Source organism: Pseudoliparis swirei, chromosome 12 (genome assembly GCF_029220125.1).
Source record: "Pseudoliparis swirei isolate HS2019 ecotype Mariana Trench chromosome 12, NWPU_hadal_v1, whole genome shotgun sequence".
NCBI lineage: Eukaryota > Metazoa > Chordata > Actinopteri > Perciformes > Liparidae > Pseudoliparis > Pseudoliparis swirei.
In genome coordinates, this window is record NC_079399.1 from 4,723,888 (window position 1) to 4,795,233 (window position 71,346).

The 71,346-nt window shown below is 43.0% G+C and overlaps 5 protein-coding genes across 6 annotated transcripts; 2 read left to right on the forward strand and 3 right to left on the reverse strand.

Annotated features, from left to right (window-relative positions):
* Positions 1-11,015: 11,015 nt before the first annotated feature.
* On the reverse strand, positions 11,016-22,577 carry LOC130202741 (E3 ubiquitin-protein ligase pellino homolog 2). Its single transcript, XM_056428467.1, has 7 exons — positions 22,222-22,577; positions 17,549-17,678; positions 16,831-16,932; positions 15,632-15,829; positions 15,375-15,560; positions 14,816-15,021; positions 11,016-12,782 (listed from the first exon to the last, which is right to left on the reverse strand). Exons 1-7 carry the CDS (start codon positions 22,299-22,301, stop codon positions 12,398-12,400), a joined length of 1,287 nt encoding a protein of 428 aa, XP_056284442.1. The 5' UTR covers positions 22,302-22,577; the 3' UTR covers positions 11,016-12,397.
* An 11,369-nt stretch (positions 22,578-33,946) lies between these two features.
* On the reverse strand, positions 33,947-36,661 carry arf6a (ADP-ribosylation factor 6a). The gene is made up of 2 exons (XM_056427931.1): positions 36,476-36,661; positions 33,947-36,350 (listed from the first exon to the last, which is right to left on the reverse strand). The coding sequence occupies exon 2, from the start codon at positions 35,602-35,604 to the stop codon at positions 35,077-35,079; it is 528 nt and encodes a 175-aa protein (XP_056283906.1). The 5' UTR covers positions 35,605-36,350; positions 36,476-36,661; the 3' UTR covers positions 33,947-35,076.
* Positions 36,662-38,842: 2,181 nt separating this feature from the next.
* prpf39 (PRP39 pre-mRNA processing factor 39 homolog (yeast)) lies at positions 38,843-46,084 on the forward strand. Of its 2 annotated transcripts, none has more exons than XM_056427928.1 (15): positions 38,843-38,951; positions 39,826-40,281; positions 40,478-40,671; positions 40,786-40,911; positions 41,089-41,207; positions 41,365-41,532; positions 41,689-41,869; positions 42,279-42,386; positions 42,471-42,635; positions 43,080-43,206; positions 43,408-43,676; positions 44,081-44,265; positions 44,352-44,435; positions 45,036-45,147; positions 45,448-46,084. In XM_056427928.1, the coding sequence occupies exons 1-15, from the start codon at positions 38,939-38,941 to the stop codon at positions 45,535-45,537; spliced, it is 2,397 nt and encodes a 798-aa protein (XP_056283903.1). In that variant the 5' UTR covers positions 38,843-38,938; the 3' UTR covers positions 45,538-46,084. The 2 variants fall into 2 exon arrangements, with proteins under 2 accessions (XP_056283903.1, XP_056283904.1); XM_056427929.1 differs by having other exon boundaries at positions 44,352-44,426.
* Positions 46,085-46,553: 469 nt separating this feature from the next.
* On the forward strand, positions 46,554-49,181 carry faua (FAU ubiquitin like and ribosomal protein S30 fusion a). The gene is made up of 5 exons (XM_056428817.1): positions 46,554-46,576; positions 47,020-47,101; positions 48,299-48,443; positions 48,737-48,792; positions 48,951-49,181. The coding sequence occupies exons 2-5, from the start codon at positions 47,027-47,029 to the stop codon at positions 49,074-49,076; spliced, it is 402 nt and encodes a 133-aa protein (XP_056284792.1). The 5' UTR covers positions 46,554-46,576; positions 47,020-47,026; the 3' UTR covers positions 49,077-49,181.
* Positions 49,182-49,657: 476 nt separating this feature from the next.
* Positions 49,658-51,588, reverse strand: fkbp3 (FKBP prolyl isomerase 3). The gene is made up of 7 exons (XM_056428002.1): positions 51,476-51,588; positions 50,947-51,048; positions 50,751-50,846; positions 50,523-50,658; positions 50,335-50,402; positions 50,150-50,247; positions 49,658-49,985 (listed from the first exon to the last, which is right to left on the reverse strand). The coding sequence occupies exons 1-7, from the start codon at positions 51,578-51,580 to the stop codon at positions 49,931-49,933; spliced, it is 660 nt and encodes a 219-aa protein (XP_056283977.1). The 5' UTR covers positions 51,581-51,588; the 3' UTR covers positions 49,658-49,930.
* Positions 51,589-71,346: the final 19,758 nt, after the last annotated feature.

Sequence of the window (71,346 nt, forward strand, 5' to 3'; positions counted from 1 at the left end):
ATAGAAAGGATGAATTAGAAACTAGATATAGTAACTGATCAGAAAGAATGGAACAAAGTGGAGCAGAAAGTGGCCCATTGGGCAGAAACCATTCCCTTAAGTTTATCATGCGAACACTGCCCCCTGCAGGCCGCTCTGAAAAACACACCTGCTTCATAACATTCAGTGGCACAACAATCACAAATCATGACAGAATTATGTTTTGGGGTCTGTAAAGGAGTCTCTCTTCAGAAGTTTGTATTGAAAAAAAATGGTCCTTTCAAAAAAGCATCTAATCTGATGTAATAACTGGTAATTGAACACAGAAATTAAATTAAAACATAATGTAAAACTGAATGCACAGCGTAATGCATATAATGTAAGCCATTGGTACATGTGTAGGTGTTATTGCATCACCATTGAGGGGGAAATTCTTGCAATGCAAAATGTAATTTAACATAAAGTGTAATAACAAAAGAAAAACTAAAATAATCCACACGTAATCTCGTGATAACTCAGCGAGAAGCTTTCCACAAACCAAGACAGAAGCGCTCACTGGATTCACACAGACACTATCAACCGATATTAGTTTATAGATGATATATTGGCAATAAGAAACAAGAAGTTGCAGTCCACAAACTAGGTTGGCGGTAACTTTTTTTTAAAGGGTCCTACTTACAGAAATGGAGTACGTCCACCAGAGACAACTTGATTTAAATAACTAAAAATGTTCCTCAAGCCCGTTAACAATAAACTCATGGATCTGTAGCAAAGTAATTGTTCAGTTTTAAAAAAATCCCTACATAACATTATTGGATTATATTTGTATAATAAAAATAAAAAATAAATATATATATACAGTACATATACATACACAAATATATATATATATATATATAAATATAAGCACATACATATATAAATATATATGTAATATAATTAAATATATGTTAATAATATATGTTAACAAATATATATAAATAAAATAAATAGAAATATGTATTATGTATAAATAAATAGAAATATATATTATATATAAATAAACATAAATATATACTATATATAATATATTTATTTATATAGAGTATATATTTATTTATATATAATATATATTTATGTTTATTTATAAATAATAAGTATTTATATTTATATATATATAATAAGTATTTATATATATATATATATATATATCCATATATATATAAATAAGAACCAGTATTCGTTACAATGCTTGGCCAAGCTGGACCCTGGTGTCAGCAACGATGGATTGGTCTCATACATTTCATATGTTTAAACCTGTTTGTGTACATTTGGTGTCAAACACAAATCCTAAATGTATCCATTTAACATTTTTGATTTGAATATCGTAAGGTTACCCGTCTTATCAGTTTCTGGATCAACTCAAGAGACATGGCACCTATTGAAATCACAGTCCGTTTTCCCAACGTCTAAGACTAGAAATGCAGGTGCACATAATAAAAATGACTGTAATGAAGGCTGAACTCCATTTTGCACGCTGGCTCACTGTCACGGCTTACCGGGCCGCTCGGCAGACGCCACCTGTCCTCCCGCTGCTGCCCGCTGCGTCTGCTGCGAGGAGGTTCGACCGCACCGAGACTTCACGGGCAAAATAATGATGATTACTAACGCCCCGTCAGACTGGGCTTCATCCTCACCGCTGATCCAGACTCAAATACGATCATTAAAAAAAAGGGCCCGAATACCAAATGTACCTAAACAAACATGCCGTTTGTGTAGCGATAAAAATAGTTGTGTTTTTTAAATTTATTATTATTTATTTGTTTTACGTGTCCCCCCCACTCCAACTGGCAACGACATTAAAACAATTTTAAAATACACGGCGACGTATCTTTCCAGCAACAATTCTCAAACTACAATGGCAAGTCAACCTGTTCTGTGAACACCTGGGAATGTGTGTGTGTGTGTGTGTGTGTGTGTGTGTGAAACTACTCTGCAGCTTCCTGACAAGAGGGAGGAGGCCGACCGTAACGCACGTCAAGACACACACAAACACACCCCTTCTTCTTCTTCTCCTCCTTCTCCTCCTCCTCCTCCTTCTTCTTCTGATGCATTCTTCTTCTTCTTTTCTTCCTTCTTCTGCATTCTTTTCCTCCTTCTTCTACTTCATACTACTCCTCATCCTCCTTCTTCTCTATCTTCTTCTTCTCCTTCCTCCTCCCTCGTCCTCCCATCCTCCCTCTCTCTTCGTTGCCCCCCCGTTCCCCCCTCCAAAAAACAGTCCTGCCAAGCTGACAGCTCCAAGCTCCGTGGAAAATGAGTCTCGCTCGCATTACAATCGCGCAGGACAGATTCCATTAGCACTATCTGAAATTGAGCGCGGGGAGCAGAGAGAGCGGGAGGCAGCGGCGCGTGGCCTTATCACAGGGAGAGGGTGAGTTCCACCGACGTCACTAATCCACCGGGCGGGATTGAGCACACACACACACACACACACACACACAGAGAAAGAGAGAGAAAGGCAATTTAGGCACAGAATGCACACACACACATAGACACACACACAGACACACACACGCTTTCATATACTAAAGACAACGGGGACAAACAGATAGATACCTACATAGCAACTGGAAATGAAAAGGCTCACTCACACACACACACACACACACACACACCTCCCTTTCTACAGTGAGTGAAAAGGAACCAAGGATTTGCATTTTGCCAAAAAGACGTGATGAAACTGGTGGAAAACAGGAAATGGCTCAACTGTCACACAGCCTGTGTGTGTGTGTGTGTGTGTGTGTGTGTGTGTGTGTGTGTGTGTGTGTGTGTGTGTGTGTGTGTATAGAGCTGACAGGTCTGTTCAGTGCTGCTGCCGGTGGGATTTGTAACGTGTCAGTCCGTCGGGTGGAGATGAAACTGAGCCCCTCTCGTGCGTGCCGTGGGATCTCTACCTCCCTGCATGTGGGCTCTCAGGCACACGAGAGTTTCAGGTCACCAGAACAGATATTTTACCTTTGGTTAATTTACATGCGTGTGGAAATGTAAAACTGAGCACTCTGGGAAACAACGACGTTTAAACATAAAGTTTGACTTTGTTGACAAAACCAGCGAAGATGGATCCAAACGGACCAAAAGGAAATTCATATTCACCGAGATGTTAATTTCCCGCCACTTATAGACCTCGAACGCCACTCTGTGGAAACCCGTTCGCCACCTTCTCAGAAACTTCCTTCGGTAGGACGCCGACATGTCTTGAGTAATTCACACAGCAAAACGCCCAATCAGCGTTTTCTTATATATACTTTATTTATGTATATATATATATCAAAATATATTAATATATATATATTCATTTTATATACATGTATTTATATACATATTATATATATATATTTAATATATATTTATACACTCAAAAAGCTCATTGTGCATAATCAAAATCCGTTGTTTTGAATAAACCGCATTGTTGACCCTTTATCGCCCCCTACTGGCGGTTTGGAGTCATTTCTGCATTTTGTATAAACGAAGGTCGATTGGACATAATTGTATTTGACAACATAGAGGAACGTATCCGTATAAATGTAGACAGTCTCTCTCCCTCTATTCTACATGTACACGCCCACGTGTACAGGAACCCGCCACATGACCCCCCCCCCCCCAGTGTCCTTATCCTCAGTTATTAACCCTTGACACATAAATCCAAGGGTATGTGGGCGTGTGATATTAGCTGTGTGTGTGGGGGGGGAGGGGGTTAATCTTTATGTAGTGGGGATCTTTCACAGAAGATCACTCAATTTAAATAGAGCGGGAACGCTTTGATGTCTCCAGCCCTCCCTCCTTTCTTTCTTTCTTCCCTTCTCTCTCTCTCTCCGTCTCTCATTCACCCCCCTCTAATTTGCTTCATGTCGCCCCCCCTCTGTGCCCCAGTGATAAAGTGTAATGAGAAATGTTTTCAAAATGGCTCTCACCTACCATGCGGTGCTAATTGGGCGTGTGCTTGAATACAGCCGTGAGAGGGGGAGCGCTCGTCCTCGACTGGTGGAGGTGCTGAGTGGAGGGGAAAAAAGAAAAGAGGAACACTTGAGTGGATAGCAGAGAGTGAAATAAACATACTTGCATCAACCACAGACGCACACAAGCCCCATCAAAAGACACAAAGTAATGAGGGGAAATACCATCTTCATTAGTTGTCATTTACAGGGGAATTACGACGACGCCTCCTCGGGGCCGTGATTGGTCACGCCGAGCGGCGAGATTCGGGGAGGAAAAGAAAAGGGAGTTTGGGAAGACCTGGGAACAGAGGAGCGTTTGGCCTACATTACAACGCGTTCAACGCCAGACGAACCCGGATGCTCGACGCCTTCAGGTTCCTCTTCTGGCGTCGGTTGGAAACGTCGGTCTTCACGGGAAAGTTGGGTGATAAAACCACTCGGTTGGGTTCAGGAAAACAGAGACGTGAGAGAACGAAAGGACTGACGTGACTAAATATCACACGTACTTTTATTTTTTACGACCCATCCATCGTCTTGTTGTTGTTGGAGCTCGAAACTAAATGTTTGTATTGGAACGGTTGAGTGAGAGCAATTTGTATATCATTCATGAGCCGGGGGGACACTTTAAAACAGGAACCAGGAAACAATGACACTGAAAGACAAAGCATTTTATATATATATATATATATAAACACACATCGGACATGAAATCTTTGCTGCAGATTTAAAGGAATCACAAAATGCAGAGAAAAGGTGAGTCACATTGGGTTGAACGCTAAATACCCACATTCCTGGCAACCCAAAACCATCAGGCTTAAAACATGATGGCAGGCCTCACAGCTCCCGATATTAGCTAGCTAGAGCTACAATTTATATATATATATATATATATATGGCCATGCTTTATTTGTGCACTTATTTATTGATATTTATTTATTTTATTTATTGATATATATAAATATATAATATATATGTCTATATAAAAAATATATATATATGTCTATATTAAAATATATATATGTCTATATTAAAATATATATATATATATATAAATAATCAACAGGGAGAAAGAGGAGCGAGTAAGTAGCGTTAATTCACTTGTAAATTTGGGGATATTAGCAGTTTTAATTCACTAGTTTCAGAAGCAAACCCAGCTATAAGTATACAGAGAAACAATACAAAGTTATACTATATTTAAATACACTAATATAGTATGCGGAAACGACACAAATATTGATTTAATGGCTAATTATATTTGTTTTATATTTAATTTTTGTATTCAATTTCATAGATTGGCAATAAGAAACGGCAAAAATACATTAAAATACATTTAAGCTAACATGCCAGGAAGGGGGGGGGGGGCAACTGCCAAGAATATTAAAACCAGACTAATTAAGAGATACTTACCAGTTTATTCACCTGGCGAAAAGAAAATAGCCGAGAAAGCAGGTCTGTCATCCGGGTCCGTGTTCGAGACTCAAAGGGGGCGGGGCTTCCCACTGCGGCGTTTAAGTGCGCAGGTTTTCACCAGCGTTAATCATTTCAACCAAAAACTAAACTATGACGTTATTGGAGGTTTTTTGCACGTTTGATGATGTTAGGCTATAACGATATTTTACATCTATTTGTTATATAATAAATTAGGCATTTTAAAACTTTACAACATAAATATCCTGAACAATACAATGATTGATAATGCAGTAGAGCAGACGGGAAGTAAACTTGGACAAAAGCTATCAAAATATATTCAATATATTGCATATACAGGACTGTCTCAGAAAATTAGAATATTGTGATAAAGTTCTTTATTTTCTGTAATGCAATTAAAAAAACAAATGTCATGCATTCTGGATTCATTACAAATCAACTGAAATATTGCAAGCCTTTTATTCTTTTAATATTGCTGATTATGGCTTACAGCTTAAGAAAACTCAAATATCCTATTTCTAAATATTAGAATATCATGAAAAAGTATACTAGTAGGGTATTAAACAAATCACTTGAATCGTCTAATTAACTCGAAACACCTGGAAACACATTTTCAAATGTTTGATTTTGTTTTGCTGTTATAAATCTTTTTTTTTACTTGGTCTGAGGAAATATTCAAATTTTATGAGATAGGATTTTAGAGTTTTCTTAAGCTGTAAGCCATAATCAGCAATATTAAAAGAATAAAAGGCTTGCAATATTTCAGTTGATTTGTAATGAATCCAGAATGCATGACATTTTTGTTTTTTTAATTGCATTACAGAAAATAAAGAACTTTATCACAATATTCTAATTTTCTGAGAGTCCTGTGTATATATATATATATATGCAATATATTGAATATATATATATATATTACAGATATTGAATATATACATATCTATATGTGATATCTATATATTATATATATTGATAAGGTATATATATATATATTTACATATAGTAATTATTTATTTATATATAATGCAGAAATAACCAGAAATTAAAATGTATTATATTATTTGGATTCTTTATATTTAATAATTGTTAGTTTAATCATACTTTACGTAATACCTTAATTCTGCCCTTATCATACTGCCAGGAATAAGATCTGAGTGGAGAAATACTGAATTAATAGTATAATTTACCAAAAATAATTTACCAAAGCGTATTCAAATGTAATATAGCCTGAAATACAGGAATCAGCTCTTTTTTAAAATACCCACCATGTGTACGTCTGACCTGCCACCTTAGTCCTATGCTGTATGTGGAATGTAAAGCTGACTTTAATTATGCATATATGAAAGTAAGAGGGAACCTCGTGGTCGGATGAGATTGGAGGAGGAGGTGGAGGTGGAAAGTGAAGGAAATATATGATGAGCTCCATTTGACGGAGGGGGGGGGGGGGGGGGCAGGTCGGGCCTTCCTTCCCAAACGGTGACGTGTGACATGCACGGCGGCCACGAGACGGTCCGGATTACCAACATCACCTCCCTAACAGGATAACGCCGCATAATAAACTCCATAAAATAATCAAACTTATTACAACTCTTAACCCCGGTTTAACGCCGGCGGCTCAGCTTACGTGGCGCCGGCATTCTCTGCGAGTCGAGGGCACAAAAGAGAAAAGTCTTTCTCAGACGAGCGAACACAGGACAGCAGCTTGTGATGCCTTTTTAATATTGGCTTTAATTGGATTTGTAAATTATGTGGCTAAATTAACACTTTCTTTGGCTCAATGACTTAGTGAAATTTGTAGCGGGGAAGAAAAAGAAGTGGAAGTCTTAAAGTTAATTAATCGTCTGTGCCCCCCCCCCGGCTTAATTAAAGTTTCCCAGTGTTTGTAGTTAATGGGTGGATTGATGAAACAAAGGCGACTGTTACCTCCAGAGAGGAAGATATCCGAGGCCTTGATTAACACACACACACACTTGATGCCTTCACATGCTCCTCGCAAGCTTCTACACTGTGTCCGCACGCACAAGAGACATATGCATTTACACACACATGTACACACACACAGTCCCCTTCAAACTTCCCAGCCACAGATGCACTTTACTCCCCATTGAGGGTTTCACATTAATTAGCTGGGATCAAAACCTACAAATCCCTCCGTTGAGAATTGAACTGTATTGCTAAACCCTGCCTCCATCATCTATGCTAGGTCCCATGACACACACACACACACACACACACACACACACACACACACACACACACACACACACACACACACACACACACACACACACACACACAGAGCATGGCTGGATCGACCTGCGATGGTGCCTCAGGGCAGGAAAGCGCTGCAGGCCCCACATTAACCGGCGATCCCTGCAGCAGGTATTTCCTAATATGATTCAAACCAAATTAATTTAGGAACATAGAGCAGTCAAACACCAATATATCGTATTATTTAACGAATAACAGTTGGATTTGGACAGGTGCCTCGTTAAGAAGAGGACTGTTCTTTGGGCTGCACCTCGGGGTCTGAAAGCTGAAGTGATTTAAACCTGCATTCTCTCTGCTGGCCAGCAGGGGGCGACGCCTCCGGTTGCAAAAAGAGGTCAGATTGTATAGAAGTCGATGAAAACACGACTACTTCTCTCTTGATTTATTCCCTAAACATTGTAAACGTGAGTTCATGGTCTAAATCTCTAGTTTGAAGTATTTTTTTCAATACAGCATCATGTTTATTTAATAACTAATGGTCATTTAGAGTCAAACAGACCATTAGGTATGCTTTATGGCGGGGCTACCTTGTGATTGAAAGGTCACAAGATCGCTTTAACCCTCTCCCAGTGTGTTTTCAGTTAATATTGAATTAATTCTAACATTTATGGTTACCTAAACATGTCTTATTGAGCGGTTGCCCCTCGCATGTCACTAAAAAGCCGTAATGAGGACGATCATATAGCTGAACGCGAGACTTTAAAACCGTAGTCCACAAACTAATGTGATAGCGTCCACTTCTTCACAGTACATATACATTTTTTTAGGCAAATTCACATGAATAACTATATCATCTACGATTGGGATATATTTTCAGGGACTATTTAGATGTCCTACCCCCTTATGAAATGTGCCCGAGATAAATTGTTCAAGTTTTAACGACCAAGAGAAAAGTTAATTTACCTTTTTGAGTTTATTGAAAATTGGAAAAGGGTTGGAGCATCATCATATCAAATCATCATATCATAATCAATCATATGAAAGCAGTTAAGCAAACAGTAAAACACATTATGTCAAATAATAATAACTATAATTTGTCCCCTGTCAAGCGTCTTTGGGTACTCAGAAAAGCGCTATAGAAATCTGAATTATTATTATTACCTTCACATTGAAAATGCGTAAGGTTATGTTTTGATCGCCATGTATTTATTTATTTATTTGTTTGCGTGTTACTCGCATAACTCAAAAAGTATTAAACCAAATCGCATGAAATTTGGTGGGATGTTTGGTTATTATCCGGAGACCATTTGATTAGATTTTGGGATCGACCGGGTCAAAGGTGAAGGTCAAGGTCATGAAAAGGTCAACATCTTCTTGAATCGCATGCAATTTGATGGGATGATTGGTTATTATCCGGCGACCATTTGATTAGATTTTGGGATCGATCGGGTCAAAGGTCATGAAAAGGTCAACATATTTTTACCATAGCACGGTCAATTTGTATCCAATTGGCATGCAACTAATGCCAACATGTTCATAATGCAATGCCCAATCTTGTGATATGCGAAGGTATGCGCTCTACCGAGTGCCCGTTCTAGTTATTTAATGTGAGTAAACTCATTACACGTTATTTATATGAGCATAAACCAGAGTTTTCGATGGGAGTTTCAGCTTTTGGTTTTTCTCTCATTGCTTTGGAATAAATTATCCGCCAGATACCCATGAAATACGTTTCATAATCTTTAAAAAGACATAAAAAAGCCTCTTCCGCATGGTTCAAGGGAAACAATGTGAAATCAAACTTCGGAGTACCGCCGCTCTGGGTCTCCTCGGGAGTCTTTCAGCGGAAATCCTGAACCTACTTTTCAAAAGGAACAAACTTTAATCGTTTCAATTGTTCGTTTCACGTCGTGCGTCGTGTGATTCTGAAGCGTCTTATCACATTTAGCGTGGTGATGAACATGACTGCCAAAAAGTGCTCATTGAGACGGTTGATTATTTTAAAGAGGTGATGCAACTCAGAGTAACCTCATCACCGTGTGTGTGTGTGTGTGTGTGTGTGTGTGTCCCGCTGTCAGCTTTAGGGCTTGTGGACAGCGCCCTCTGCTGGCAGCAAGCACGTATGACATGCATTTATTTACCTTTCTGCTTCATAAATACAATACAGAATACATTCTTGACTTCATGCAGATATATTTTCCGGGAGTAAGTATTCAGAAGTGACAACAGAGCCAGAGGAATATATAGAAATACAATTTTTTAAACAGGTTTATTGACATGTGTATAGCGATTGTCTGTGCACCGGACGATTACAGAAGAATATGATATAAAATAATACAAAATGGCTGTACATAACACGGATGTATTAAAATAGGAATGCATTATCACCTGTGAGGTTACGCTGTATTTGTGTGTCAGCTACTCGCTCACCTGCGGAGAGATGAGTTCATTAGTTGAGGAGGTTGAGGTGTTGCCATCTGAAGTGAAGCTCAATCGAAACATATAATCAGAAATAAAAAAAAGTTAAGAGAAAACTGCTAATGACGTCACTAGTGGTGTAAAACAACCTAAAATACTGTATCTGAAAAAATTCACCAACACTAAAAAAAATCTAAAAACGAGGACGATTAAAAATTGCATATGGACACCTTTTAAAACCCGAAGAGGGTTTTTAATTGAAGAATAAAAGAAAAGGGGAAATTAGCTTGAAAAATAAATATATCAGCTTATGAACTATTAGCCAATAAGGGTGCTGCAGCGGTTCTTCCATCCACACGCCAACGGTGTTACATTAATTGTTGTATATGTCGAAAAAAAAGCAGGATTCACTGGCTTTGGCGTGCAGCTGATCAGATGCTTTCAAAGTGTGTGAGACCCGTGTGCGACTGATCCCAGACCTGTGGGCGTCGACCCTCCGGCACGTCCTCGGCGGTTTGGCATTTACATCACATGATGACTCTCGCCGAGTTTGGCTGTTTTAGACTGGAGAAGAATCACTAATCCTGAGCGACAGTAATTATGAACATGATCAAAATCTTGTATTTTAGACCTTTTTTGGGGGCTTTAAACATCAAAACGAAAACCAAGACGTGAAAATGTCAGCATAGTAGTCCAAAGTGGGGATTCGACGGGTCTCGTTCACAAACGTCACGCGGCCATCAAGTAAGAGGATTTTTTTTGTTGGTCTTTTAGTCTTCCGAAACAAAAACCGGAGAACGAAAAAAAAAAAGCCGAGGGCTCGGAAGACGTCTTGGTCTGCGAGGCGAACGCTCTCAGCAGGCTGTCGATCAACCACGCAAAGTGTACGTGTAGCGCACGTACTGTGTGTGTGTGTGTGTAACGTTCAGCACATGCAAGCTAGACACAACATGTGAGAGTGTGTTGTTGTTGTTGTTGTGTTTTTAAAAAATCAATTATACGTCTTGCACACTTGAGGCTGTTATTGAACATTATCTGAGCTCGTTCATCATATTCGGTTACAAAAATAGTATCACAATATATAGACCATTCAATAGGAGCACCAGGGAAGGCTAAATATAGCCCGAGTATTTGGCTACATTCATTGTCTGGGCAATGTGTTGTTTTATTTTTAACGGTAGCGGCGTGTTAAGTGCGTGTGTGTGTGTGTGTGTGTGTGTGTCGGACACAGTGTTGGCAACGTTTTCTCACTCACAAGCTCTCCCAGAATCTACCACACGAGAATCCTCCGGACACACACAGCAACTCGCTGACACTGAGTAACAAGAGTCCACTAAAAAACAATTATCAGTTAGAAAAATACATTTTTTCTTGAAACACCGAACATCAAAAGAAGAATTCCTCCCCTCCCCGGCAATAAATCCCTCCCTCTACCCTAACAAAATAGTTATTTCATTAATCTTTTGAGGTTATGCAACGGCGGCGGCGGAAAACGCGCTCGCTTATATCGAGTATTGAAAATAAACGTCGGGTGGTTCATCGCCGATTCAGTTGCTCGTCTTTGAATTCTAACGCTTTGGTTACGTCACACACACACACAACACCATGCAACGGGACCGCTGTGTTTATTATTGCTGTGGAGAGGGTTGTGAGGTGGAGTTGGACCCGGGTTTCGGCGCTCATCCTCTGTCGGCGTGGTTACCGAAAGAGGCGGGAACCGTTCGTCGTGTCGTGTTGCCCGAAGAGTCTGCGGGTTTTCATACCAACCGCAACCACGCAGGGAGTCTCGTTCACGGGGTCTGATGCACGAAGACGAAGAGGGCGACGCCGGTGACCTCCCAGGCGCTCGCCGCGAGGAGCTCGCACGACACGGCTGCAAGTAGAAACCAGCCGGTCGGGGTGCGACTCCACAAGAGAGACGAGGCGGGGGTCGTCTGGTGCGTTTTGATGAGAAATTAAAAGGTGGCGTCGGACGTCGGGGCCCGAGGAGTGCGAGAGGCGGCGGTTCACCGAGTTAAGGACGCCGCGGGCGAACCGAGCGATGCTCAAAAAAAAGGCCGTTCCTTTTTCTTTTGTGCAAAAAGCGACTCGTCGGTTCAGACGCGGCTTCTGAGACGTACGAACGAACGCGTTAAGATGGCTGACGGCGCGAAAGTAAGAGTATTTATTATTTGTTTTTAAAAAGGGGGTCGAGAGCGGCGTCGGTTGAGCTCCTGCGTAGGAATCACGTAGGAATACCCCCGCCCCCCCCCCCAGGTCTCCTGACCAATCAACAAGCACCGAGGGATAAATGAGGGCGGGGCTTCAGCTCCATCCCTCCACAACGCGGGACGGTGTCTGTCGTACACACACACTGAACTCGGGGGGTTACCGCGGAGGCGGGGCTAGTCGATGGGGCCCTGGAAGATGAGCCGCGTCCAGCCGGGGGTGCCGAGGGCGGCGGAGCAGAAGGGGCACACGGGTCTGAAGGCGTGCGTCCCGTGGGGGAGCGGGGTCTCCGCCCAGTACCTGACTGTCCTCTCCGAGCAGACGTGGCCGCACGGCACAAAGGCGTGGGTGGGCGCGCCGGCGTCCAGGTACACGGCCGGCTCGCAGCCCAGCCACAGGGGCACGTAGGGGCCCACGCTCCGGCACAGGGGGCATTCGCGGCGGGTCGTCGGGCCCTCGCCGTCTCGCGGCTCCGCCACGCCCTCGGATCGCTGGCCCCAGTCGTGGCGCCCGTGGACGTGGCCGCACGCGAGGTAGACCCAAGGCTGGCGCTCTTCAAGGCTGCAGTGACACATCGACGACATCAGAATTTAATTTTACTATTCTTTTCTCTTTTTTTTTTATAGGAAGGCTACTGGACAGGGTTCATACACATGTTGACCTGTGGACTTCCATGACCTTTCATGACCTTTCATGACGTTAAACCAAAAATGTGGTGAAACCTCGGTGTATATATGAGTATACCTTAAATATATATGTATAATATATATATACAATATATATGTGTATATATGTATATTATATATATAATATATATTATATATATATATACACATATATATAATATATATATACAATATATATGTGTATTTATTAGTGCTGTGAAAAATAACGCGTTAACTCAGTTAATTCAATTACAGGTTTAACTTCGTTTTTTTTTTTTCCGCATTTAACGCATGCGCAGAATGAGCTTCCAATCCGTCTGTTGTTGGTCGTCTCTCCAGCAGCATGTCATTCTGTCTCTAGTGTCGCATTAACACGACTCCGATCTCCGTCTCGCGCACCCCAAAGCTCGGATGCCGGCGTGTGCGCGCACATCGGGACGAAAAAAAAGTCACTTGCAAAATGAGCTTCCAATACACCACTTCAATCTGAACTCTGTCCGCTCTCATGCAGACGGTCTGTTCATCGGTAATGATCCTTCCGCAGGTTCACCTCCGGAAACCTTGTTACGACTTTTACTTCCTGTAGATCAGGGTCTCAACACGTCGATCGCGACCTGCCAGTCAATCGCGGCGTAGTGTTGGTAGATCGCATGACATTAAAGAGATTGGCCCGCCCCTGACATGTTCTCTAGAGCACGTCTTTGTTCTTTTATTAAACTAAACGCGTTGCGTTAACACTTATCGATCTCCGTCTCGCGCCACAGAGCTCCGTGCGCCGCATCGACCGAGCAAAAAAGTCACTTGTCAATCTGTCCACCTGTCCGGGCCGGTGAGGTTTCAGCGTTGCAGCGGTGTCCCGCCGTCCCTTTCATCACGGCCCAGTTCATGAAGAAAACCCACACAGTCAGTTTGCCTCAGCAGCTGCTAGAGGAAGACTAGAGGCCTTTAGATTGTATCATGGTGGAGTTAATGGTTGACAAACAAGAGAAAATGTTCTGTTTAACCCTCCTGTTACCTTTACATTTACTAACATAATTTACCCTCGGGGTCAATTTGACCCCAGCAATTAAAACCTCCAGAAAATTATTAGAATTAATATTGCTTCCCAAGTTTAAGTGTGAGGTACTTTATGTTTGTTTGTTGACTACCTAAATAGCCCTTTAAATAAATAAAAAAGTTGATATTTCTTATATGTTTGACACAGTGAAAAACAGCCTGGGGTCAAATTGACCCCAAAGAACACCGACATTAAACATTGAATGGGGTCAAATTGACCTGAAAGGTAACAGGAGTGTTAAACATTCTGTTTAGGATGAAGATGTATTAATGTTCCATATGGAAGAAAACTGCTAAATAACTGCTGAGTTGCAGCACCATTGTATAGAATAATGTATAAATGTATATATCCGTCTTTTGTCATAAATCTCTATGTTCTCACAAAATATACCGAGAATATCGGTAATATGTGATTAATCATGATTAATCCACAGAAACCTGTGATTAATCCGATTAAAAATTTTAATCGTTTCACAGCCCTAGTATTTATGTATATTATATATATATATATATATATTATATATATAGACACATATATATATATAACATATATAATATATTATATGTATAATATATATATACACATATATAACATATATATTATATAATATATGTATAATATATATGTGTATATATGTATATTATATATATAATATATATTATATATATACACATATATAATATATATATATATACACATATATATAAAATATAATATATATAATATATATATATATATAATATCTATCTATCAACATTTCCAGGATTTTCCAAAACTTTAGGGATTTAATTTTTTCCAAGGACTTTTCCAGGCCTGGAGATAACCTGCTGGAGGCAAAATGAGTGGAACATTATATTTCATGAAACTCCCACCTGTGGCTGCGTGGCAGGCTGGGGAAGGCCAGCGTGCTGAGGCCCACGGGACACTGGGGCCGCGACGCATTGAGCTCCTGGCGAAGCGCTTCCAGGTGGCGCAGGGTGGGGGCGCGCATGAGCCCCTCCCCCGTGCGCCACAGCAGGGTGGCGCCGCACAGGTCCACCAGGGAACCGTCTCGCAGCGCACTGCTCTCACCCTCCGCCTGAAGAAGATCGACACGGAAAAAGAAAAGAAAAAACATTACATACAATAAAAACACTCATGGCCTTGAAGGCAGGGCTCATACACATGTTGACATTATGACTTTAAATCAAATTTCCATGACAAAAAATGTTGTGAAATCACCGGTGTATACATGAAAAAGTGAGAAAATGTCGTATTTAAACTAGCAATGACAATTCCAAAGCACACGGTATATATACCGCGTAAATTAATGTTGAATATAACAACATTTCCATGACTTTTCCAAAACTTTTGAGGATTGACTTTCCCGGGTTTCCCATGAGCGAGCGAACCCTGTGATGGGGCGCCATCGTGGACGCGCCGGGGACTCACCAGTTTCCCCCGGGTGGGTCCGGAGCGCGTCTCTCGCAGGGCGTAGACGTCCCCGCACACGGAGATCTCCCTCCACAGACCCGGCTTGGGGTCCTCTGGGAACCCCTCCGGGTGCATCACCAGCACCCCGTTGGTGGTGAGCCCGTCCATGTACCCGTCGGGGTTTTTCCATTTGGTTGCTTTCTCCTGCGAAGACACCGCAGATTCGTGAGCATTTTAAAAACCGCATCGATGAGGACATTAAAACTGCTACTCACCCCTAAGAAGATGTTCTTGGAGGAGTCGAAGCCGGCGGCGTAGATGCGCGCCGTGTACGGCGGGCTGCGTTCGCACACCACCCTGCAGGCGAAACGTGAGATGGTGCTCGGCGCGATGGAGGGGTCCTCCCCCTCCTTCCCCCCGCCGGAGGTGTCGGTCACCACGAAGTCAATGGGGCTCTCTGTGGAGCGTCCGATCTGCCGGGGACAAGAGAGGCGTTCACTGAGGCTCATCGACATTCCTGGACATCATCATCAAAAGAAACGTTGTATAAAATGATGTTATTGTCGGTTTATAGTGGCATTTAACCCTCCTGTTACCTTCACATTTACTAACATATTTTACCCTCGGGGTTAATTTGACCACAGCAATTAAAACCTCCAGAAAATTATTAGAATTAATATTGTTTCCCAAGTTTAAGTGTGAGGTACTTTATGTTTGTTTGTTGACGACCTAAACAGCCCTTTAAATATATAAAAAAGTTGATATTTCTTATATGTTTTTGACAGTGAAAAACAGCCTGGGGTCAAATTGACCCCAAAGAACACCGACATTAAACATTGAATGGGGTCAAATTGACCCTAAAGGTAACAGGAGGGTTAAACACCATCTCAAAACATACCCGTTTACACTGGCGATTTGTTTAATTACATATTCTATGGCCATATTTAATTTTTTCTTATTTGTTTTATTGTGTTTTTTGATATAACTGCAACATCTTTTACAGTGTATTGTTGTTCTCTTTTAACTGTTGATATGTTTTAGCTCCTGTTATTGCCAAGTTGTTTTAATTGGCTACTCTACTGCACTTTGTGACCCTTTGTCTTTGCAATATAAATAAACTTCTTTACTTACTTATATAAGTAGACTGTTGTTAATAGTTTGGGATGAAAACTAGCTTAAAGAATTTGGTTTGGGGCTTTTGTCAACGTGGGTGAAAGACGTTGTCATCACTTACATTTTTTTTTTTTAAAGCGATGCGACCAGAACTTTGCGTGTATAAAAATAGACCTCCATGGAGTCTTCACTCTTTACGACTCAAACGGTCACAAGGGAACCAAAATAAATAGACCGACTGAAGAAATTCCTCTCCCGGCGTTGCATAACGACGTATCTTTGTGCGCGGGATCCCAAAAATCTTGGATTATTCGTCTCGTGAAACGTCGACCCGGCTGTTCTTGACTTCCTCAGCGGTTACCTGGAACATGTCTGTGCTGTTGTCATGGCAGTACTCCACCACCACCGTCTGGTTGCGAGACAGCGTGAAAGAGATGCTGTGCTGCCCCCTGCTGTGCACCGCCTGCAACGACAAGGGCGAACGAGCAAAGATGACGCACACTTCCAGACTGAATGCTACCCAAAACCCTTCACATGTAACTCCATTAATCATAATTAATCCTCATCACAGGGTTCTTACACATGTTGACCAGTGGATTTCCAGGACTTTAAACCAGATTTCCATGACCAAACTGAAATCTCGGTATAAACATGAAAAATGTAGAAAATGTTGCGTTATTGAGAGCGTACGCCGGCTTATATTTCGAGCGTCTTTCTTTAAAAAACATATTAATTATTTTAAACTCGGCGTGAATGAACATGTGGTTATAACAAATTTCCATGACTTTTCCAAAACTTTTATGATTTACGTTTTTTCCATGACTTTTCCAGGCCTGGAAATGACCATTTTAAAATCCCATGACTTTTCCAGGTTTTCCATGACCGTACGAACCCTGTTATCACACACACACACACACACACACACACACACTTCTATAGGATCGACAGCCCACATTCTGCAGTCGGTCGTCCTGCTTAGTCATTCTTCCTCTAGCTCAATTATAAAAGACAACAGAGAGTCACGGGAAGGAAACAACAGTTACACACAGAGACATTACAGGACACACACACACACACACCTTGCTGTCCTGCGGTGTGTTGAGGATGTGCACCACGCTGGGCTTGACCCCGTTGGCCTTGGCCCTCCGGTACAGAGCGAAGCGGCTCTTTCTGCGCCCGCGGTCTCCGCTCGGAAGAGAGCCATTGTACCTGGAAGAGAAGGAAACGCGAGGAATGAGATCAGAACGCCGACGACGAGCTTCTCGTTTTCACACCGTCGTTATGATCGGTCATCGCTTCTGGGGAAACGAGAGCTATAAATAAAACGCTGCCGACGGTGTCAAGATGTCTGAGGAAATAACTGCAATCAAGAGCTCCAGTGATTCTTTTTGTGCATCTTTAGGGCAACACGTCATCGTGGATTATTTTAGGAAAGCACTCGGACCGCGAGTGAACGACCTCAGCTCGTACTTTATGCTCACACTTAGTGAAGCGGAGCTCACTCATCTAATCTCTTTTATTATTATTTTTACAATAAATAGCAAATTCATTTTCACCAAAAAATGGTTTGAATTCATTATTAGAAACGGACATGAAAGTTCAGATTAGTAATAACTATTCTAAAGAGTTGTGATTAAATATCAAACCCTCGATGTCACATTTCATTTTTGAATAGAAATGAAAGAGGTATGATGTTAATTAAAACCGCTCTGGTGTCCCCGTGTGGACTGAAATACTGACTTTGTCCTAATTTTGGGGGGTTTTACACAGAAGCTAGTTTGCTGGTTTTAGGCATTTCACTAATGAGCAGAGCATGAACCTTATAAAAAGTTATTAAGAGGGAAAGGATAAGGAAGACAACATCGGTCTTCAGACAGCTTCTCAAATGCATAAAATGTCCTTTGATTCTTTTATTTGATATCATTACAAATTTAAATTATAATATATATTTAGAATATACATTTGTAGTTTTTTGCATGTGCTGCTGGTCAGGTTAACTCAACAGTTATAGAACAACACTTTGAGTATCTGCTTATCTGACCAAATTAACTCTAAGCTGAATTATTCATCTGAAGCAATCAAAGTCAATTGATGAAACAGCAGAACAGATTGTCAACAATTCATAATTAATTTGTGATGCAAAACAACAACAAAAATAATAATTGCCTTTTATGATAGTAAACTTAATATCTTTAGATTTTGGACTTCAAATCAGACCCCAAAAAACTTTATATTTATGATTAATTGCAGAAATAACCTGCAAATAAATTAACAGTCAACGTAAGTTGTAAGTATATTCTTAAAGTGAATACATTTAACTTTTGACAACTATTTAACACTGTGACTGATCAACAATAACTTATGCTTGAGTTTATTCAGATTTCCAAAGTGTCCCCATACACCTTACAAAGACATAGCGACACAAACTGGCATAATTATGCGTCTCAGGCGTTAACAAACCTCTCCGTGAGAGGCAATGAAACACCTTTAGAGAAGAGCGATGCTCGGCCATTACCGACGGCACGAGCAGCGGTAAACACAGCTTTACTTTCCGTCCTGCATGCCGTGCTTCACACGAGACGAGAGAGCCCGTCGCCTCTTCAGGGCTCTCAACAGGGCAACAGCTGATCCGGCGGCTAACGGTGCTCCGTCGCCTGTACCGACAGCCGGGGCATGTCGACAAAGCGAGCAGACGCTCCGATTACAACTCACGCGGAGGGAGAGCGACTTCATTCTCTGCTCAATACGCCGACGTATCTTTAGAGACGTTTGCTGCTTGATTTACGAGCTCAAAAGAGACACAACTTGGGGGGGAAAACTTATGTTTGCAAAACAAACACCAGATATGGACGGATGACAGCTTAAAAATGGTATTTTTAAGATATCTAAAATGTTTTGTTGGTGGTTCGATATTCGTGTGTCTGGGAAGTTTGTTGACATTGTGCATTTTTAATGAGCTACACTTCCATGAATCACACGGGCAAAAAGAGTTTTCCTGTGGGGAGTAACCCCGAGGCCGAATGAGGCCAGGCGGTCAGCGGGAGGGAGGGAGGGTCAGCTCGGAAACCCTTCAAACAGACAGAGCTACTCGCTCCCTGACGGAGGGAAACTGGACCCCGGCTGACAAGAGACGGTCCGGGTCAGGAGAAGAAGAAACATGAGGGGCCTGGTTTAAAAAGAGGCAGAAATACAGGACTGTCTCAGAAAATTAGAATATTGTGATAAAGTTCTTTATTTTCTGTAATGCAATTAAAAAAACAAAAATGTCATGCATTCTGGATTCATTACAAATCAACTGAAATATTGCAAGCCTTTTATTCTTTTAATATTGCTGATTATGGCTTACAGCTTAAGAAAACTCAAATATCCTATTTCTAAATATTAGAATATCATGAAAAAGTATACTAGTAGGGTATTAAACAAATCACTTGAATCGTCTAATTAACTCGAAACACCTGGAAACACATTTTCAAATGTTTGATTTTGTTTTGCTGTTATAAATCTTTTTTTTTACTTGGTCTGAGGAAATATTCAAATTTTATGAGATAGGATTTTAGAGTTTTCTTAAGCTGTAAGCCATAATCAGCAATATTAAAAGAATAAAAGGCTTGCAATATTTCAGTTGATTTGTAATGAATCCAGAATGCATGACATTTTTGTTTTTTTAATTGCATTACAGAAAATAAAGAACTTTATCACAATATTCTAATTTTCTGAGACAGTCCTGTATATGAAATGGGACCACAGATGAGAGGGCAAAGGAGAGAAAATCAGCTTATAGGAAGAGGAAAAAGGCCTCGGGCGCTTTGACAGAAACAGACAATACGTCTCGTCAGCGGAGAGAGAGAGAGAGGAAAAAGAAAGCTAAATGAAGGGCAGGGCGCCGAGGAGAGACGAGCGGGTCGAGGGTGAAGGCCGGGGGACGAGCAGCTCCAACGAGATCGGCCCGGGCCGTTTCTCTGGCCTGCGTCACGCATCACGAAGCACAACATGAAATATTCACTCCTTCTGCCCCCCGACAGAGTTTATTTTTGTTGAGGTGAAGCAACCGAGGGGGCCCGCCTCTGTGAAGTCAGCACTCAGCAAAACGCTGGGAGGCTGGGCGGTAGACGGGGTGGGGGTGGGGGGGGGGGATGCGACAAGAGGGGTTATGGGTGAGATAAATAAAAAAAAGTGTGCAGGGGTGGGGGGTAAATGCAGAGAATGTGAGGGTGGGAGCGAGTGGAGCATCGCCGGCGGTTTCCACGGTGGCGAGCAGCCACGGCAAAGATCACACGGCGGCCTGCAGTGAGGCCGGCATCGACCACGCGGAGGCGCGTGATCATCGGGCCTGACGGATGCAAAGTCAAACCACACACACAAGCAACAAAAAAAAAACAGGCCGGGAGGGTAGGAAAAAAACCCCGATGTGCGACAGGAAGCGGTTGAAAGAACAGCCTGTTCCGAGAGCGGGTGTCTGCTTTCAGAAGTTACTGCGTGTTTTGGGACGAGCGAACTGGTCAAAAAGTAGTTTCCCCATCACACTCGGGGGGCGCCTTGTTTGAAACCTATCGTACCCTGCAAGCTCGTGGCCATCGCTCGTGGCAGAAGAAGATCAAGACAAACCTCAACAGCCGCTAGAGCTTTTAAAAATGATCTAATAATGGGGTTTTTTACCCCTCAATGAGGCACATTAGGCGTCGTGGTCCCCCAAAGCCACGGAGACCCGAAAAAAAACCTCACAATGGGCGTTAAGCGCTCAATTCCGCACTCCTCGGTCTGGAGGATGTAAAAGGGCCGCTCTGTTCAAAGCGGTCGGATGACGGCGAGGACGGAGCGATCAGTATTCTGATGCAGGCGGGCCTACGGCCTCCTCACTCCCGTGTTCAGCCGGGAGGGGAAGAGATAGGCCGTTAGGTCAGTTAACTTTGGCATACACAGGAAGCTCTGCGGGGCAAGAGGGAGGCCTGTGTAAGCCTGGATATGACTGTGTGTGTGTGTGTGTGTGTGTGTGTCGTGGCATTTCTGCTCCCTGCAGACCCCTGCACAGTGTGGAGCTGCAGGGGTGGACCTGCTGTGGAGGCTCGTGGCTGTCATCAGCACATCCTGCCCACCGCTGCGTGCTGGTGGCTCGTCTCCGCCTCCTCCTCTTTTTTTTTTCATGGTCATCTGGCAGCGACGTTTAATTATTCATTCGTCTTTTTTTCTTTTCTTAAAGAGAGAGACACTTTATGACGAAACAAATATGAGCAAGATTCATGCATTTTTTTTTCCAGACTAGTTTATTTCATCGCCAGACCCACTTTTAGCAAACCCCAGGATCCAGCATAGTATGACATCATTGGGATTTTCAGCCTGAAGAATCCAGCACCACTACAACCATTGATGAAAAAGCGGTTGCATCCGTAGTAGCCTGTGTGTGGCCACTCAAGATATAGATATTATTTTACCGGTTTCACCTTTAACACTCAAACGCACCACGCTTGACATGGAGACGATACAATAAATGCAGCCATTTGTGACACAAAGTTTAGTTTGTAACCGCCACGGACGGGTGGTGTGCGGCGGTGTTGTGCAATAAATAAAGCTTAAAAATGTGTTACTATGATGTATTTACTTTCTGAAATACGATGAAGAGGGAATATTTCATAAGAGCAGTGGATTAAACGTGAATTCACACGTATTCTGTTGGTTTATTGTGCCGTTACATGTTAAACGTTCATTTTTGCCGACCGACACAAATTGTATTATCGGGTATTTAGGAGAGACTTACCCCAAAATGACCAATTCGCCGTATTTTACCGGGTCTTTAACGGGCACATCATCGTCTCCGTCTTGTTTCGGTGAATTCATCAGACTGGAGAAGCTCCAGAAGAAAAAACGCGTCCGGCGGCAATAGTGGCGAGATTAAAACAAGGCTAACACACGCAACAACAAAAAACTGACGAGAAGTGAATTGGTTTGTAGTCTACAAAAGTTTGGGCACAGTTGGGCAAAGTTTTTCCAGACTTCTTGCTGTTTGTTTTATTGTTTTAATCCCGTAAAGGCGCATCTTTTCGTGGCTTTATTGCCAGAGAGTGTAGCTAGTTGGTATCGCCACATATCTGTTCACTAGCATTGAATACAACAACGGCTAACGGCAGGGAGTGGGTCGTACCATGTTTTGTAGGGGGGGGTCGGCAAAAAAAAAAAAGTATCTTAAAAAAATTGTTGGCGAAATTATTTATACAAAAGGAGGATTATTTCAAAGCCAGACAATACCGTACTAGCGACTGGCAGAATAAAAGTGATTAATAATTCAATTCACACAAATTCACTTCAGCGCGGAACCCTCCTACGAACAAGAAATTGTCGCGGCCCTGACGGTGAATCAGGATCCCGCTGATAGAATAAAATGAGGCATTTCAAAATCTGGAGGAAGTGCCCACCTACGTCCCCTGGAATGCAGAGGGATGTACTGGCACATTTAAAAGTTAAATTCCAGGCCATTCAGTGTCTTGTGTGTGAATCATATAGTTCTGATCGCGTGGGGGGTCGTTATGGAGCCTGACGTAATTAGATGCTTTGCCTGGGTGGGTGGGCGGGTGTAGCTATGGATGTGGGTCACCACTGAGCCCCAGACAAGATACATTCTTTTCTCCCTGTCTGCATTTCATGTGGGAGTGGGGATACAAATATAGACCGGATGAATCCCACACTTCCTTCCCTCTCTGTCTCTTCCTCTCTTTCTCTCACTCTTCCTCTCTCACACACACACGAGAGTGTAATGGCTGTGTACTCATTATACTGTGGCCACATGAGGGCAGTGCACTTCAGTTGCAAAGTACAACTTTATCTGGAACTATTTTACGTCATTTCTATGTCCAAACATCAATTCTAGCTGTTCACTGAACCATTACCGCCCACTGTTGACTACTACTGGTCTTAGAATGGTACTTTGAATGAATGGGATGAAGAGCTATACAAGATGAGTCAGATACAGCAGGCCTTATCACATACCATGACAAACATTTTTCTCCCAACAACCTGGTTTTCGGGTCATTGTTATTTGATGAGAGATAGAGAAAGCAACGCCTTCGCCGTGGGTGCTTTCGGTATTAGTAACAAGACTCTGTTAAGTCTGCAAAGTGGCGTGGCCACCTTCAACTGGAGCAGCAGCCTTTACCTGGTGATCTTGGCAGAGTGGAGTAACATGTCGTGGCTTGCATGCAGGGTAAAGCAAACAGGCGGCGAGCAGTGTTCTACATGACTCTCTCCGCGTGGGGGGGGCGACGTTGGGCCTTTTGTGTCGATGTCATAGAAACATTTGTCTGTGCAAAAATACACAGACGTTCCCCCCGAGTGATGTGATATCAGTTTAAAAATGGAAATGGCCAGAGCCTTTACTCACACACACATTGCTGCAACTCCAGACAGACTGTTAATGTCACTGAAATGGGGTGATGACTCACGAATGCTCTTCAGCATATACACCAAACAACCACACCCTTGATCTATGAATGACAGCCCACTGAGTAACGTATCAACCCACTGGAGTGCTGACTCACCTCATGGGGGTATAGTATAAGCCAGTATACTGTGTGGAGCGGAGGTTTAACCTCTCACATACTTGTCATCCAAAATACAAAGTGGAAACTGGATGGACCAGATGTGTGTGCATGTTTCAGTGAGTTTCTTTCCCACTCTGGGATTAGGTCACACCCTTCTCTCTCTCTCTCTCTCTCTCTCTCGCTCCCTTCCCATGTTCTTTGTCTCTCTTCTCGGTTCTCTCTTTCCTTCCTGCCTGTCCGTGTTTGGCGGACAGGCAGAAGTACAACATATTTGGCCTCCATCATGCGTGAGGAATCTTTGCCCTCCCCTTAATCTGCATGGTATATTCACTGAGTTGAAAACCAGGAATTTACAGTGTAAAAAAAGAAGCTCTGAATGAAAACATTGGAATGGATTCCTCAACCTGCTGAAGGTGACCGAGCGAGTAAAAGTGCTCGTAATTGTTTGTTCATAAACGGCCTTTTCTGACTTTCAACCTCACCGCCGTAAATATATAGGCACGGAAACTGTTTATATAGAGGCCATGACGTCATCAGCTCTGTTCATCTAAATTCCCCTCGAAGTTGAAGTGATTAAAAAGAGAAGCAGACGTAATTAACGATAGAGAAATTGCACGTGTCGGTTTCGATCGACGGCCACAGCCAAATTCTCGAAAGGCCTCGGCCGCCATTCACGTCTCGCTACTGTAGCTTAGCATTTATATTCTACAAAATACACAATACTACCCACTGAAACAAATGAAATGCTGGACAGTAGTTCACCTCAGTGAGTCAGCAGTACATTGCAATATCACATTTCCATTGATGTCAGCTTGCTTTGCCGTGTATGTCACCGGCGTGCACATAAGGGATGTAAAAACAGACACCTTGGATGTGTGGTCCACTATGCATCACACGAGTCCTCCAGGAACCATATTTGGTGAGCAAATCACAGATGACATCGTATGCCTAATTGTGAACATGTGGAATTCATTACTTCTGCTGTCAGCTTACGGCCGGGCTGCATTTCAGGTCAAGCTAAACATGGTGGAAGGGGTCGCTGCTGATCCTTCAGAAGACTGTCAACAAATCTTTCTGGAGAAATTCGACTCTCAAAATGTTCCTCGTGAAAGCGGATCCTCCGATATACCCGAACTGAGCCGTTTGTTCACCAATGACAACAGAATACTGAACGCAAACCGTAATGTGAAGCAAAAACAGACCTTCAGTGTGCTCTCCCGTAACTGCATGATGACGCCTCATGGATTTGGAGCAGGTTTTATAATACATCACCAAAGTGGCCAAATCCTCCTCAAATTGAAACCTTGTCACTTTATACTTTATATACACTGCAAACACTTACTTTTCTTTCTTTTTTTTCCATTTTTCCATTATCTTGTCTTTTTATTTGAATTCTTTAATGTAATATGCCCCCTGCTATTGAATTTTATTTTATTGTAAAATTTTAAGTAATTTCCCCCTGGAGAGGAATAAAGTAAAATCTAATCTAATCTAATGTTTCACAAATCAGTGGAACACCCAGCATGACGCGATGAAGAGCTGCACTTTTAAAAATAATTGTAAAAAAATAATCAGTTGAAAGCTGGTCAGCGCTGTATTCATTGAGCACAATTATTATTATGACTTGTACTTTTAATGTTTTTTATTACTTACTTTTAATGTTTTTTATTACTTACTTTTAATGGTTTTTATTACTTACTTTTAATGTGCTGTCCTATAGCTCTACATTGTGTGTATTGTGTGTTCTTCTTACCACATATACAGTTCTATTGTGTCTTATCCTGTACTTTTTGTTATTGTTTTATGTTTGTTATTGTTTCATGTTTATTATGGTCTGTCATGGGACTACAGATGCAAATTAGCTGCATAGCTACACTCTGGTGCAGGGCATCAAATGGGGACTTTTATGTTTTAACTGTACATCGCCCATTTTAAATAAAGATAATAATAAAAATGCACCATCAGATGGAGTTCATGATGAAAGAGACGTCTGGATTGTCTCCATAGTTCCTCTATAGTTCACGCCTGAGCATCGGTGACGTAAAAAGACGTCCCCCCCCCTGGACCGACTTCCTCGATCTGGATTTGGTTCGATGCCGCATTGGAAAAGGTGGAAGCAGGTATTTGTATTTGAGGTGCGATAAAGAAAAGATGGCAGTCAAGACAGTCGAATCTGCTGCTACAGCCATCTGCTGCAGAGTCTTTGTCAATGTGTTGCCATAGAGACGAGAGCAAACAAAGGTACATGGCATTTCTGTCATTTCGCGACCCCCCAGTCTCCCCTGAAGTATCATCTCAGATGGGCTCCTTGATACCGGCGATGCATGAGTGAACATATGGTCTGTCTGTCTGTCTGTCTGTCTGTCGACGCTGACACAGAGCATGATGCTGCAGATGGCTCAGCATATTCCCATTCCTGCACACAACAGGCTCCCATTGGCTCCCCACAGAGAAGACTAATTGCATGTACACAAGCAGGTTTGTTGCAAAACACAGAAAATTAAACCGCGTCATAATACAACCCGATTGTTTACAGTGTAAACAATGGCTTCAGTATATATGCATGTTTTTTTCCACACCACATGTTGATTGCACATCATGACGTTGTTGGAGAGATCATGTGAGATCATGTGAGAGGCAGGAGACGACGACGTCCTCCTTTGACCTCGGTCCACTGACATTTGAGCCAAATCCCACTCGGACGTGTGAAAGATGAACTGTTGTGTTGGATTGGTGAGGCAGAAGACTTTATGTGTTTTCAATTTGAAGTAATCGTTGGTTATGTTCCATCGCAGTAAACAATAATAACGGAATTAATGCAGCACTACGCGAGTCGAACCACCATTACGGCTCGATCCAACGCTCTTCTTCAGAGAAATGCCCAACTGTAGGATATGAAAATGGCCTTTTCAGCCTGCAGCTAGCCTCTAGCTAGCTGCTAGCCTCTAGCTAGCCGCTAGCATCTAGCTTGCCGCTAGCCTCTAGCTTGCCCCTAGCCTCTAGCTTGGCGCTATCCTCTAGCCAGCTGATATCCTTTAGCTTGCCGTGAGCCTCTAACTAGCCGCTAGCCTCTAGCTTGCCGCTAGCCTCTAGCTTGGCGCTATCATCTAGCCAGTTGATATCCTCTAGCTTGCCGTGAGCCTCTAACTAGCCGCTAGGCTCTAGCTAGCCTCTAGCTAGCATCTAACTAGCCACTAGCATCTAACTAGCCTCTAGCTAGCCGCTTTTGGGGCGGCTGTAGCTCAGTGGGGTAAGGGGGTCGTCCTGCAACCCCAAGGTTGTGGGTTCGATCCCCGCTCTTCCCATTAGTTGCAAGTCAAAGTGTCCTTGAGCAAGGCACTGAACCCCCAGTTGCTTCCCGGGCGCATCGCTGCAGCCCACTGCTCCTTAATAACTAAGGATGGGTTAAATGCAGAGAACTAATTTCCCCTTGGGGATTAATAAAAGTATATAAAATTAAAAATTAAAAAATAGCTGGCCGCTAGCTGGGACGTTATCCGCAGAGTCCCTTCACAAATCATTGAGCGCCTCGGAGCACCTGCCAACAACCCGCCGTACATCCACGTGACCCGAGCACATGACCCGCGCAGACAGCTGCCGTCGTGAGCGGCTCACACCAAACCAGATGTCTCCTCAGACGGCTCATGAAGGAGCGCATGGAGGCCGGGTGAGGGTATTTTGGGGGAGGGGGGGGGGGGAGGATTTCGTGTTGTGTGTTATTTAGGGATGAAAGTTGTGTTGGTGACTCTATTTCTGTGTTTGTGTAAGCGGGAGGTGGCCGTGAGAGTGAGAGAGAGCGACATTTAGAGTAATTGGCTTCCCCGTTCAGTCCGACAATATTCCAACGGCGGACCTATTAATAATTACACGACGCCTGACGGGCGACCTTTGACCCGAGCGTAACAGATTTCATCACTGCAGATTCTAAAGAATGTGTAAAGGCGTAGAGTGACACGAGCCGATTCTCACATTTAGATGACGGAACTTAAGGGAATTCACTGAGATGAGAAAAAACTTTCATTTCACTCTTCTTGGCCAAACTCTGTTCTGTCCATCCAGGGTATTACAGCGCTGCATAACAGACATCAATACTTTAACTCTGCATTTCTTTAATTCAGATCTAAGCAGACACGTCTTTGTTCTTCTCTCTGCTATCCTGTGTATCTCTTTTTGTGTGTTGCTGTGGTGTGTGTCGTGTGTTACACAGGAAGGTTACAGCACATGTCACTTCCTGTCATAAATGAAAGCACAACTCAACACTCACCCATCAGTTTGGGTCTTTATCTCTAGAGAAAAGTACTTTTGTAATTGCACGTAACTTCCTGTTATTAACACTCAGACAAGAGGACGGTTTCATACGTTTGAATTGTCTTTCATGCTTTTATTTTGTAGAAAGGCCTCTTTACAAATATGTACTTTTATCATTTTGTATGAAGGGTTTGGAAGGGTTTGTACACGGAGAACAAAACAATATGTGGAGAATGATTCATAATGAACATCATTGTCCCCTCGGGAGATTTACATGGACTACAGTTTGAATGATTTCATTCTTCCAAATCTATTTCGAAATGTCAAAAATATATTTGGTGTTCTGAGTTCTACTCGTCTTGTCTCTGTTCAAATCATTATTGACGGAATGGAGGAAAAACATCAACGTAACAGATGACTTAAATTTGTTTGAACTTTTTGTGTATTTTAGTGCTAATTTCCTATTCGTGGTCTTTTTGTACTGTTTTCAAACATTTTGGCCCTCAACAGTTATCTTTGGTGCATAAAAAACTAGAGTGATCGCACGCAACCCATGACCTTTAACGTGTGTATTAAATACATCGTGAGAAAAACAATCTGTGCACCAGGTTTCACTGTTTTATGCAAATATAATGTCCCTCTATACCTGCTCCACTTTCACTCACACACACATACATACACATATACTGTATATACACACACATACATACTTACACATATACATACACATACTGTATATACATACACACATACACACACATACTTATAGATAAACATACACATATATATATACACATGCACACACACATATACACACATACATATGCATACACATATATCACACACACACACACACACACATATACATAGACATATATACACACACACATACACACATACATACACAAATACACAAAAACATACGTGTAGTTCGACTATGTTGAGGAAATGTTACTTTCTGTATTCTTGTTGTTCTTAGTTTGTACTCTAGGTCGAAATGCACTTATTGTAATTCGCTTTGGATAAAAGCATCTGCTAAATGACATGTAATGTAATAACATACACATGTATACACACACATACATATACATACGCACAAACATACACACACACATACATACACACATATGCATACACATATACATACACACACATACATAAACACATATGCATACACATATACATACACACACACATACATACACACACACATATGCATACACATATACATACACACACACATACATACATATGCATACACATATACATACACACACATACATACACACATATGCATACACATATACATACACACACACACACATACATACAAACATATGCATACACATATACACACACATACACACACATATACATAATTACACAGACACAGCACTGCTTTGGATGCAGAGCCTCCATTAATTACATCTGTGGGACTGAATCATCACTGCTGCACACGTCCCTCCCACTGCACAACTCCTCCGCCAAATGCAAACACAGGCCTCGGGGCTCCCTGTAATCATTAGCACATTGTCCGAGGTCGAAGGGAACCGCTCTGTGCGCGACGGATCCCGAGAAGCTCACGAAACTGCCTGGGAGCTGAATGTCACTCTGCATGCGGTTTCCTTTTTTCTTTTACGACACTGTTTAAAAAACGGACTCCATGACAACCGGGGCCACTTTGTGGAGCCCGTGGCTCCGGCACATCCAGCCATTCCTGTAGTGCCTATGTGTGTGTGTCAATCGTGGATGTTGTTCGACAGGAAATGCCTGTGAGGATGATCATTCGATCAAAAGATAGAGTTTATCTTTCATTTTTATGAAAAGTATAGAAAACAACAGCGACTCCAGAGATGGATTGAGTTTCTAAGTCATGGTATATTTACATAACAGGTCATATTCATGCCAACACTGATAAACCCAAAGCTGCCAGAGACGTCTCTTTTCTACTTTTTAAATGCACTTTTCAGCAAAAAGTTAGATAAGAAGCTTGATACCGCTCTCCCTTCTATCTGTTGAATATTAACCCGTTAGCTTAACATAAACGAGCGAGCCTAGCTCGGTCCAAAGGTCACAATATCTGACGACTTGAACCAGCACCTTTGAATTTCCCTCATTAACATCTTTCTCCATAGAAAAATAACGGTTCTTAAATGGTTCTTTAAAAGGTTTTGTGGTTCTATGAAGAACCATCACCTGCTGAAGAACCATTTTGGAAATGGTGCCTAAAAGAACCATGTTTTTAAGGTTCTTTGAGACACCTTTATGGGTTCTTTGAAGAACTCTTTAAAGAAATGGTTCTTTAAAGAACCCTGATTTTAAAGGTTCTGAGTGGAACCAAAATTGGTGCCTTAAAGAACCATTTTTTAAGGTTCTTTGAGACACCTTTATAGGTTCTTTTAAGAACTATTTAAGGAAATGGTTCTTTAAAGAACCCTGGTTTTAAAGGTTCTTAGTGGAACCAAAATTGGTGCCTTAAAGAATAATTTTTAAAGATTCTTTGAGACACCTTTATAGGTTCTTTGATAAACTCTTTAAGGAAATGTTTTTTTAAAGAACCCTGGTTTGAAGGGTTCTTTGTGGAACCAAAATTGATGCCTTAAAGAACCATTTTTTAAGGTTCTTTGAGACACCTTTATGGGTTCTTTGAAGAACTCTTTAAAGAAATGGTTCTTTAAAGAACCCTGATTTTAAAAGTTCTGAGTGGAACCAAAATTGGTGCCTTAAAGAACCATTTTTTAAGGTTCTTTGAGACACCTTTATAGGTTCTTTTAAGAACTATTTAAGGAAATGGTTCTTTAAAGAACCCTGGTTTTAAAGGTTCTTAGTGGAACCAAAATTGGTGCCTTAAAGAATAATTTTTTAAGATTCTTTGAGACACCTTTATAGGTTCTTTGATAAACTCTTTAAGGAAATGTTTTTTTAAAGAACCCTGGTTTGAAGGGTTCTTTGTGGAACCAAAATTGATGCCTTAAAGAACCATTTTTTAAGGTTCTTTGAGACACCTTTATTGGTTCTTTTAAGAACCATTTAAGGAAATGGTTCTTTAAAGATCCCTGATTTGAAAGGTTATTCGTGGAACCAAAAATGGTTCTTCTATGACATCAACTCTAAAGAACCATTACAGTACATCCCATAATATTCACTGAGGGTAGATTATCATTTTGGTAAATATGCTGATCTGCTTCCTGGTGGAGAGTTCGTTGAAAAGATCTGCAAACTTTGATACATACAAATGAACAAGTTGTTTATGTTTTTTATGTTGTATATTTTATCAAAGTTTGCAGATCTTTTCAACGAACTCTCCACCAGGAAGCAGATCAGCATATTTACCAAAATGATAATCTACCCTCAGTGAATATTATGGGATGTACTGTATTCAACACCACATCCACAATGGCCCAAAAAAAAAACCATAACTGTAGTTAACATACAGCTGAGCTTCATTTGTCGTTTGCAGTGGCTCCTGTCCATCTCACCCGCCAATCAAACAGTTAAACCCTTTACATGCACAGTTGTGCAAAGATGAGTAGAACAAGGTTCGAGGGCCTCTGGCTCTGAGCCTTTAAGATGTAAAGTGGCCCCGTCTCTCCACTCCCCGCTCACTGGAAACCACTGTGGGTAGCGAGCGATGAACATCTCATGTGACAGTCAAGTGTGGGCGTGGCTGTAAAACAGACGCGCCGTCGGTCCACCTGAGATGACAGGTGAGTATTTCCTGGTGGAAGTTAGATGATGTGCGCGTCACATTCCTTGAACCGGGCCTTCGTGCGCCGCCCGTCTACTTCCTGTCGAGGCGCACGTGGTCCGAACGCGGCGGCGGCGGCGGCAGCTTCCTGGTTCCGCTCCATTGAAAACCTGAAGCGAGGTTGACATCAAAGAGGAACCGCCTGAGTAAACACACGACACAGGAACTGCCTATGAGCTCCATTTAAAAGTATTGTTTTGAAAACCACCCCCCTCATAGAAAGGCGTACAATAGTCCCCCCCCCCCCCTCTCTCTCTCTCTCGACAAACAATGGCGGCGCACAAACGCTGCAGGTCTGCTTGGGCCTTCATTCAAATCCAACGCTTCCGTAGTAAGCTTCCATTGGGGACTCACTGAGGATGAAGAGGAGCTGAAAGGAGAAAATCTCATTTTCTGCATCTTCTCCGCCGGCAGCCGACTCAGGTTTTTTTCTCTGGAGGCCACAGGTGAGCCTCGAGTGGAGCGACGGCTGAACTGCAGGCCGAGGCCACGATGCACCGGCTCCACGCTGACGAGCATCTCACTTTCCACGTCCCCCCCCCACAATCCCACCCCCTGGTCTCAAGAGGAGAAGAAAAAGAGGCGTCTGTGTTTGTAGATTACACTTTTTGTTTTGTTTTATTCCACATCCACGATGGAAAATCACACGCAAACAAGATGGTACTCGACGCGGCCGAGGCCCCGCCTCCAGCCGTTCAAATGAAAGTGGCTTTCGTCACAATAGCGCCCGTTTGAAAGTGACGTTTTTTTCTTTGCTTTTTTTATTCCAATGGAAAGTGAGCGGTTTCAGGAGAGATAACGGAGGCTGTGGCACTGGGGGCGTTTTATCTTCAGCTCAGCTGCCCTCGTCCTTCACGCCGCACACGGCGACGGGTCAAACTTCAGATCGACAGAACAAACACCACATGAGCAAACACACACACAGAGACGGAGAGAACACGCATTCCTGGACGCTGACTCTCACGAAACACGAATAAGAGAAAGAGCGAGACTTCAAAATATCACTTTTGGGATACTTGAGGATATTATTGTGCTTCTATGCTGCAGAAATAGACACAAATCCTGACACTTACTGTCCTGCCGCTCCATTAACACCACCAGGATTTCCTTGACAACTGTTTTTCCTCTTTCGAGTGTTTTCCTGACCCCACACGGTGATGTCACCAGCCACAATGTTTCACATCCTCCTCCTGTGGCCTCGTGCAGAGGGGGAAGCCGACCTTCGACAACGCAGCGATGTTCCTTCTCCTCCTGGCTCGGGGACGCGAGAGAAACTCAAGAGCGGCGACACGCAAGCAAGCCAAATTAAACATGAAAGGCTTTTTAAAAAGTAAAAAAAAATCAAGTCCGCCCCCCCATGAAGACTCAGATCTACCCCCCCCCCCCTTCCCCCCCAGGGCAGAATACCAGGCGGTCAGAGACCTTTTGTGAGGCTGTCACACCTAACCTCAGCTGTAAGTCACTCATCAGGTTCTCAGTGACCTAGATTTGCTCTCCTATATAAACTAATTATCACCACAATGTAATATTAATATCGCTATGACGATTTGAATCTTGATAGAATTGTCATTTCAATGAATTAAAAAAGTTTAACGCTACCCTTACTGACAATTTTTTTGTTTAGTGTCCTTTAGCTTTTCTTTTTTTTAAACTTTCACCCCGTCCGTGGTTCTCAGATCTGGACCAACTCCACGTTCTTCCTCTTCAAAATGTTCAAGTCACCTGAGGAGCCGGTGATACTTTGACAATCAGGACTCTTGAAACCAGAGATCCCATCATTTATTCACAGCCGCATGACTCACGCATGCAGAGAGCAAACAGGCCGAGAGGCTCACGGGCGTCTTTTTCAAACAGGCTCTGAACTCTCGCTTCCTCTTTTTTTTTTTTTTAAGCGAATAAGCATCATTATCGAGACTCGTCGAGCTGCTCATTGAAAAGTCGTTTCACTTCCGTTCTGATCTGGATATATATTTTTTTATTATTTCATCAGCATAGCAACAAAAAAAGGGGAGCAAAAAAAACCAAAATTAAACAGATGAACTACCAACATAGGACCTTAAACAGGAATATAATGATGATGAAGATAATGATGACCCTAAAGAAACGAAGAACAGGGTTGCAGTCACTGGAGCATCTACATTGGAGATGGTGGGGTGGGGGAAGTTCGTAAACATTTGCCGAGGTCCAAAAGTCAGTCACAGATAATCTAAATGTGCACAGTCAACTCGTTGGTAACTCTCTCCCAAAGTGCAAACTCAGCAGTTGAGAATACCTCCTGTCTTTTTTGGGGGGCACCTGTAACCCGGGTGCCTCCTAAGGCAGCTGAAACTACAAATACTCAAGAGTAAAGGAAGCTCTGGGAGAAACAGAGGAGGCGGTTATAAATGGTGGGAAATAATTCAGACCCTGAAACATCAAAAACATATATCCATATCACAGTGTGTGTGTGTGTGACGTGATCACGGCACAGGAAAGAAGTACGAACACATTTCCTTCACCAACCATCCCAATACAATCAATGTAGACTTTTTTTCTTTAGGTCCCAACACGTCCATAATACACATTCATTCAAATTACAGAAGGTGATATGCTGATGTATAGGCAATGGTGTCTGGAGTTGCCCCATCCTTTGGATATGCAGCTGGGTCATGAGAATACTGGATAAGAGCTAAGCGGGGGGGCCCAAAACGTAGAAATGTGCGTCCCCCAAAAAGACCCCGAAAACAAATTATATAAAAATTTAAGAAAAGGAAGAGCTCAAAAGTAAGCGCATTGTATATTTAAAACTGATTATACAGAATGTGAACCAAAGCAAAGAAAGAAAGTCAAAAAAAAGAAGTGTGTTTTGCTTAAATGAAATCTGGGGTTATATTGAAGTCGTCATTATGAAAAAAAGAAACCAAAAATATAATTGCTACTCTCTTTGTTATACACTCAGCAGAGAGGTTCGTGGTATTAATTGCTTCAGATTGCTTTTTTTTATTACTCATTTCAACTTTTCATTCTCAGCTACTTTTTCTGATTTTTTTGTTTTTGTTTTTTGTGTGCATCCAAGTGTCCAGGCTGGTGAAGGGGAGCAACATTAGGATTTGTAATTTGAGGTGAGCCAGGTCAGGCCCTCGTATAGTCCATCCCCCGTGGTCGCACACGAGGGCTGAACGTACCAATTCCTATCTCTGATCCGGGTCAGGCCCAGCTTCTCCTGGATCTCGTGGGGTTTCATGGCGTCGGGGAGGTCTTGTTTGTTGGCGAAGATCAGGATGATGGCGTCCCTCATCTCCCGGTCGTTGATGATCCGGTGGAGCTCCTGCTTCGCCTCGTCGATCCTGTCCCGGTCGGCGCAGTCCACCACGAAAATGAGGCCCTGGGTGCCCGTGTAGTAATGTCTCCAAAGGGGCCGGATCTTGTCCTGTCCCCCGACGTCCCACACGTTGAACTTCACGTTCTTGTAGGTGACGGTCTCCACGTTGAAGCCGACCGTGGGGATGGTGGTGACCGACTGTCCCAGTTTCAGCTTGTACAGGACGGTGGTTTTACCGGCGGCATCAAGTCCAAGCATCAATATTCTCATCTCCTTGTTGCCAAAGATCTTTGAGATCATTTTGCCCATCTTGTTTGCTGTGCATAAATACTTTGGAAGAAAGAGGGAGAAAAAAAGAAGAAAAAAAAGACTCGTCTTATGGGGGAAAGAAAGTTGTGCCCTCCACGTGACGTCACGAGTGTCAACACTCAAACTCAAAAGGCGGTGACTTTCACAGTCGGATAACGGACACTGCAATTAGCTGGTGTCCGATAATATGAGCATTCAACAGGAGCAGTGTGTGTGTGTGTGTGTGTGTGCCTTCGTAATATTGTCGAGATATATGTGTATGATCCACTGCCATCCAATCAAGTAAGACAATATTACATCCCCAAAACTAGCAACGTCGAGCACAGACTTCCTTCAAAAAAATCCACATTTCAAAGTTTTTTTCTTCGCAGTCCCAAAAAAAATTCCGTTGACTTGACACAGAGAGGATTTTTCTTTTTTTCTTTTCTTCTTCCTTTCGGCGAAAAAAAACAAAACCCCGCTCTACAAATCAGGCCCAGTCCGAGCCCGGGGTTCCCACTTCCTCCTTCGGCTGCCGGCTGTCCACACTTGCCCTCAGCCAATCCCAGTCGATTGATTTTTTTTAAAGCACGGTGGTGGGTTATTTGTTTTCTTCTTCTTTATATATATTTTTCTGCTCAAAAAAACACACCCAGACGTAAAATCCCGGGTCCGTTTCTGCAGCGGGACATCCAGAAAAAGAAAGCGCTTTTTTCTTTTTTTCTCAAAAGGTCATTGATTCATCCGACTTTCTTCTTCTCTACCCCCTGTGACACAAGAGCGGTTCAGGGACGGGAGGGGTGTTAGTAACGCACAGAGGACAACTTTGGATCCGACTAAAAGATTATCTCTGCGCACGGAAAGGCTGAACGGAAACGCAAAGCACACGTACCTCACGACTGCGGCAATCATCCCCCAGTTGCCCCGGTCGTTTCTCCACTCTCTTGCCGCTCTCTTCCTCCCTCTCTCTCTCTCTCTTTCTTTCTCGATCTCTCTCTCTCTTCCCGAGCCGTTCAGTCACGGCGGTGGCGGTGCTGTGTTACCGGAAAAGGTGCGGACCGAGATCAGCCGCCACTTCCTCTACACTGCTCACACACACTGGCGCTGCGTTCAGGGGCTCATCAAAAACTCGGTAATCTGAAGACGACAAAAATAAATAAATAAAATCCGACTATAAACTGCTATGATATGGTTATTTGTTATCTGTTTTGGTGAATCGTTTTATATTCTTGTAATAATCATTGTGATTACAGTAGGCTGTATAATAATATTATAATATATGCTCACTATCACATGTATGAATTAGCTTTTTACGATAAACATTTAGTTTTTAAATTATTGTATAGGTTACTTGAGTTTTGATTACACACAGTTGTAATGCCTGAATGTTGGTTTTAAATAACAACAACAAATTTAAACTTATGAAAACTTATTTTTTCAATCAAAATTAGTTTGTGTATTGATATCCGAAATGAACACATTATACAAGTGAATTAAAAAAAAACTCTTCATGAATAGAAACTTTAGATTTCATTATTTCTTTACTCTTCGAAGATCTTTTCACTAATTTAAAAACATTATGTATCTACTAAATCAAACCACTTGATCAAACCGCATCCAAACAGACCCGGTGAAGTACATTCGCCGATTTTTGGGGTTAAATATCTATTTTTGTATCGCTCTTAACTTTTAATATTACATGTTGTAAATATGATTCTAAACCAAGTTGAAAGTTGAAAGTTTCCAGCAACTTCGACCAGACCCAGCAGGGATGTCACTTAAACCTTCAGTACACTTCTACATCACCAAGGAGATACGTTTTATTTATTTGATCTTTATCTTTTCCAGTCTTCCAGACTTGTGCAGTGATGACCCATGGCCAAAAAGGCGGCAACAGGAGGGGGGTTAAGCCTCAGCATGAACACAATGTCTGCTGCAGTTGCTTTGTGAGGGTCTTAAAGAGATGAGCATCCGGGTAACGACTTCCATCTTTACTCTGAATACCCAGGACAAATTCAAACAGCCTCGCACGTCAGTTCTTTTCTTATTAAAATACACATTACACTTTTTTATTTTATAATACATACTTGTTTTATGTAGTGTTATCTGTTTGTTGATTGCATATATTTTATTTATTTACTTGTATTCTATGTCTATGTTTATTGCCATGCACCTTTCATCGAGTCATATGCCTTGCATGTGCAATTTAACGTACCTCTGAACAGCGTGCCACATACGAATCAGAAATTCTTTTTAATTTGCTTTTTTTTTTTACCTTGATAATTCATCATTTAAATGTCATTCAATAAATACATGAGTTATAACTTGATCAATTTACAATAATTAAACACAGGAAACATCTAAAGTCAACGGTAGGCAGAGAAATTCCAAGATTTACGACTGTACATAAAAGCACCATACGCCATTTCGCATGCGCGCTTCAAACTGAGCTGCAGACCGGTCCAGTAGCTGTTAGCGATGACGCCATTTGAGCTTTCATTATGAATGAAATCGCGTCTAATAATGCGTCTGCCACTTTGTTGAGACAAAGAGCTGAGCTTATGAAACAGATGCCCGGGTTTAGTGGGCCTCGTGATCTCCAAAGGGGGGTTTACAGTCGTGTCTTTCCGACATGTGTGATCATTCATTCAAAACCGCTTCCAGTGTGATTACGTGGAGGTTGTGAGTCTGACTGTGAGCAGAAGTGCAGGGGAACCACCTTCTTATGATCTGTCTATGGGAACCACTGTGTTGCACACTGCAGCGAACAGCCTCTTATTTAAAACCTGTTTATTAAAACTGACAAAAAAAATTAAATTAACAGGACATAGCCAGATCCTTATGTCCATGTGAGCAATAACATATTCCATAAAATACTGATTTCAGAATAATAAACTGCCTTAAACTGCCTTTCACCACAATGACATTACTCAAATACTTTTGTTTCAGTGTAATTATGACCATGTGGAATATGTTATTTTATGCGTGCTTTCCTGTGCAGTCACTATAAATTAGTCTATAAATCCCTCTCAGACGTTGACGTTACACGTCATCCTCACAAAGATTATCACAATATTAATGTCATAATGTACACACAGGTCCTTAGTTAACCCGTAGCCACGTTTACGACCCGTATTGTTCCGCATTCATAATCCAGGAAGGCGTCTTTGAAACTTTATTTCGACCGTTGTCGCCGCAGTCACACGTGGGCGGGGCCATACGCGGCGCATGCGCACACGGTGTCTAGGTTCTTCCTCTAAGATAAGTATGGTGGGCGAAGCGCGCCCGGCCATTGCAGGTTAAATTAAGTGACTTCGAAAGCCGCGCATAAGTTTGTAAGGTTGACCGAAATTCCATGGAAGACACAGGTAAGACCCTAAAACGTACATGTATCAATTAATTGCTGCGCGGCGACTATCGGGGCAATTTAGGAGCGAGATAACGTGGAGAAGCCGCTGGGTGCCGACTATCAACTGGAGGCGGAGGCAAATGCGCAGCACGTTGTGGTTGATCTAGTTGGCGTAAGGTGAACGAAATTGTGAGGCAATCAATCGCTGTTGGGTCGACTTTGTTAATACCCCGACATACGGCCGCGTGTACGATGAAATTAGTAACGTCAGGTGAGATTAACTAAGTAACTAATCGTAATCTAGTTCACGTCCAACGTTAAAACCCGTGGTCGCTTGTGATGCGTTTCAGAAATTAGACGGCAGCCAGGGCCCAACTTCTGGTTGAACTTTGACTGGGCAAACATTCTCCCGGGCGCAACATGGCCTCACGCGGCGAGCAACGGCTAAAAGGCTAACGGTTAGATTTCGACGGCAACGACGTCACCACCGGGAACGTTAAGCTAGTCAACGCGTTATGTTTTAATTTGAGCATTTAAGGCCGCGCGGTTAACGTAACGTCACGTTATTTTAGTTGTGTGAGCTAACGTCGAAGCTAAAGCTAATATCCTGTTAATGTAACGAGGAAATGCTCTCCTGCACCAGCGGCGGCTTCTCTCATTTTAAGCGTAAAACCTAAATCTGACTATAGATATTAATTGGACGTATATTTTTTATAAAATATAAAACATATTAAAACATTGATATGTACAAATCCCCCATCCCCACTGTGTTTTTCACCTTTTTTTTTTCTTTAGAAAATGACAAGCGAGTAATTTATTATTAAAATATTTACTGTTATTTCTTTTTATTGGTTGTTGGTGGTCCAGTATTAACCCATCCTGCTTTTCAACAGATCTGCATTTTTCTGACGACCCCATTACTGGAATGCTGGACACTGAGTCCCCTGTCATGGAGAGCAATGGAGATGCCTTTCTTCCCGACCTTCCTGTTCTAGGTCAAACTGCTGACTGGTCCCCTGGCCAGGTTACTCCAGACCCACTCGCCAACATCTTGCCTGAGGACTCTGATGCGTCCCAGGATGCTCCCTTGCAACAGCAGTCTCCAAACGAGGAGATGGATTCCTCAGAGCTGGGATCTGTGGAGAGGGCTGTGGAACACTTTCAGATTGCCACTGCTCAGCTCTTCCAAGTTGAGCAACCGCCACCTCCACCACTGCCTGCGGAAGAGGAAGAACGGCCAGAACAGCCGCAACCGCCTGCCGAACACAAAACGGAGTCTGGAGAATATGAGCAATACGGCCTGGAGATGACCGTAATGCCAGAAGCTCTGGTTCATTATGGCAGTCAAGGTAATTAAAATAGATGTTCAGTTGTTGCTTTGTATCCAATATATATTAGGGCAACATTGGTCTCCTTAAATGGCAACAATAGATGTACAAGTGAAATATTTTAAGTTTTAGGATGGTTCGTGAACAAATAGTTTACAACTTAAATGCCATGCTTGCTTATTAATAACCCTTTGATTTTTTTATTTCACTTCTCCAGATGAGACTGAGGTGCCACAGGTGACTGAGGATGGCATGGAGCTGGAAGAAGCACCCAAAGAGACCACACTAGAATTAACTGTTCCTTTAGAGCCAGAGCAGCCAAGTGAGTTCGAAAAACTCTTCAAAGCATGCGAGTACAGCCCAGATGACTTCAATGGCTGGGTCTACTTGCTGCAGTTTGTGGAACAAGAGGTAAGAGAAGACATGCAGATAATTCAGATATGATGGTATATTACTGAGATTGAACGGTCTTATTCTGCGAAATGAGAAAAAGTAAATTAGCTTTTTGTTGCCTGTTTCTTGCAGAATGACCTGACAGATGTGAGAAACTCGTTTGATGCATTCTTCCTGCGTTATCCTTACTGCTATGGCTACTGGAAGAAGTATGCTGATATTGAGAAAAAACACGAGAATATACAGGTTGCAGAAGAGGTAAATATAAATATCTTATGGACACAAATTAATTATTTTCTGTTTAGTCTTGGGTGAGGCTTACTTTACTCAAGACCCTGTAGTTGTGCAAACAGCAACTGTTATTACTCAGCCATGAAACATGAATACAGTAAAATTAGTCCAGCCATTGATGGGTGTGTTTTGGTCTCTGTCCAGGTGTACAGAAGAGGCTTGCAGGCCATCCCTCTCAGCGTGGATCTGTGGCTGCATTACCTGACCTACATTAAAGAGAACTCAGACATGAGTGACCCAGAGACCGAGGGACGCATTAGAGCGTAAGTAAAATACTCTTATTTACTTGTGTAATGTGACTCTTGCTTATGACAAATTATATTATGTGTTAATCTCCCCGTTTCTGTAAGTACTTCGATTTCACCAAATATTTGAAACGACAAAAAGTTCACCCTCTTTCCTGTTGTTTCCCACCATCAGGGCCTTTGAACACGCCGTGCTCGCAGCAGGCACAGACTTTCGCTCGGACCGCCTGTGGGAGTCCTTCATCAACTGGGAGACGGAGCTGGAGAAATTGGCTAACGTCACCACCATCTATGACCGCATCTTGGGCATCCCGACCCAGCTGTATTCCCAGCACTTCCAGAGGTAGAGGATAAACTCTAACTCTTTCCTTTGTCGTCAGAATGATCTATTTCAATCCTATAGCTTTACTCCAAATACATTTCCTTGGGTTAGAAATGTTTTGAAATTTGAAACCTTTTTGATTGAGATCTTATATACCTGTTTTTTAAATCCCTGCAGGTTCAAAGATCACGTGCAGAACAACAACCCCAAGCACTTCTTGCCGGAAGAGGAGTTTGTTCAGCTGCGGCTCGAGCTCTCTAAAGACAGCCTATTGGCCATGATCGGCGAGGTGGAGGATGCGCCTGCTGCGCACGAAGAGTTGCCGCCTGGTACAGACGATCTGGTGGACCCTGCAAAGGTATGCATCCACTTGCAGGGAAGAAACATTCACCAAAGCACTGCTTTCAGGGGTTTGCCAGGAGCGTGCCTGTTCTCCATGAGATGGAAAGCGTTGTTCAGGTGTGAAGAGGTGTCTTTTGTCAGCAGCCAAGCCACTGAATGCCAAGGGGGGATTCAAGTTGGCATCCACTCAGGGAATCGCCCTAAAACTAAAAGGATCAACTGAGGCCCCGGCACCTGCACCCAGTGGCTGATATGCAGGGTGCATACATTCCTCCCCCCTCCCCAGGCTTCTTGTCTGTGGCAAGCTCATGGTGATGTAAATCCTTGGCTGCAGGACTAGCAGTTTCTACATCAAGTGGAGAATGTGACCTGTGAATAATACACGTGGGTGTTGACCATGTCTCTTTTTTTGTGTGTTTATGTAGAGGGTGACCGAGATCGAGAACATGCGCCACAAGGTGATCGAGATTCGGCAGGAACTGTTCAACCACAACGAGCATGAAGTCAGCAAGCGCTGGGCCTTCGAAGAAGGGGTACGCGTCTTGTTTTCTCCACCACTGTGAATTGTTGAAAATGTCTCTTCGATGATGTTAAAAATGTATATATATTTTTTTTAGGTAAAGAGACCATACTTCCATGTCAAAGCCTTAGAGAAGACCCAGCTGAACAACTGGAAGGAGTACCTGGACTTTGAAATTGAAAATGGGATCCCTGAGCGCGTGGTTGTTCTTTTTGAACGATGCCTCATCGCTTGTGCTCTCTACGAAGAGTTCTGGACCAAGGTAACGTGGCCGTTAACCTCTCTCTCTCACTCCCGCTACTTCCCCCACCATCGATGATATCACGTCGACACAGTAAATCGTCCTGCACTCTCTCTGCGTGTAACGTTGATATTTGACTGTATCTGTTGTATTAGGGGATGGCCAGCTTGCCACACAAGATTTGACTGCAGCATTTGCCAACTACTACGTTGCATCTTCTTCGTCTCCCACTACCTTACAGAAACTTATCTAATTGGTTCCATGAAGGTGCTGATGGGTTTACACAGAACTTTTCTAAAAACGATCTTGTCAATGAAGAATTTCACTTTCTGTAAACTAAAAAATGTAGGTTTTTAAAATGTGTCGTCTCTTTTGCCTTTCTCCTCTGTTCTTCTCCTCTGTTCTCCTCTCGCCTCTGGTCTTTTCCTTCATTTCTTCCAACTGGCTCTGTTTTTCACTCTAAAGTATGCAAAATATCTAGAGGGCCACAGCACCGATGGTGTGAGACATGTCTACAAGAAGGCGTGCAGCATCCATATGCCCAAGAAACCCACCATCCATCTGCTGTGGGCTGCTTTTGAGGAGCAGCAGGGTGAGTGTAACTCTTCCAAACCAACATGCTAATTAAACGCAGTCCAATTACCACAGTGATTTTGATGGGATGTCTCTATGGTTCTGAATAAATGACCTCTGAGGGTTAGACTATATGGGAACATAATGAGAACAGACTAATAGAATTTCATATAATTTGACTTGTTGCCACGCTGACGGTATTCTGCTTTTCGTTGCCCAGGGAATGTCGAGGAGGCGCGTGGCATCCTGAAGTCCCTGGAGGAGGCCGTCCCCGGACTGGCCATGGTGCGTCTCCGGAGGGTCAGTCTTGAACGTCGCCACGGGAACTTGGAGGAGGCGGAGGCCCTGTTACAGGAGGCCATGGAGTCTGCGAAGAATGCTACTGAGACATCGTTCTATGCTGTGAAGCTGGCCAGGCAGATGATGAAGGTGCAGAGAAGTCTGAGCAAGGCCAGGAAAGTGCTGCTGGACGCCATCGAAAAAGACCAGGTGAGAACCGATGCCTGTGGTGATTGGTCGACAGAATTCAGTCAGCAAGTCCTGATTAATTTGGGTTGCGTTGCCATGTGGCTCAGTGGTTTGACAGGAGAAAAAGGCCGTGGAGTAAAAGTTATTCATTTACACACACATGGGTGACGTGGCACTTCTTTCGAAGCCAGTACAATGTCAACAGACTCATAAAATCCTTCAGTCACCTCTTCTCTGAATAACTCCTCCAAGAAATAGGCGTCTTCACATCAGTGAACATTTATTGCTTCCCTAAATGGTACATCTGAGTGGTTTAATTTCTATGTTTTCATTTTCCAGATAACGGGTGTGATTCCTACCACTTTCCCCTCTGGCCGCGTTGCACTCGTTGTGGCGCGCACGCTAATATTTGTGTGGCTTTCCAGGCGAGTCCCAAACTCTTCCTGAACCTGCTGGAGCTGGAATACAGCGGGGACGTGCTGCAGAACGAGGCGGCGATCTTGGCTTGTTTCGACCGCGCCCTGCAGAGCCAGATGCCCCTCGAGTCCCGCCTTCTTTTCTGTCAGCGCAAGGTGGAGTTCCTCGAGGACTTTGGCAGCGACATCAATGTGTGAGTTCTCTCGTGGCTTTAAGAGACGTAGTCGTGGCTGACGTCGCGCTTGACATGGAGTAATTGTTTAAAACATTTTTTTATAGGCTCGTGGCCACATATGAGGAACACCAGAACCTACAGAAAGAAAGCGAAACTTCCAAGAGGAAGGCGGAGAACGGGTATGACAGGTGGATAAAGGAACCGGTCGTGCGTCACATCAACACCTCATCTTCATTAGTTAAAGACGGTTTCAAAAACATGGCTGCTCAGAACGAGCCAAATGGAGAACCACTCGTACATTTCACACTCTTCACATCTCCCATCTTTGTCAGCTGTTTCTCCCCTCATTAGTCTGAATGCCAGTAAGTTAATAGTCTTCAGAAAAAACAACCCTTTAAACACCACATATTTTCTGATTATATTCTAAGTTCGTATCAAGAAATATTCTGAGGAAACTGGGGAATTCACACCCCAGTAATCTGTAATATACACGCTGTGGTTCGATCCTCCTCCCCAGTTGTCTTTTCCACTCGGGTTGACCAGGGGAGTGAAGAAGGTTCTGGTTGCAACGTTTCTTCAAGCGTCGTGTGACATTAACAGGCTTTGTCCAGCATGTGGCAGCAAGAGGACGTGCTGGCCTTAAGCCCCGCCCCTCTTCTGCACAGAGCACAGGATGAAATTATTTACAGTTGGTGATTAAATGAGTTGCTGGCAATAAATTCGGATTGTCTTTTCTTGGTAAACTACTTAACGAGGGTTTTTATTAACTTTAAACTATTCGTCTCCAGCTCTCAAGAGCCCGATGCCAAGAGGCAGCGCGTGGAAGACGGCACCTCGGATGAAGTCAACGCGGCGGCCGACGCTCAGGCCAACAACTCTGCATACAACAACTGGTACCAGGTGGGTTTCTTATCAGCAGATCACGGCACTGAAAAAGATGTATTTACCTTTAGTTTGTCAAACCAAGCACGTTTGGACATTTACAGTTATATACAGTATATTATATATTGTACGTCAGGGACTACGGATGGAAATTAGCTCAAAGCTATAATCTGGCATATTTACACTGAAAACATAACCTGTCTAAAGTGTTCATTAATGTGCATTGTCCCTCTTCAAATAAAACGATTAACTAACTAACATATTGGTATACATTCATGGTAATTTTCTCAATTATGTTTTTTCTTTCCCTCTTTTTAGCAACAATACGGTGGTTGGGGACAAAACTCCTGGGGACAGTACAACCAATATGCCCAGTATAACCAGTACTACCCCCCTCCCCCAACATAATGGACCGAAACCCGACGTTAAGATGGAGACTCAGAGGAAAGCATCCTTTCTGACCTGCCGACATGTTCAAACACGGCTCCTTCAACCCGACCACAGAAGCTGATTTGTTCCTTCCTTCTACTTTAAAGTGTGCGAGTAAAACTGTGCAGCCAATTGGTTGGAATACAACACCCAGGCCTCCATGACAGTCACCTGACCAGTCATGTTTAAATAAACAATAACTCATTAATCGCTACATTCATCTCCAACACTGGCTGTTTTTTTGGGGGGGTTCCTTAATGCATGTTATTTTCGGAGGCAGATTTATTTTTTCTTGTGAGATTAAAGCTTTTTAATTCTTAGATTGGATGACTTAGTTTGGTCTCTTTCTTTCCTTTGTGTTTTAAGACTTAAAACTGGTGACGGAGGCGTTCGTTGCTGTACCTCTGAGTCGTGTCCACCCACTGAAAGATTTTCAATATGTCATGGTTATGTCTCCATAACAATACAAAGTCCATCCCTTTTTTATTTTGTCTTGATTTCATAATAAAGAGATTGATATCCTGAAGTTTCCCTTGTTTGGTGAAGTGATTTGCACACAGCAATTGCATATATTTTTATAATTTAATACCAAGTGCTCATAATCCTGTTACTTTACTCTAATGTAACGTATTCCACCTGCATTGAAAAGTTACTTGGGTAAATCTAAAGAGTTGAATGCTTATTTTTCCACTGATTGAGCCACGTGAAAAAATGCATTCATAGTTTAAAACAAAAAAACCCAACTGCTCAAACCAAAGCTCCCTCATAATGATCTATTTGGGCCTAATAATCGATTGTCTCTTGGCCGTATGGCCTATGGAGCTATGCGGTGTTTTAATGCATCACATGTTACTGATTAAAAATAAACGTAACAGATAATTGATAATCGAAGCAGCCTCCAACGCGTGGTAGGCGTGGCTACTACCTCCGCCTTGGTCTACGTAAATCCACACATGCGCAGTGCGACTCTCTAACAGCCCTTTCTATGCCTAGCGTTGAACGACTAGCACCAAACGAGGTACGGCCTGTGCGATTTAACTGAAAAACGCTCGTTATGTGAAACACAGGCGGGTTTTTGGTACTTGAATTTAGCGCCTGTATAACCATTCAACTTATGTTGTACTTTATTTAAACGCTAAACTCAATTATCGTGTGTTTTTGAGCGACTTTATGAAGCGCGTGCCCCATGCGGCTAGTCAAGCTAACGTAGCATTAGCACGATAACGAGAGCGGCGAGTCGGCATGTTGCTCGGCACGGTTTCTTTACCTGCTCGTTTTGTCGCTGTATAATAATATATTAATATAGCCCCACATTATAGTCAGACCGCCATCCCTTAGCTTGGTGGTCCATGTTTGCGTCCACGCGCAACTCCAACGCTATAAGTTGATTTCCGCAGCAGCAACAGAGATAGAGACTGAAGTTTGTCCTCTTTTCTTGTGTTTTTCTCTCCCTCCTTCCAGCATCAAGATGCAGCTCTTCTTGCGTGGTCAGAACATACACACCCTTGAGGTGACCGGTCAGGAGACTGTCGGACAGATCAAGGTAATAAAGGAGAAGTCACCAGATAATGTGTCACAAGCTTCACATGTGCAGAGAAATAACACAATATATTTGTGTTGGTGGAAAAGGAATAAGTTACAACTTTATTGACTAGCGTTGGAAAAGCTGTTAAATGTAATTTACCTTTCAAGTACTGTGCTCTAAACTGAGCTTCAATTTTGATGTAGTTACTTTGCCAATTCATACTAATAATTGTCATCTACCCTGTTTTTATGTCATGGTGGTGGATATATTTAAAATACGCTTTGCCTTTTAACCTGCTGTAAGGTTTAAAGTCCATTAATGCATCAAGGATCATATAATATATATTCTTAACTGAGAAATTCTACTTTTTAGTTGCTTACATTGACTATATTTTGCTAGTATTTTCACTTGATTGCAAGTACGTTTTAAGTTCATACTCTATTTCATATAATAAACCATAGTTGACATTTCTCTTTTGGATAAATACATAAATATTGCGCTTTATTTTCTCACATCAAAATATTACTAATAATAATTGTCATCAATCCTGATTTAATGTCAATGGTTTAAACTACATGGCGACGTATATATTTAAAATATGCTTTGCCTTTTTAACCTGCTGTAAGGTTTAAAGTCCATTAATGCATCAAGGATCATATAATGTACATTCCTAACTGACAAATTCTACTTTTTAGAAGCTTACATTAAATATATGTTGCTAGTATTTTCACTTTATTGCAAGTTTTAAGTTCATTATCTATTTCATATAATAAACCATAGCTGACATTTCACTTTTGGATAAATACATAAATATTGCACTTTATTTTCTAACATGAAAATATTACTAATAATAATTCTCATCAATCCTGATTTAATGTCAATGGTTTAAACTACATGGCGACGTATATATATAATAAGCTTTGCCTTTTTAACCTGCTGTAAGGTTTAAAGTCCATTAATGCATCAAGGATCATATAATATATATTCTTAACTGAGAAATTCTACTTTTTTAGTAGCTTACATTGGATATATTTGATCTATTTCATATTATAAACCATAGTTGACATTTCTCTTTTGGAAAAATACATAAATATTCCGCTTTATTTTCAAGCATGAAAATATTGCTTCTTTTGAAACGGCTTGCTCCTCTCCGCTTTCCCCGCTGTGAGTCCCACTCTGGGGTGTGATGACTAAAACGCGTCTTGTGTGTCTCAGGCTCATGTCCAGGTTCTGGAAGGTCTCCTGGTTGAGGATCAGGTGCTGCTGCTTGCCGGATGCCCGCTGGAGGATGAGGCTTCCCTTGCATCGTGCGGTATCTCTGAGCACTGCACCCTGGATGTAGCCGGCAGGCTGCTGGGAGGTCAGTACACCGATGCCTCATGCAACTCTAATCTGAGCTCAAATCTTGATTATTTAATCACTCATTACTAAAGACACCGTGGGGACGGATGTCAGAAGTCGGTGTTTCCTGTTTCTCGCATTCATTTAAGTTGTGACTAGAGCGTGTGGCACATTGAGATGTCCGGGTGTACTGCTGGTTGTATTAGACGAGTCATGATGCTCAAACCATTATGAATTAATACATAAATGGCTTTATATTTGCGGTGGAACAATTGCAAATATCACAATTAAGACTTTCCTTTTCCCCTCCAGGTAAGGTTCACGGATCTCTGGCCCGTGCCGGAAAAGTGAGGGGACAGACCCCCAAGGTAACAATCTCCCTTTTTACACTTCCTCCGTTACAATTTCCAGAACACACGTATGTTGTGTATGAAATGACCTTTTACATTTTTCTGATTAGGGGTTTTAAAAGCATACATTATGACCATAGAGAAATAACACGTCCTCTTTCTGTCATGTCGTCCAGGTTGAAAAGCAGGAGAAGAAGAAGAAGAGGACTGGCCGCGCCAAGCGCCGCATCCAGTACAACAGGCGCTTCGTGAACGTGGTGCCCACCTTCGGAAAGAAGAAGGGACCCAACGCCAACTCCTAAGTGCTCCAGTGACCTGAAGGAGAAACATGATCACCACCCGTCTGTTTGTACCGCGTCGAATCTTATCCTGCTGTACAGAATAAAACTCGGCCTGGACAAAAAAAACTGAGTTTGTGCCGTCTCCTTACCACATGCAGGTTCAGTTGATCATGTTCGTCATATGTTATGGGTTCCCTGGAAATGGCTTAATATTTAATAATCAATGAATGAGTTTATAACTGAGGACATGTCTAGTCTTTAATCTAAATGTGTGTCTTGTAAGCTATGCTGAAAACAGTCCTCTAGCTTCATGTATTGTAATTAGCTGTACTTGAACTAAAGAATAGGCTGTTGGCTCCCTGGCATATCAATGTGTCCTTGGGCAAGACCCGTAATATTTATAGCAGCCTAAAGCCGTCCTGACGAACATGCGGAGGTCTGGATCACGCTACATTTGTCCGTACAGGGGAGGGACCCTCTTGCTCTCGACGTTTTTTGGGCTGTGTATCCTTTGTGATTTTGGGTGTTACCAAATAAACTGAAGCGACCAGTGTTTGAGTGCTTTGAGCGGTCGGAAGACGAGAAATGAAATTGCATACCAGTTAATCTCTGAAACAGGTTTATTAATCATTTACACTGTAGATGCAAAAGAAAATACAGAGACTAAGGTTTCAGGGTGGTATGTACATTATTGACAAGCCATCACATCCTGGGCAAAACTTAAAACGCTCTAACTGCCTGTTTCTTGTAACGCGGTGACGAACGAGACGAATGGTGCAATTCAAATTTTAAAAAAAAACCATTTTAAGTGTCAATCTTTACAGCAAGGCAATATTTTCTTTCCCCTTTAAACTGCGGTGCGTAGCGGCAGGCAATTAGTCCACGGCCACCAGCTCCACCTCGAAGATCAGCTTTGCGTTGGGTGGAATTCTGGTAGAGGTTAAGGAACAGATGGACCAACAGACGACCAGTGCGGGGCGGCGCTCCAATACCAGATAAACCGGCTCACGGCGTAGGCGGTATATCCCGTCACCTAAAAGGAGCTGTATTGTTTTCATTTACATAGATGCATAAAACCAGGTAAAAAAGGATACTTTGAGTCGGGGAGTCCCTTCCGTCCGTAGCCCCACTCGGGTTCAATCTCCACCCGAGCGGTTTCCCCCTTGCTCATGGTCAGAATGGCCTCATCCCACTGCGAAAATAAAAGAGAAATAGATAGATAAAGGATTAGCAATGATGAGGAGCGAGAAAAGCACGAGAAAAAAAAAGAGTCCCTCACCCCTCTGATGACTCTGCCCAGGCCGACTTTGAAGGTGAGTGGTTTGGTTTGCTTCTTCTTTCTCGCCGCTGCAGGGAGAAGTTAATTTAGAAAAAAAGTGCTATTATGATGTCATACATTATCACAGTTAAAACTGAGGGCGATGAATGCAAAATCTAACAGACAGCTTCACGGTAGGCCGGTCATACTCGTGGGGATGTTGGTGTCGAAGACGGTCCCGTCCTCCAGGGACCCGGTGTACCAGCAGCTCACGTTGTCGCCCTTCTTTGGAAAGTTGCTCTTGTCGCCTTTCTTCAGGACCGACTTGAAGTACTTGGGCGGGCCCTGAGTGAAGCAATGCGGGAGGAGTTAAGAGAATATGTGCAAAGTGCAAAATCGAACACCCCCCCCTCCATAAAATCCAACACCCTTCGTACCTCGTCCACAACCTCGACGTCTTTTGCCTTTTCTTCAATTTTCACAGTCCTAATCTGCTCGGTCACTTCTTCAATTGGTTCTGTGCCTTTAAACTTCTGCAAAACACACACGGTCGGTTAGAGACCCAAGACTGCACTGCATCCACTGGATTGACGTAGCCTGTGCGCAACAACGAGCTTCATGAATAGCACTTACTTTGCTCTCGAAGAGCTGGTTGTAGGCGAGAATCAGTTGCTCTTTCTTCGCTGTTTTGGCGACATTTTTTATGTTTCCTAGCAGTTTGTGCTCGTTGAGGAACTGAAAGGAAAAATGCAACAAAAATGGAAAGAGAAAGTTAGCAAGATGCAATTTCTACATCCTCACGTGTGCTGCTGCTGCGACTCAAATTAAATGACGCGGTTTAAAAAATAAAATAAAATAAAATGCAGCTAATTTTACGCTAAAAATCCGGTTGATGGGGAAACACGAGGACGTTCCTCTACGGGGGGCTTTTGTTGTGAAACGACGAGATAACGAGCCGCGCGCGAGCGATTATAGAGAGAAAGAACCGCAACATTCTTGCGCTTCTTTCCCCCCGCACGATGCTTGGAGACGCAGCGGCGCTCCTGATGTGGCTACGCGCAGCTAACCACGCAGCGTGCCGCAGCAGCGCAAGTGAGCCGCGAGATTTTATCCGGTAGATATTCAACTTTCACTCGCGAACGGAGCGCAGTGATAAACATACCGAGTGTGCTGCATTGTTCTGGATGAACTTTATGATGTCTTTTTTGGCCAAATCATCACTTTTGAGGTGCTCATCGTTCCACTCCCGTGTTGGTTCATCCGCCATTTTGAGAGGCGAACTACTTAAGTTTGTCCCTCCTGGCGTATCTTAAAACCTCTTGCTCTGAATACGGAATCAAACACATTTTTTTGAACGTATTAAAGTCAAGTATTACATTTATAAAATATATACAGTATAAAACGTAACTCTAAATGAGCTTGTAGACCTTAAAATAAAATTAAAATAAATCAGTATTTGAGCAAGATACGTCTCTTCAACTCGTGTGTCTGCCACCTAGTGGACAGTTGAATAAATACACGAATACACGTTTCAATCAACTCAAAACGAATAATTACCAACATTACCAGTAATGAGTGACAAATAATCAAATTATTTCCTATCATTTTACATTTTATTTATATCCAATCCAAGAAAAAAATCTGAAATTATTTAAATTCAATAATTCCCTCCTTTTTCACTGCAGTATGCACGCACATCTTAAATGATAAAGAAAACGCTTTTGTTGAATTGCATTGATAGTTTATTTGACAAAGAAAGAGAGTATGATGTATTTGCAATATCATAGGAGAATAATAGTAAACAATGAGCAAATGAAACCTTCTCATAAGCTCTCATATGCAGCACTGCAGACATATTTCGCTGTATAAGGCACATCCGTAACAAATACATCCATCCAACTTTTTCCGAGTGGCAAATATTTTGAAAAAAGGCTCCACCTGCTGTACATATTGAACTTTTTACATAAAAAAAACTTTCACCTATAGCTTTCCCAGTCTTCTCCTCTGTGTGAAGCATAGTAACATATTCTTTGGGGACCCTAGAACTCCCTGAAGGAACTCCCTGGTCGAGCACCACTGTGCTATAGATAATATTTCAATGACATAATTCCCCCTCTTTTTTCTTTCTTTCCAGATTTATTTTTATGACCTACTATAAGTTTCCTTTTTTATGGCAAAAAATGATATGATTAAAAAATATATAAATCTTTATTGTGATATATTCATGACTTTTTTCATGGCATTTACTTTTTAAATCTCCCTATCATTAACATCATCCATATACACTGTACTCTTTCGAGACCTCCACACGTTGAACAATGCAAATATTAACATGTCTCTTTGTTGGAAGGATTATTGGCCTTACAATCTTTTTATTTAAATTTGTTGGTGTATTTCTGTATATTTTATGTAAAGTATACCACACATAGAAGTTGGTGGTGGAAGCATTTGAACTTTTGATGTCTCTTTTCTTTCATCCATCAACCATCAAACCATCAAAATCAAGCCAAATTTAGCAAAAATAGTTGCAAGTCAACTTTTCTGTTTCTGAGGACACACATCTCTTCGCCTATCTGCATATTTAAATCAAATTATGAAATTATAACTTAGATGTGAGAGAAAACTAAATAGAAGAATCTTCCAGGCAGTTCCAAATTCATATAATATTGTATATTATATTGTTCAAGCTTGAAACCTCAACTAAAGTCACATTTCCAAGTACAAGCACTCTTTTGCTGTAATTTGTCTAATTACATAATCCCTTAAAACATATTTTACGTGTTTACTATCAGCTTCCCAACCAGATGCATGGCAGCCAATGCTTCTGCTCGAGATGATAAGAAATAAAGAAATGAAAGACGAGTTACTTGAAGGCACTTTACCATCACGAGTCAGCTTCATCATTTATTACGTTGAGTCATTGTGTCCCTCTCATCTTCTGTCACACCGGCCGGCCTTTCAGTTCCACTGGAACTCTTCCATCTACTCATCATGTGACCTTCGGAAGAAAAACAACAACACATAAAGAAGCGAGATGATGACTGTACGGCACACGGGGTCATGCAGAGAGCGGATGTGTGAGGAGCTCATACGCAGGAGGAGGATTTATTGTTTAGAGGAAGCCTCCCGGGTCTCGTCTCCTCCTCTCTTGTGACGCCTCGTGAAAGACAGACAGTCAACAACAACAACACAAACTGTGGAAACAGAAGAATTTAAATTATTTTCAGGGGCCAAAACATAAAAAAAAATTATTAAAAAAAAAAGATGGATAATTTAAGAAAAAAAGGAATAAATGGGCCTCCGCTGCCTTTTTAATATTGAGATGTGATGTTTTCTTCTCGCACACTTCATATTTATCAGCGTATTATGAGCATTTTGTTTGTGTCATCACTCATCCGTCCGTTTTTTAAATCTCTCCCTCTCATCTCTCCATCTCCATCTCCTTTTTTGGATCCTCAGCATTAATGTTTCGGAGTGACGAGCGTCTCCCGTCTTGGTTTACGAGTGTCTGGATGAAACTCATGATGAAGATATACAGTAACTTGTGTTTATGGGGGGAAAGCAAAGCTGAGGAGCTCAAAACGAGCCGGGGAGGAATCAGATGTGATTGCAGCTCCATGAGAGATCTTCATATCTACAGGTGTACATTCTCAAACCATGTAATCCTCATGTAATCTTTGCTGAGAAAGGTCCTGAATTCACTCAATTCACACCGAATAGCAGCCGGATGACTGAGAGCGGGCGTTCATTCAGCAGCGCCCAAATATACATTATCAGAAAGAAAAGAAAAGCTTGATTTTGATCATCAGAAGCAGATATTTTGACATGTAATAGAAAAAAATTGTTTATTATCGACACCAAAAGCAAACAAGATACTGTATGTTTGTAAGTAAGGAAGTCAAGTTTATTTATATTTTGCACATATCACAGACAAAGTGTCACAGAGTGCAGTATGGTAGTCAATTAAAACAATTCTGCAATAACAGGGGCCAAAACATAAACATTTAAAAGAGCAAAGTACAAAACATGGTGCAATAAAATAAACGGTGCAATAAAATAATTAAACAGAGAAGATAAAAAGCAGGCCATAAATGTTGTAACGTTGACTCTACTGTCACAATTTAACATAAATATTGACAGATTTTCAGTATGATTCTCTTATTCCTGAGGTTAATAATACTTCCCATGATTATTTACCTCATACTGCTCAAGCAAGGTCATATTACTTGACATATTATCATCCTCATACTGGATCAATTCAGCTGTGCGTATGCCAAATAAAGATGAATGTATACAGTGAGCAGACTTAATATTTTCTCCCAGAGAAAAAACATATGACGTCACAGTAATATTAAAATGGAGGAAACCTCAAAACTTGCTTTGATAGCACACGCGTCACTATCTGTACACATTTCCCATAACCATATGTACATTATGTTGACATATTTCTAGATAGGAATGTATGAATTTATTTGCTCGGTTTAAATTCCCCATATTATCAGGAGCATTGTATACATATAATATAATATTTCCACTGCAGACAGAAAACTGCAGTCCCTACAAAAGGCCACTGACTGCTGTTACCACGGTTGACCACCAGGGGGCAGTAGGCACACGTTGTTGATACGGGCGAAGCCACATTGCACAAAAAGATTGATATTTTCAATATATGATGTTTACAATAAAGCTTGGCGGGAGGGAAAGTGGCCGTGATTCAGCCCGTTGAAGAGCACAACAATAATACACACAATAAACAGTGGAAATAAACAAATAAATAAATAAGTGCATGGTGAGGGGGACTAAAAGGCGCCGTACAGAACGGTGGCATCTTCAGTGCTTATGGTGAAACACATATTGTGCATCTGTTTTTATGTGTGTGTGCAAAGAGAAAGAAAACATTCGACGTTTTGTCGACATTTATTTGTCGGGTTTTCTTTCAGAAATCCTGCAACAGTTGTGCACCTTGTAACTGCACCTGCAGCCTCTTTGTGTGTCATCTACATCTACATGTGCTGAGGCCGGATCCTGCATGCATCAATGACCTTTGGTCATGTTGTTTGTCATGTTGTTTACCAGAAATTCAATAACGTTTTTTCAAAATCCATTCATTCTGCAGGCCTCGGTGTTTGATTAGTTTCAGTTTAAAGGAACCAGATCATCAGTGGATGGGTCCTTTGGATTATCGGTGGAAGAACTAACAACACATGTGTTCAGGGGGGGGGGGGGAGTAGACTGGGCCTTGAAGATATCATCCACCCATACATACCTCCCCCCCCCCCATCCCTTTTGTGCCTGGATAATGTGTTTTCTCCTCAGTTTAATAAGACCCCCCCCCCCACACACACACATGTTGTGAAGGTTCTTTGAGACACATTTACAGGTTATTTAAAGAACTCTTTAACGAAATAGTTTTGTAAAGAACTCTGGTTTGAAAGGTTTTTGTGGAACCATAAATGGTGCCTTAAAGAACCGTGTTTTGAAGGTTCTTTGAGACACCTTTATAGGTTCTTTGAATAAATATTTCAGGAAATAGTTCTGTAAAGAACTCTGGTTTTAAAGGTTCTTCGTGGAACCAGAAATGGTTCTTCGATGGCACTCTGAAGAACCATTTTCGGTTCCAGATGGCATCTTCATTTTTCGGTGTGTGGAGAGCGAGCGAGAAGGTTTGAAACCTCTTCAATGAAACATCCCTCACGACCTCGTGTCTCTCTCTCTCTCTCGTTGCGGTGCGATGGAGCAGGCGGGCTGACCGGTGGGGGCAGCGCCGGTCGGTTTCCCGGTATCGCCGTGCAGCGAGGAGCTCTCCGCCCAACGAGCTGCACCAAGGCTTTTTCTTGGGAACACTTCCAATCCAGAGTTTAGCCTGCAGATCTGTAGTCTCAGAACCAGCCCACGCCTCCCCTGTCAGATCTAATCTCTTGGCTGCATGCCGTGAAATGGGGCTTATTAAGAGTTTAACTGAGATCAGGCCAACCTCGATCAGAGGCATGCAAAAGGAAATAAGAAAAAAAATTAAGTGTGTGTGTGTGTGGGAATCACTCACCTGAAAAAAAAAATCTGAATCAGAAGAGCAGGGTGGCATGGGGGGGGGGGGGTATCAGTCACCGGAGGCTTTGCTTGTTCACCGCTCCGCGCTCCCTCTCCCGTCTGTCTCCGAGATGCTTCGTCTGTTCGCCGCTAATTAGAAAAACCAAAGAGAGAAAAAAATATGGATTTTTTTGTGTGGAAGTTTCAATTGGAACTGGTCCCAGTGTGATATCTCGCAGGGCTTAGACAAAAAAAAAAAAAGGGCGGGACAGACAGACATCTGAGCCGCGATGCTCCCAAAACTCGCGTCTCCTCGCGTTGCCCCATCACGCCGTCTGTTTACATCCAACACAATGTCCACGGCTCACGCTGTCGCTTCTTAAACCTTCATAAATACAGTTTGCTATCACTGCGGCGGAGAGAGAGTCTGCTTCTCGTATTCAGTCCGACTCCAGACTTTATCTACAGCCTGCATTCAAATAGTCGTATCAAAAGAATATGCACTAAAGAGCAGTGGCGGCTGGTGAAATTTTTTTGGGGGGGGGGGCGCAGTTGGGCGACGCGGTTTAAATATCACTCAACAATGAGAAGAAAAGAGGTTTTGAGTAGAATATTGTAAAAAACAAAGCTTTATTTCAAGAACACAGCGTGCTCAACACGGTCCAATAACAACTAAACACACTGTAACTTTGGGCATGAGAGGTTCAGAGCAGCTTTAAGGAACATGGGGCTGGGTTTCAGAGGTTTACACAATAAAAGAGTTTCACCCTCACATGAAAGAGGTTCAGAGCAGAATAGAGTCAGAAAGAGATCACATGTTACATTGGGTGTTTGACAGAGTAGACCCACTACTGTCAAGACAAGTAGCCTCCTCTCTTTAATCAGAATCAGAATCAGAAACAGGTTTATTGCCAAAGAATGTTTTCACAAACAAACGAGGAACTTTTTTTTTGGAGGGTGCATTCACAAGACTAAGACACGGCGCCGTCCGCGCCATCATCTTGGGAAAAGGGTGGATGAAAGATTACAGCATAACATGAGGCGAGAGAAGAGAAAAAAAGCCACCCCGACTATGCCCCTAGAGCGGTACAGTGTGGGAGCACGAGTAACAAAAAACACCACTGCACATAAGCACATACATCTTAGACATGACTTGCAACGGTAGGAAGGGGAGGGAGGTAAGCCAAAGACTGGGCGATAGCCCCGCCATTGGGGCAGAAGGTAACCAGCACCGACAAGCAGCCAGCCGGTCCTTCGCCGTCAGCAGCGCCGACGAACCCGTCCTGTCACCCTGGGGGCAAAGCAGGCGAAGGGGATGGGGGTAGTGAGTGCATTTCAGTGTGTTGGTTGTGTGTAAGTGGCCTGATGTATCGCCCCCCAGTCCACAACAGACAAAGTTCCCAGACCGCAGATGGGTCGTTGCCATGGAGATGGCCTTGAAGGGTCCTGGGGAGAAAACAACCACAGGTGTCTGTGGATAGGGGGAAGGGAATGAGAGAGAGTCTCGCTTCAGTGATCTTCGGGGGAGTTGTTGTTCCAGTCACGGCCTTGGCCAAAGCCCGTCCTGGTAAGGGAGCCGAAAGCAGATAAGATTGGGATTGTTTGGTCTTCCAGTAGCTGCATGTCAATTTTGCGCACCCACTATTCCTCCATTTTCCTCCCGTTTGCCAATAGGATTTCAAATCGATCCAATTTCATTTGCAGAGCCGTCAGCTTCTCCACGATGTTGTCATTCTGACGGTTTAATGCCAAAGTCTGAGTGCCAACAACTCTACCCAACGCATCATATGTCGGGCAGCCTTAGGGCTTTTCTTTTAGGCTGTCACCGTTTTAATTTTCCGATAAGCCAGGGCAGCGCCAAATCCAAACAGCAGAAATCCTGTAATCAAAGTTCGAATAGGTAGATGTCTTCACGCCCTCCACGGAAAGGGCTGCTAGGCACAAGACACGCCACTTCCCCACGCTGGCCCATCGTACAGCCAACACTCGTCCCAGCAGGACAGGCAGGTTCCCCGAACCCGAGCTTCTCGTCGAGAAGATGGTGTCAGTGCGTTTAGGGACCAGTTGATTACGCCCATGGTTTTAGTTCGAGAGCGAGCGAGAGAGTCAAGAGCGAGTCTCAAGTATAGAGACAGACAAGACATGACGAGAGAAGCCAAGCAGGAGGGAAGGTCATGGGGAGAGGAGAGAGAAAAATCGCGCCGCCGCCTTAGAGCCAAATCCAAAAAAAAAGTGGTCAAACTTCTCCATAACTCTCTGGTCAATCATGTCTGTAACCAGCCTGTTTCCATTATTCTGGAGGGAATGTGTCTGTTTTTCAGAACTTCTTCGTTGTGTTTTCGATGCCAGTTCGGTCTCCTTCTGCTGCTCTGCTCTGCAAACAGGGTTAGCTTCATGCTGTTAGCGAGTTAGCTTCATGCTGTTAGCTAGATAACTGTGGCAAGATTCGTGCTTTACACTTGTCTGCAGCTCTTTAGATCCCTCCCCCCGTTGTAGTCCAGAGAGTTTCAGTCCCAGGACTTTGGAACAACAGACAGGGGAAACTAAACAGCGCATTACTCACTGAGCTCCAGCTAACAGCTCCGTTAGCTACCTGCTCCCGCCATGGACGGATTAAGAAACCACGGGCCCCTGGGCCTGGACGTGTCAAGACCCCCCACCCCCGCAAAAAAAATAAATAAAAAATCGCTAACAAAACAGTCCGTATGGAACAACGATACCGGAGCTGAGCAGACAACATAACACAAATTATATGATAGCAGGGACTTCGGTTATATGTACAGAGCTACCAACTCTCACGGTTTCGCCGTGTGACACACGCTTTTGCATGTTTTCACGCTCTCACGCCACACAACCAATTATCTCACGGCAAAATAAATTCTGATTTTGGGCCAAGGCGCGTTGGTTTCTTTTCAAACTCCGCGACGATAGATGGCGCTAAGGAGCTTATCTATAAACCTATTCGCTGCATAGACATCCTATTTACCCCAAAGAGTCCCGGAGTCAGCAACAGAAGAAGATTTTCAAACAGACACAACGAGCAGAGACTACGGTGTGTTAATGCAGGGCTCTCAAGTGTCACGCATTGAGCGTGAGACTCACGCATTTCGGTCTGAAGTCACGCACTCCCGCCACACATCGTATTTCTCACGCTGAAAAAACTCGGCTATTTAATGTTTTAATGTGCAGCAGCGCGCCAACATGAGCTGGCCGCGCTGCCCTCACCGTGGAGGAATCAAGCGCTCCCCTGGAGTTCTGCTGCGAGGTGCCACTTATCAGCCAATCAAAAAGAAGAAATGGGCTACACAATAGCCAATCAGAAAAAAACGTATCTGTTGTATCTGGGTAAGATTTAATCCAGCAACCAATGAAAATAAAGCATCCTGGATAGATATGTCACACTTGCCTGTCTTCAAAACTTAAGAGCCCTGTTAATGACATGTGGTTCAATTAAGTACTCACTCTCTTAAACTTTACATCTTGAAATAATGTGTTGTGTTTGTGCGTGTGATTTTGTGTGGTGATGTAAACTCAGCTGTCATAACAAGCAGCAGGAGAGCACCTTGTTAACCTCTTGGTATCCTGCATGCTCAACACATCAGAGCATTGTATATTAAAGCTGCCCACATAGCATTTATCACTTTATTTGCAGGCCTAGGAAAAGGACCCTCTCAACAATTTTCCAAACAGCACTTTGAACAAGTAAAATGTATTATAAAGAATTTAACATAAAGACAGGACATTTGTGCAATAGAATTAGGCATGTTTTTGTAAATGAGAGTAGAGTTATTAAAAAACATTTTAATTCTTTAAGGTAGCAAAGATGCCTCGTAAAAGACCTTTGCCAGGCCAGAATGCAGGGTACAACATGGGGACAACATGGGTACAATGCCACATTAATTCAAATTTCCTGATATTTGAGGTGTGTGGCTGCGTGCGCGGCAACATTTTGGTCACCCCCGACAAAATCTCACTCCAAGGTTTTTTGAAAAGTTGGCAGCTCTGTATGTATTAAATGAATAACTTTTGTAATCGTTACAACCACACGGCTCAAAGTGGAAATAACATAGTAGGGAGACCACACCGAGTTAAGGTTTGAATTCAAAAGATAATTTATTAAATTCTTAAATTAACTATTTACAAAAATCCGTAACTGAGAAGCAAGAAAAGGTAAAGCGAAACATGTAGTGCAAATCAGCATAGTGTATGTGTCGTGCAAAAGCTCCCTGAGCTCACGGGCCCCTGGTGCCGGTCGGCTCGTTCGGTAATCCATCCCTGAGTAGGACTATTGGGGCCTTGTTACTGACATGAATGACTTAAGCCTCGCATATACCGGCTACGGCGCATCGTGTCATATCATCATATTCATATCAATACAATGTTAATAACAGCGACGTCACGCGCGGAAGCTCTGGCTTAGGGGCCCCCTGAGCTCATGGGCCCCTGGGCCTGGGCCCGGTAGGCCCGTTCGTTAATCCATCCCTGGCTCCCGTAGATACGTGGAGCTCTCTGGCTGAGGGAACGATACCGGTCTCTGATCTGCCGAATAGTCCAATCACGTGAAATAAGAAACGATGTCATTGGCCAGGGCGCAGATTTTTGCGTCCCAAGATTCACGTTTCATCCGCCAATGAGAAGCCGTCCTTGCCGAAACGACTGTGAAATGTTTGCTCGCTGCCGCACACACACGTTTGGCCGGTGTCCCGTAAAGGGGGCGGGGCTTCTCTCCGTGATAATGAGTGGCGATATATTATTTATGTCACATTTAACTTAAGTGGTTGTTGACAGGCTGACGGTCTCCCACACACATTTAGCGCGGCAACACGGTATATTTACTATTTAAATGATTTGGCATATAATGTTTTTTGGCATATAATGTTTTTTTCTTCTTCTTTTTTTTTTTCATCTAAAAATTTTAAGAGGGGTGGCGGCCTAGCGCCCTCTATGGACGCACCGCCACTGCTAAAGAGCAATTACACTGCAGGCAGACAGAAAGAGTCTGATCATGTCGGTCTAGCTGTGCTGAGAAGGGACGAAATGCAGCAGTTGTTGAATAAGCGGCCGTGACATGCGACACAGATATTCACGGCTCCTCCACATCCTCATCATGACATGACGGTGATCGGCTTTTACCACCCCGACGTTAACAATCCTGGTGTCAAGGGACACGCCTGAACAGCGATGGGATGGGTTCCTCCTCGTCCCCTCGGGATGAATTGATCAACTGTAACAACCCAACATTTAATTATCCTTTTTTTTAACGACCAAATAGACGAAAAGCTGCATTCCCAGCAGCCCCGGCTGCACCAGTATACTTTGTAATAATAATAATGGTAAATACATATTGTGGCTGTAAATAACCCCATGAAAGGTTTATTGTGTTGATTGCCTGTTTCTGTATCTGCCTTATCGGTTTTGATGTTTGCCTTTCATATTGTATTGTTTGAATAATTTTATAGACGTTTCAATCTACTTCCTCTTAGAGTTAAATCAGACTTTTATTTTGAAATGTTAAACGGAAGCGCACTTTTATTTCATGTTAAAATGCTAAATAAAGAAGTTTCAACAGCAGTAAGTTTCACGCCAATTCATATACGAGGATCTGTTGCAGTCGCATTGCTATTGGAAGGATGTTAGCATGGTGATGTTAGCATGGTGATGTTAGCACGGTGATGTTAGCATGGTGATGTTAGCCCGTTGATGTTAGCATGGTGATGTTAGCATGGTGATGTTAGCACGGTGATGTTAGCATGATGTCAGCGAATAACCCGGGAAACCTCGCACACCAAGAGCCTTGGAGCAGATTCAGGGCTGAATGGATGCATTATTAATGTCTTATTAATGATATTGATTCCACCGGAGCTTCTTCGTATTCCTTCGTATTTCGTTGACACTTCAAAATGTCTGCCGCGAAGAAGGTGAACGTCTTCCTCCTTGTGCTCCCAGAGAGTCTCTACGACCTGTGTGTGGCTAAAGAACAGAGAGGACTGGTTTGTGCAGGTTTCCACAACGAAGCGTTTCAACATGCACAGCTGGCGCCACATCGACACAAAACACACGGTGCGTCTCCCATTCATATGCACATAAGTATGAAACACACACACACACACACACACACACACACACACACACACACACACACACACACACACACACACACACACACACACACTGTAAACTCAATGAAATACCCAACGGGGCTTTCTTTCTTTCTCATCTTAATTTGATTCGAATGTCACACACACACACAATGCTGTATGGAAAGAAAGTATTTTTTTGATTTCGTGAGACGGAGAATGACATTTATTACTTTGGATCGCGACGTTGTTTAAAAAATAAAAAAACATATCTTTTCTTTGTACGGCGTTTGAAAATGTAATAATTTCGGTCGGCTGAACATATTTCACGCCGATGCGCCGACTGACCTCCACCCGGCCGCCAATGGCGCCGCGCCAGGAGAACCACCGTGGCACGAAAAACGTTAAAGTCAAACGCTAAAGCAAAAATATGTATTTCTCTATTGTGAAAAAGACAACCTTGGCTTCTCAGGATGGCGAGTGGAACGCAGAGCGAGTATTTTTACACTTGGGATGGAGAAACTTTCTGTTTTGGGATTTATTTTTTATTTGTTAATTATCTTTATTTAAAAGGGACAAGTTAAAACATAAATATCACCTTTTGATGCTCTGATTGTAGCGATACAGCAAATTAGCATCTGTAGTTCCTTATGCATTTTAGAGAGATCCTTTTTGTGAGGTTTTGTTTGGTGTCATTAAATCGGGTGCAGCAGGTCACCCTGTAGAAGTCGTATTGATAACACGTTTGCTCGGTTTGGTATTTATGAAACACGTCCTGAGGCGGCACACCTCCTCTTCGAGGTGAAGCGTGGCGGGAGAGGCGGGTGGACGTGTGACAGGAGGTGTCGTGGAAGCCATGAACCCAATCGTGTGTTTATCGCTGTACCGCGTGGGCAGATTATTATTATTTTGTGCACATCCATGAGCTGGAGGCACCTCGGACGACTGAGAGGGGTGGAGGGCGGTGTTGATCAACCCTTGTGCACGATCTGGGTTTAACACACACACACACACACACGCTCAGGGTTTAACAACACCTGGGGCCGAGCCGCCTCCCAGACGTTAAAGAAGGAACAGCCCCCAAAAGAAAAGGGGACCAGGATTTGTCGTGGTCCTCTCAGGCTGAGCCAATCAGGCTCAAGCGTTTGATCAGAATGTGAAAGAATGACACAGATGAGGCACCACGCGACATGAAGGGCATACACACACACACACACACACACACACACACCTTCACACACTCACTCACACACATTCACACACACGCACTCACAAACATACACACACTCTGACACACTCACACACTCACTCACACATACACACACTCACACACTCACTCTGACACTCTCACACACTCACACACACACTCACTCTGACACACTCTCACACACACTCACTCACGCTTACACTCTCACTCACTCACACACCCTCACACAGTCACTCACACACACACACACTCTGACACACTCACACACACACACACACACACTCTGACACACACACACACTCTTACACACACACATTCACTCACCCACACACGCACACTCACTCTCACTCTCACACACACACACACACACACTCACACTCACTCACACACACACACACTCACACACACTCACACTCACACACACAAACACACAAACACAAACTCATACACACAACCAACAGTTCATCCACTGCACCCCCCCCCCCCCTCATTCTTGCTCTCAGAACTCCATCCGAAGACGACGGGGTCAACGTGTGAGAGACGATGAAGATGAAGATGAACTTCCTCATCGAGAGAATTCATTGAGAGAATCTGAATCCACAAACACACATCGCTAGCTTTAAAACAACATGCAACATGTGTGCCATGTCGAGGCCCAGGAAAGAACAGTAGAGTAGAGAGAGAGAGAGAATAGAGGGTGGCGGCAATGCCGCCGATGAAGAGGAGGAGGAGGATGACTGGGATATTATGGCATTGTTCACTGGTATTAGTAGAAGGTCACACACACTGTCCTGGCAACACAAAAAAAGAAAAGAAGCCATTATCTGGAAGGGTGAGATGGTCCGCGGGAGGGAGGCTGCAGACCACAGAGACAGGAGGCGGGCCCATGGCGCCCCGGGATGCCAATGACAAGCGGCACAGGTGGAGAGAGGCGCCATTAGGAATGGGCGGAGGTGTCCGGCGTTCCTTCTTTTTCTGGCACGGACCGGGACAACGCCATTAATTCGGAGCCGTGCTGTATTTCGCTCCTCGACATCTTTTTTTACTAAAAGCTGGCGTGGGGTTTTAAAAAAAATCGTGCAAAATGTACAAAATATCGTCACCGTGAGATAAAAGCTGAGTCGTCCTTCAATTAAAATGAGTGAGGATGGTTAGAGCAGACATGGGCAAACTACGGCCCGCGGGCCACATCCGGCCCGTTAGGCTTTTTAATCCGGCCCGCCGAACTTGTCCAAATCGCGACTTTGTTTACTTCCGGTGTGCGTCGGCGCGGAAAGAACTCGTCACACGAAACCCTTCACCGTGATTTGTCAATCCGTTTGTCTGTCAACATTTTGCGAAAAAACCATCAATGAACACTCAGTAAATCACAAGGGACCCGCCCACCACACAGGTGAGGCTCATTTAGAAACAGCCGCAGTGATTTTGGCGAGCAGCGCGGAGCCTGGAGGGGCTGCAGAGCCACGAGGAGGAACACGCAGCCAGAAGAGAGCCACTTGGACCGGGTAAGAGTCTTTACTACACGTTACGTGTCACGGTGTCCGTAACGTGTGCGCGGTGCTGACTAGTCTTGTATTTTACAGAGAGGATTCACCAGCGCCTGCAGCTCCACCTGCCCGGCCAGCAGAGAGCTCTCGTGACACGATGACATGATGTTATTATAGTGAAGCTATATTGTAAATAGTCTGTCAATAGTTGTGTTCTGTTTTCTATTTCACAACATGTATATAATGTAGATTTTTTTATTTTTATGTACAATACATATTTATATATAAAAAAAAAAATGTAATGGTCATTTTTTATTTGCACACACCCCATGAAACTTTATCTGCAATATGAAGTCATTTCTCAGTCCCATCTTTATCATTTTGGTGAATGTGTGACAGACAGGGCCGGAGTGGGGCCACTTTTCAGCCCGGGAATTTCAGGCTCAAGACCAGCCCACTTTTTTCATGGTATCGTGGAAATTGGATAAATGAAGCAACAGTTCAGCTCTTACTATCCTGTCGTTCTTTTATTAAGACCATGGTCCAACAAATAATGTAACGGTTAAATACAACAATAATAATCCACTTAAGATGAGAAGTTAACAAAAAATATGCACAACATAAAAAAAGGCAGAAGGGCGTAGCAGGGGTGTCAGACTCAGATGAGGCAGTAGGCCAGATTTGCTGGAGTGAGACCTGATGGGGGCCGTCATTGTCATGGTCATGGTCATTGTCATGGTCATGGTCATTGTCATGGTCATGGTCATGGTCATGGTCATTGTCATGGTCATCATCATTTTTCTGCATGAGTATTATGTAGTGGTGATTTACTCCTTTACGACACCCACTTCTGAGCAAACAATGCATATTGGTTCACCAAGTACTGTCATATACTGCTCTTTCTTAGAATATATAACTTTAATTCATATAGTGTCCTCTGTTATCCTCTCTACATGTCCCTGTAGTCATGGCCTCCTCATTGCAAATGTCGGGCTCATCATTTTCAGCAGGAGACTCTTATCTGCTGCTCCGAAGCTACAAAGAAAAATTAAGTCATATTACTGCATACTTCAATATCAATAGTATATTTCAATATTTGCATAATATTTGCAAAGTCTATGGATCACCATATTTTGGGTGATATAAAAAGGCTAATATTTTAATTCAATTTAATATTTTGCTTGGGAATAGGTTGACAACGCTACAATGATATTAATCAAGGCGACAACGTTAGCCGAATAGTTATGTTGCTAATCATTAGGCCTTTGTCTCTCTTTACCAGTTGCCACTTGTGTTTGTCCTCTTGAAAATAAATCTGTAAGCTTGGCACATTTGGCAGCATCCTCCTCCAATGCCTTTCTTTTTTTCAACCTGGCTTTTTCAGCCCCTGCTGCCCTCTTCCTCCCGTCCATCCTCCCTGACGCGTATCGTTGCGGTCGGACCGGCCCAGCTATCCGTAGCTGAGAAAACTTTTTGGAAAAGACCGCTAAGGACCGAACCAACTCTATTTTGGAGGGGTGAACTTCCTTGCATGGTACACCGGCTGTAGCCTACCATGCGTGGAAGTTCACCTCTCCCAAAATGAGTTGGTTGGTTCCATAATGGACTGAACCAACTCTAATATTTGGGAATGGTGAACTTCCTCGCATGGTACAACCCATGCAGAGGCTGCGCTGTCAGAATGCGGAACGTGTGTAGCCCACTTTAAGAGAAGATGGACTAACGTGACAAATGTCAACAAATAAAATTCTCGACCGGCCCAGAAGTGAAGCGGCCCACCGGGAACTCTCCCGATTCTCCCGATTACCCACCCCGGGCCTGGTGACAGACCACATCATTTTTACTAAAAAAACGTTAATACAAAATGTGGTTTTCCTCATTTATTCAATTCAGTTTATTTGTTGAGCCCAATTTCACAAATTACAAATTTGTCTCGGAGTGCTTTACAATCTGTGCATATAGACATCCCTGACCTTTGACCTTTGACCTTTGACCTCAAATCGGATCAGGAACAACAGGAGGATCCCTCTCCAGGATGGACAGGTGCAATTACATGTATCTAGCATTGTATTCAGATATTTCACTGCTTTTGTGAACCTATGACCTTTGGTAAACTAATTTCAAACACCAAAACAGTTCGTCCACATGAGTTGTTGCTTCCCGGGCGCTTCACCGCAGCCCACTGCTCCTTAATAACTAAGGATGGGTTAAATGCAGAGAACTAATTTCCCCTTGGGGATTAATAAAAGTGTATATTCTAAAGGTGTGTTTTCAGAAGAGATATGAATAATTTTTAAAAATCGAACTTCAATTGTCAGCTTTAGGGTCATATTTTCTCGAGTAAAGCGCTGTCAGTCTGTTTGTGACGGGGTTCTTACACATGCTGACCAGATGACGCCACACATCGCCCTCAATTTAAAGACCCCTTTCTAGTTTCTGCTGCAGGCAGGATATTTAATACAGTCTATCTCTCAGAACAATCCGTCCATTATTTTGCGGAGTTTAAAACAATTAGAAATTGTTGAGCTTGAGTATTTTGTTGGGTAATAATTTGTTTTGAATGTTGAAAGTGATTCCATTGATCTCTTTCCAGTAAATGTTGATTACTTTAACTTTGCACCTTAAATTGAAATGTATAAAAAACAGACGCAATCTCCAGGTTTAATAAATTACATTGCGTGTCCAAATGCTCCTGGCCCGGCCCCTCTGTCAGATTTCAGAACCGAATGTGGGTCCGCAGGTCAAAAAGTTTGCCCACCCCTGGGTTAGAGAGTCCTGATGGGCAGGTGGACCCGTGTACCAGTGTATGCAGGTGTGTGAATGATGTCACGTATCGTGTGAACGTGTTTTGAGTGGTCGGGTCTATTTATCATTCTTCTGGTGGCCAATACGATCACAATCATTGGACCTTGTATATTTTCTCAGGATGAGACTTGAGTTTCTCAGAAAACAGTGAGTGCTTCCTTCCAAGCTTCAGTTGCTAAATTCCCCCAAAATAAAAACTAGCATGTAGCACGTGAGGCTTTAAAGTTGCGTTCAAATATTATGTGGCCACTAGGGGGCAGTGCAACAAGCTTTCAACACCCATATTATGAATTTACTAGGTTACCATGGGTGAGCAAACTACACCAGGCCAATAAGAATCAATATAGCTTTCAATTAAATATATTTTTTTGCTCACCTGGCAAATTCAATTTGAATACTCACCGTCCTTCTGCACCAACTCCTGAGAAACGCGTGCTAATATATAAAAATGACACCAAAAGTGTTTTCCCGTCGGCAGTCGGGCTCATCAATGGAGCCCGGGTCCCCCACTGACTGACTCTGACACCCCCAGGACTACCTCCTCTTCTTCCTCCTTCCTCCCTCCTCCTTCTTCCCCCTCCTTCCTCTTCCTTCTCCTCCTCCTCCTCCTCCCTCCTCCTTCTTCTTCCCTCCTGGAGGCCTCCTCCACACACATGCCACTTTAACATGCACTTTAACTTAAACACACGTCACATGTAACATACACTTTTAACTTAAACACACATCTCTTGAAACACACACCTAAACACTTTAACGTTATTTGTTGTCCGAGCACTTTATCTTTATCTTTATCTTATCTTATACTTAATTCACTGTTGCTGTCGCGTTGATTGTTGTTTGTCAAGTCTAAATGTTGCACCTTCCGCCAAAAAAAATTCCTCGTTTGTGTAAACATTCCTGGCAATAAAACTGTTTCTGATTCTGATTCTGATAACATTCTACATGTGGGCGTGTTGTGTTTTTATCAGAGCTGGAAACCAGCCGTGCGACATTGTAATTTTCCGCGGTGTGATTTCTTTCCAGTGCTGCGTCTGGAAATAAGTTTGAGAGCAGCGAGAGCGTTAAAGAATATATAAACGTCGGACGCTCGCTGTTCTGAACTTATGTTACGTCATGTAAACAAACCGCCGAGGCGGCCTGTCGGCTCAGCCTGCAGGCTTTGTTGTTATGAAGTGGGATCAATGGATTTAAAGCGAGGAAACGGTTACCTCATATGTTGGGAGGTGTGTGTGTGTGTATCCCGTACTGTAGTGTTTCCTGTGATGACCCTTTGACCTCTGAGACCGGAGCGAGCGGTTTGAATAACATCCGTACGTCCGGCTGCTGTCCGTGGGGCTGATCCGGGGCTAGAAAAGCAGTTGCATGGCGAGCTTGATAAATGTGGCATTGTGTGTGTGTGTGTGTGTGTGTTTGTTTGTCTGTGTGTGTGGGGCCCAGACCCAAAAAAAAAAATTACACCGTGGCAAATTACAATTATGTCGCGCTGCTGAGAGCCCAAATTAACTAGAAAGATGTTTTAAAAAAAATCTTCATAGAAGCGAGGAGATGAAACGAGGGCGTCGCGTTGTTCATTGTTGTCGTAAACATTTGGGTTAGTGCAGCTTTAAAGTCACACGGTCGCTCGGCCTCGATCCTCTCCACTCCAGATTCGACACTTTGCAGTCGTAAAGGTCCCGCGCTGCGTTTCACTTTACGCTTCATCAGGACAGGACGACGGAGTTTAATCAACAGCCGACACTCGAGGAGCCTGTAAGTGTGAAAACGGGCCTAATCAGCAATCTGCAGAATGGAGTGGTGGCCTCCGGTGGACCAGAGCATCTGCTGAGGAGGGAGCGCCTCCCCACTGGAACAGGAATGAAAACACACACATGTGGGGGGAGGATGTGTGTGTGGTGGTGCCTTCAGACTCAGACCGGGGCATAATTGACCCACGGCAGGATGTACACGTACACGAGGAAAAGCAAGGTATAGAGAGAGAGAGAGAGAGAGAGAGAGAAAGGGATAGATAGTGATAGAGAGAGCGAGAGAAAGGGAGAGAGAGAGAAAGGGATAGAGAGAGAGAGAGAGAGAGAGAGAGAGAGAGAGAGAGTGAGAGAAAGGGATAGAAAGGGATAGATAGTGATAGAGAGAGCGAGAGAAAGGGAGAGAGAGAGAGAGAGAGAAAGGGATAGAGAGAGAGAGAGAAATGGATAGAAAGGGATATATAGTGATCGAGAGAGTGAGAGAAAGGGAGAGAGAGAGAGAGAAAGGGATAGAGAGAGAAATTAGGGATAGAAAGGGATAGTGATAGAGAAAGGGAGAGAGAGAGAGAAAAGGATAGAAAGGGATAGATAGTGATAGAGAGTGAGAGAAAGGGAGAGAGAGAGAGAGAAAGGGACAGAGAGAGAGAGAAATTTGGGATAGAAAGGGATAGATAGTGATAGAGAGAGCGAGAGAAAGGGAGAGAGAGAGAGAGAGAAATTAGGGATAGAAAGGGATAGATAGTGATAGAGTGAGAGAAAGGGGTAGATAAATAGAGAGAGAGAGAGAAAGGGATAGAAAGGGATGACACAATTATTGAAAATATAAACAGGAGACAAGTGTGGGGCCAATGTGTGTGTGGTGGTGCCTTCAGGCTCAGCCCGGGGTATAATTTACCCACGACACATTGTGGTGTTAAGTATCGCGTGATGAGGCTGACTAACTTCAGACGCAGTTTCTTGTGGAGCTGAAGTCATCAGCGGTTGGACTGCTTGTCTTTGCCTCATCCGCGTTCAGCAGGGTATCACTTTTTTTTGTTTAACGTGCAAAAACCTCCCCTGAAGGAGCACGGAGTGAAGGATGGAGTGAGGGGTGGAGTGAGGGGTGGAGTGAGGGGTGGAGTGAGGGATGGAGTGAAGGATGGAGTGAGGGGTGGAGTGAGGGGTGGAGTGAGGGGTGGAGTGAGGGATGGAGTGAAGGATGGAGTGAGGGATGGAGTGAGGAAGGATGAAGTTCTGCTTTTAAGGCTTGCAGACCGGCTGCTCCCCTGTGATGCTGCATTCAGCAGACACGACTACACAGCTCATCCTAATTATTTCTAACTGATGGGCCGATCCATCACGAGAGACAGGAGGAGGAGGAGGAGGAGGAAGAGGAGGAGGAGGAACTCCTCGCTGAGACTCAAGCGTTCTTCCGTTCCTGTGTTTTTTTATCACTCTTGTTCTTTAAAAGGAAATCTCCCCTCTCTCCAACAGTCTCTCCGTATAGTTCATGTTGCAGGAGCAGCGTTCACACATAGCGGTGGAGCCATGACACATGTCCTTAAAGGCCTTAAAGGCCTTAAAGACATTAAAGGCCTTAAAGGCATTAAAGTCCTTAAAGGCCTTAAAGACATTAAAGGCCTTAAATTTAGATTTATAAGATGGATATCAATACTCATCAAAATACTACCCCCCAGACCCCCTCTATG

What these genes read in the sequence shown, in the direction of transcription:
- LOC130202741 (XM_056428467.1), bottom strand. Translation starts at nt 22,301, where the DNA reads ATGAATTCACCGAAACAAGACGGAGACGATGATGTGCCCGTTAAAGAC. An exon ending in GGCGAATTGGTCATTTTGGG is followed by an intron (nt 17,679 to 22,221) that starts GTAAGTCTCTCC and finishes CTTCTCTTCCAG; the next exon opens with GTACAATGGCTCTCTTCCGA. An exon ending in CCAAGAACATCTTCTTAGGG is followed by an intron (nt 15,561 to 15,631) that starts GTGAGTAGCAGT and finishes GTGTCTTCGCAG; the next exon opens with GAGAAAGCAACCAAATGGAA.
- arf6a (XM_056427931.1), bottom strand. Translation starts at nt 35,604, where the DNA reads ATGGGCAAAATGATCTCAAAGATCTTTGGCAACAAGGAGATGAGAATA.
- prpf39 (XM_056427928.1), top strand. An exon ending in TGCAGTTTGTGGAACAAGAG is followed by an intron (nt 40,672 to 40,785) that starts GTAAGAGAAGAC and finishes TGTTTCTTGCAG; the next exon opens with AATGACCTGACAGATGTGAG. An exon ending in ACCGAGGGACGCATTAGAGC is followed by an intron (nt 41,208 to 41,364) that starts GTAAGTAAAATA and finishes TCCCACCATCAG; the next exon opens with GGCCTTTGAACACGCCGTGC.
- faua (XM_056428817.1), top strand. Translation starts at nt 47,027, where the DNA reads ATGCAGCTCTTCTTGCGTGGTCAGAACATACACACCCTTGAGGTGACC. An exon ending in AGCCGGCAGGCTGCTGGGAG is followed by an intron (nt 48,444 to 48,736) that starts GTCAGTACACCG and finishes TTTCCCCTCCAG; the next exon opens with GTAAGGTTCACGGATCTCTG. An exon ending in TGAGGGGACAGACCCCCAAG is followed by an intron (nt 48,793 to 48,950) that starts GTAACAATCTCC and finishes CATGTCGTCCAG; the next exon opens with GTTGAAAAGCAGGAGAAGAA.
- fkbp3 (XM_056428002.1), bottom strand. Translation starts at nt 51,580, where the DNA reads ATGGCGGATGAACCAACACGGGAGTGGAACGATGAGCACCTCAAAAGT. An exon ending in ACGTCGAGGTTGTGGACGAG is followed by an intron (nt 50,659 to 50,750) that starts GTACGAAGGGTG and finishes TGCTTCACTCAG; the next exon opens with GGCCCGCCCAAGTACTTCAA. An exon ending in AAGGGACTCCCCGACTCAAA is followed by an intron (nt 49,986 to 50,149) that starts GTATCCTTTTTT and finishes AACCTCTACCAG; the next exon opens with AATTCCACCCAACGCAAAGC.